At 39.0% G+C, this 71,710-nt stretch overlaps 4 protein-coding genes across 7 annotated transcripts in view; 3 read left to right on the top strand and 1 right to left on the bottom strand.

The window, feature by feature from the left end:
- The first annotated feature begins 23,723 nt into the window (after positions 1–23,723).
- mmadhca (metabolism of cobalamin associated Da) lies at positions 23,724–28,522 on the top strand. Its single transcript, XM_032506190.1, has 8 exons — positions 23,724–23,933; positions 24,482–24,523; positions 24,821–24,962; positions 25,196–25,413; positions 25,882–25,987; positions 26,140–26,258; positions 26,361–26,447; positions 27,430–28,522. Exons 2-8 carry the CDS (start codon positions 24,512–24,514, stop codon positions 27,646–27,648), a joined length of 903 nt encoding a protein of 300 aa, XP_032362081.1. The 5' UTR covers positions 23,724–23,933; positions 24,482–24,511; the 3' UTR covers positions 27,649–28,522.
- A 454-nt stretch (positions 28,523–28,976) lies between these two features.
- LOC116673851 (ly6/PLAUR domain-containing protein 6) lies at positions 28,977–36,594 on the bottom strand. Of its 2 annotated transcripts, XM_032506196.1 has the most exons (5): positions 36,537–36,594; positions 31,816–31,963; positions 30,816–30,914; positions 30,477–30,607; positions 30,117–30,369 (listed from the first exon to the last, which is right to left on the bottom strand). In XM_032506196.1, exons 2-5 carry the CDS (start codon positions 31,934–31,936, stop codon positions 30,184–30,186), a joined length of 537 nt encoding a protein of 178 aa, XP_032362087.1. In that variant the 5' UTR covers positions 31,937–31,963; positions 36,537–36,594; the 3' UTR covers positions 30,117–30,183. The 2 variants fall into 2 exon arrangements, with proteins under 2 accessions (XP_032362088.1, XP_032362087.1); XM_032506197.1 differs by lacking the exon at positions 36,537–36,594 and having other exon boundaries at positions 28,977–30,369; positions 31,816–31,971.
- Positions 36,595–38,482: 1,888 nt separating this feature from the next.
- pspc1 (paraspeckle component 1) lies at positions 38,483–49,801 on the top strand. Of its 2 annotated transcripts, XM_032506152.1 has the most exons (10): positions 38,610–38,990; positions 39,711–39,860; positions 40,003–40,154; positions 40,403–40,498; positions 40,718–40,914; positions 41,482–41,566; positions 41,686–41,791; positions 45,783–45,840; positions 48,254–48,390; positions 48,900–49,801. In XM_032506152.1, exons 1-10 carry the CDS (start codon positions 38,610–38,612, stop codon positions 49,131–49,133), a joined length of 1,596 nt encoding a protein of 531 aa, XP_032362043.1. In that variant the 3' UTR covers positions 49,134–49,801. The 2 variants fall into 2 exon arrangements, with proteins under 2 accessions (XP_032362044.1, XP_032362043.1); XM_032506153.1 differs by lacking the exons at positions 45,783–45,840; positions 48,254–48,390 and having other exon boundaries at positions 38,483–38,990.
- A 4,843-nt stretch (positions 49,802–54,644) lies between these two features.
- Positions 54,645–71,710, top strand: part of LOC116673812 (rho GTPase-activating protein 20) — a 22,670-nt gene continuing 5,604 nt past the window's right edge. The window contains exons 1-16 of one of the 2 annotated variants that reach the window (XM_032506118.1): positions 54,645–54,838; positions 55,046–55,151; positions 58,864–58,949; positions 61,925–62,098; positions 62,241–62,390; positions 63,782–63,823; positions 63,923–64,007; positions 64,201–64,278; positions 65,590–65,656; positions 65,940–66,107; positions 66,189–66,361; positions 66,470–66,634; positions 67,449–67,561; positions 67,866–68,058; positions 69,085–69,199; positions 69,871–70,790. In XM_032506118.1, the coding sequence (XP_032362009.1) occupies positions 55,080–55,151; positions 58,864–58,949; positions 61,925–62,098; positions 62,241–62,390; positions 63,782–63,823; positions 63,923–64,007; positions 64,201–64,278; positions 65,590–65,656; positions 65,940–66,107; positions 66,189–66,361; positions 66,470–66,634; positions 67,449–67,561; positions 67,866–68,058; positions 69,085–69,199; positions 69,871–70,790 (2,601 nt within the window). In that variant the 5' untranslated portion in view covers positions 54,645–54,838; positions 55,046–55,079. Of the gene's footprint in view, positions 55,152–58,863; positions 58,950–61,924; positions 62,099–62,240; positions 62,391–63,781; positions 63,824–63,922; positions 64,008–64,200; positions 64,279–65,589; positions 65,657–65,939; positions 66,108–66,188; positions 66,362–66,469; positions 66,635–67,448; positions 67,562–67,865; positions 68,059–69,084; positions 69,200–69,870; positions 70,791–71,710 lie in introns of both variants that reach the window. The other variant, XM_032506117.1, reaches the window with a different exon arrangement.

The following is a 71,710-nucleotide window of genomic DNA, read 5'->3' as shown; positions in this document are numbered from 1 at the left end:
AAGATGAAAGTTGTTTCTAACGGTTTAATGAGACACGCAGGAATACATACCGGTACTTTTTCAAACAAACGCTTCATTCACTTTGATGACGTGAGAGCAGATTGATAGACAAATGGCACTAGAGGAAGGTAGGCTCACTCACATAAATCTACAGGAAGGAACAATTTATGATACCAATTAAAACAGATGAGAGAGGCTTTGTTTATAGATTTTACAGAACAATTATCATGGAGCATCCTTGTAAATGTAAATGTGCTGTATTTATATAGCGCTTTTCCAGTCTTTAACACTGCCAAAGCGCTTTACATCTAAGGATACATTCACCATTCACACACATTCATACACGGTGGCCAGGCTGCCGTACAAGGTGCCACCTGCTCATCAGATACACATTACTACACATTCACCACTCCAATGCGAGCACCGGGGCAACTCGGGGTTCAGTGTCTTGCCCAAGGACACTTCGACTGCCTGCAGGGGCGGGGATCAAACCACCAACCTTCCGATTGGCAGGCAACCGCTCTCCCACTGAGCCACAGCCGCTTGTCCATCCTTTTTCTTGTTACTTACCAGTCCAATCTCCTACAAACTGGATATTTAACTTTAAGACCCCTGTTGTAGACGGAGGATGTGTTTTTACACTCTGACCTCATGTGTAATGGGACTTTGCAGCGGTGTGTGTGTGTGTGTGTGTGTGTGTGAAAGAGTTCACTCGGTGAACTGAGCTCATCTCCTCTCAGATCCTCCACTGCTGAAGGTTTTGCAGGAAGTGTCCCCCCCCCCCCACCCCCCACGTCCCTCCCATCTTCCTTCTCCGTTCTCTTTCCTCTTCTCTCCTTTCGTCTTTCCTTCCTCTCAGCTGGGACTGAAGCTGGCGGAGCTCAAAGGGGAAACAGAGACAGAGAGGAGAGGCCTGGTCTCTCTAAACATCCTGGTAGCTGACGTCACGTTGAAAAACATCTGATTCCTGATGTGAATACTCCCAAACAATGCACCAAATGATACAACTTTTGATTTGCTGAAATAATGACTCCTCTTTGCGTCAACTGTGCTTGAATTGGCATTGAACATTTCTTCTCTTCGATACTTTTCTGTCACTGATTCCTCTCTCGATGATGCCACATACTTGCCAAACTGCACAAGACGTTTTGTGCATAACTCAGAATGTTAGACCTTTAACTCATCCTCCTGTAAATACTACACAAATGCAATTCTTTTTATACAATGTTTCATACATTAACTTGACATTTTCAATCAATGTCATTGTTTGATTATTGGACATTGTAAATTGAATTTAAACATTGAATGTGAGGATGTACATTGTATGTGAGATTTGTATTTCATGGATTCATTGCACCAAAATGTTTATTGTTTATTTTATTGTGAGTCTAGATATGTGCATATGTTTTTGTGCAGGCCAGTCTAAGTCATGAATGGCCTTTCTAGGGCCTCTATTTCTATGTCCCTTAAGTTGATTACCATGAGAACTCCTTATTTAAAACACCTGTTACATGTCAGTCAGCTTGCCAAAACGTCCTTGTGAAGTGTTGCTATCTTCGTATAATATATGTCTTTATGAGGAGACGGTAGATTGTCTTTAGCTCAACTTTATTCCAACATGTCGTAACTTAACACATGTGAATCTGCTCATTTGACTTCCTGTATTGTCGTACGAATACGTAGGTACTGACGTATGCTCAATCATAGATTGTAACAGGGTCACGTGACTGTCCATCTTTAGAAGTAGAAGTAAATGACTGGATCTTTGTTATTAACCACAATGGCTCCTTTTTGCACAATGGACAACATTAAAACCTCTCCTACAGATGCTGCAATGGGCAATTTTCAAGGTAGGTCAAGGAAATGGATTACAAAAGCGGAATAATTTAATTCAAAGCTACTTGCAGGGGCTAGGTTTTGTTGTGTCGAACCGTTAGCTTGAGTGTTACAAACTGAGCACACAAGTACATTGAAGTAAGGAAAATTAAAACGCACTTTGGTTTGTGATTAAGAAATTTCTTCAGCTACCTTAACTTATCTGTGAGGTAGATCGACTGATTGGATTCATTAATGTTGATTTAGTCAAATTTAAATTTAAATTTTGGTGTCCTGTGAGACAAACAAGTGTGCTGGACTGGTAAAACTCTGGAGTAAGAAGAAAGTTGTGTATGCAGTCAGTGCGTGATTTGATGGTAGTTTGTTGATGCAGGAATTGGACTCGGTGGGTTTATCATATTTAACATAAAAATTGACCAAAATGTGCTGACAAAATGTATAAAGAAATGTCAATTCACTGACAGAATAGTACCAAAAATTAATAATAGATAACACAAGTTTAAAGAAAACAATGTTGTCCATGTTGACACAGTACATTACAAAATAGGAAAAGGGAAGGTTGTGAGTAGAAAATTAGAAATACTCTGTAATACCTTGATTTGTTTTTTGTGAAATTGTAACACAAAAACTTTATTCAGATGAAGCGGAACTGATGTGATGTGTGCCAAAGTAAAGAAAAAAACATCAGGCATGCTGTCATTCTTCCATCCCTGTACCTTTACACTTTACTGACCTCAAATTCTTTGTATGAACCCATGTGGGAGTAAGGAGGCAGACATCATGAGACTCCACAGGTTTATATTTTTATTATTGCCTCCGAAAAATGACTAACGTAATTAATAAATGCTGCAGGTGCAGCAGTTCCATTTTAACGGATCTTTCTGTACACCGTGGAAGACCAAACTGCTGCCAGCGGCTTTTGGAAATAACATCCCATAATACTGTTGCAGACAGATTGCGTCTTTTGCACAATGCTGAATTACTGCTGTGGAAGGATTTTAAGGGAAGGGGAACATTTTGCTGAGAACTTCTGGGGAGGTTTTTAGTGTAAAATTGACAGCCACTGCTTTCTATTGCATTGCATAACAATGTAAATTCTCCTCCACCCCTACGTTCTGCTGCAGTGTTGGCAAGAAGGTGTTCTTGTCAGCCGGGCTGCTTTGATGTTGCTCCAGGTTTGACACATTAGTTATTATCTCCTGTGTGTTTTCCACAGGCTTCCTACACACTGTTAAGGCGAGGGGGGCAAGGAGCCCTCCCTCTCTATGTGTGGATGTGAAAGCCAGAGAACGCCAGTGGGAGTCTATCCAGAGACTTAGCAATCAAAGTTGTAGTCAGTCACTTCTTTCTGGTTACTCTCAATAGAGTGGTGACGGACAAACTTGCTGACATGTTGGAAAACTCTGCATTGGCAGAGTTGAATAAGCAAAAGGACCATTGGGAAAACACTTTGAGGGTGTTTTAAAATCTGTTTGGTGGCTGTTTAAACAGAGCAGGCCTGAGTCTGTCTCACATCTTTAACTTTTTTTTGTGGGGACAACAAAACTATATTTTTATTCCCATGAAAAGATAAAAACCAACCATGTGTTAATCCATATCCCGATACTTTTTGACCTTAGTCCAGTATACATGAAAATCCAGTCTATAATTCTATACCTCTTGATTTAATATTTGCCTTTTTATTAACCATAATCAAAATTTTTCCCTAAACCTTAAAGGGGAACTTCTGTATTTTTGAACCTAGGCACTATTTCCCGTGTCTAAATGACTAATAGGGACACTTTTGTTTTTTAAAGTGGTGCAGTATTCAGCAAGCGCCCTGCAGCCACAAAACAGATGCAATGTGATCCTAGGGGCAATCACGAATCGTCAATTGTCCATTAAAAGTGATTTGTTTTGCCACTGACAAGCTGAGATTGTTATTTCAAATGTCTGACAACATTATGGAAAGGATCCTTATAGAGAAATAAGACATTATTCTTGACCTTTTTGCCATGTCCGGATCAAGCGACAGGTAAAAAAAAAAAAAGAATGTTATTTCTCTGCATGTTCTTTCCATAATGTTGTCAGACACTTATAATAACAATCTGAGCCTGTCATCGGCATTGACAGAATGGCTTTTTTGCATTTTTGAACTCAGGGAGGTTGTAAATGATTACTAAACTAAACAAAGCTAAACTATGCATCAAGTAAAAGCTTTCAAACCTAAAGACTGGATACAGACTAAGGTGCTGTGCAGTTACTGTGTATGACATAGCCGCTTGACTAATTTAAACCTGAAATCCTGAACACAACTGACTCACTGATGCGGGCACAGAGCTGAAGTATGACAGCGAGTTGTTGTGACTTCGCTTGTGCGAGTCTGAGACAATTTTTCCATGCTGGTGGGGACCCAGATATGTCATATCTGTGATGTGTTTTTAAAGAAGATTTATCTTTTCAAATTCTGAAGCTGCAGACTTTTACTCCATTTGCTGAGCATTTTTCCTCCGCCATAGATTTGCCTGTCAGGTTGTGTAAACATGACGTCCTCCTCTCCTCACACACACACACACTTTGCCCTTTGGTCATTGTAAACAATGTCATTGGGGTTGTGTGTGTGTGTGTGTGTGTGTGTGTGTGTCTGTGTGTAGAGTGCGTAGAGGAATGCACTATGGTGAAGTCTGGTTTTTGGACCTCATTCATGTACTTTATCTTATTCTAATCTGGGCCTTGGTACATGTGTTGCATCCTTCCTTTTTGTTCTTTCTTTGACTTCAGCCACATGTTGTGTGCTTTTTTTATTTCTCCAATATTTGATTATAGTCAATTAACTCTCTTTGAGTGGATCTTTGCTGCATCAGTCCAAGGGTCTCTCAAGCACATTAAGCCAAACCACCACGTCTCAACTTACATCTTCTGATGTGCAGAGGGAAAAAATGCTGTGCATGTTTTACACGTGTTGTATTATATTATCGGTTACATCTATTGTCGTCTTGCTTGATTATTTTGATCAGTAGTTTTAGTGTTTTCATGGGATTCATAGAATACAACAAGCCTTGTCCTTTATGTATGATACATATGGAGAGATGTATCTCTATATCTCTAAAGTAAACAAAATACAGGGTGGTCAGACAGCTCAGTTGGTGGAGCGGGTGCCCACATATAGAGGTTTGCTCCTCAATGCAGAGGGTTTGACTCCAACCTGCCGGCCCTTTGCTGCATGTTGTTATGTCCCCTTTCGTATTTTCAGCTGTCCTGTCAAAAATAAAGGCTGAAAAAGCCCCAAAAAATATCTTTGACAAATACTCACGTCCGGGAGATGTTTTTCACCAACCGCACTTCATTGTGATGGTTAACCTGCAAAGCAGCACAGAAAAAGGCACACAATGACTGAGAGTAAGGCATATGTCTGTGCCCAGGGATCCATTGTCTCATAATCCATCCATTAGCACCAGATGTAACATTATCAGTTAATGTGATGTTTTTTACTGATGTGCTTTGCCAGTGAGTATGAGTATGTAATGTAATATGTTTTTGGAAAAGATTTGTATCTAATTATTTCAAGGTGTGCAGACAAAAACCATGGTGGCAAGTCCTGTTCAAGTACCCTTTCCTTTTGTAAATAAGAATAAAATGGCATGGCCTGCAGTCATGACACGTATATTTGGAGCTTGTGCAAAAGAGCAAAAAAAACCTTTAATTCCCTTGACGTTTCTAAGCATATGAAACTCAAAAGTTGAACAAAAGTCTAGTGCCGGCATCAATGGTAAACTGAAGCAAAATTAATGTGATTATTTCTTTCACGTGGTGTTAAAGAGTGCCGGTGAAAAGACAGACAGGCACAAAGCTATAACTCATTGTGATCAAGGGAAAAAATTAAGAGGTTTGTCAGCATTGTCATCCATAATACCTTAATGTGTGTCTGTTTCAAGTCCAGCCACAGTCTTTTAATGATAAAAGCAACCAGGAACGCTTCAGGCTCTTTGTGGCATTTCTTTTTTGGGTTTTTTTAATTTTTTAGTTTTGGGCAAAAAAAGCATGTTTTAAGTTGCATGCAAAGGATTACCTAAAGCATGACACACATCTCTTGAGTCCTCAGTATGGCTTGTTTCAGGCAAGCAAAAAAAACAGGATTAGGTCAGAGAGAAAGGGTGTGTATCAGGCACACGTACCTATACGACTCCTCAGAGACACACACAGCAGATAGAACAGAGCCAGCCGATTGGCTGAGTCACAGAAAGAACAGGTGCTGTGTGGGAGTTAAGCATCTTACAGAATGACATGTTTCGGTGCTTTTCACCTCCAGTGTTTTGGCATCTGGAGGTGTTCTAGACTCTTGTTTACTGTGTAGGATAAGATAGAATTTGTACATGCAAACATATATATATTTTTTAAACCTACAGAAATGTACCCATCAGTTGCCACCTAATCGTACAAGACCTTTAGCTTTCTCCCAAACTGTTATGACATTTTAGATTTGCAGCTCTGTAGAGGCACCAGGCTGCTGTCTCCAGGCTCGGGAATGTCCTTATCCTTTTTTGCACATAAAAGATTCCAGGCTTTTAATGACAAACTCATTATTAGCTTGTTGGGTCCTGAAGGAAAGAAGAGCCACAGACAGTCTGATGAGGGGATGCGCACAGAACAGACAAAGTGTGGTGTTACAACGCTGTCATCAGTGAGGCGGCTGCAGCTCAGTGCGATCTGCAGATTTCTGCTGCTGCTGTTAACCACTTGCCCATTACAGCTGTCATTTTCCCAATGTAGTGTATTTACATAAACAACTGACATACTTTAATTCACCTGTGTAGTGTGTGTGTACTTTTTGGGACCGGTATGCAAAGTTGGAACTGAAATTGGAATTCACACTTTTTGTGAAAGTGAATATACTGTGCATATGTTTCCAGTTTTCAAAAGGGAAAACAATTATTTTTGGACGTTAGTGGAACAGCGTCTAAGCTCAGGGTAACTTAAGTAACAACCTTGGTCTGGAGCCAGTTAACTGTGTCTGTGTGGCCAAAAGTTAATTTAATTACTATTACCGCAACTTTAAAATGGATTGTAGCTTAAAAAGTAATTTACTGCTGTGCAACTTCAGGAGGGAATTTAATCTCCATGGTTTTCTACTTTATTGCTGCACATCTGGTTTGGCTCCATTCAATCTGTTCTTGTCACCAGTCAGTTAAGTGCCATCCAAGCCAACTAGATTTGGAAATTAGATTTCATGAATTTCTTCTTCAAACAACATCTGAAATTGCAGAATCTTAAGTGTGGAATTCCCAGTTGCCCAATTTCTCGTCTTCATGATATTAACTGGGGGAGCAGCTAGCCAGATGCTGAAGTGGTATGAAGGTTGATGACCAAATATAGAGCATTGAAGTGTGCCTTTGATTAGTGCTGCACAACCACTGCCTTCTCTGTCCTGTCAACCTTTGGTTAGTTTATTTAATTATGTATTTATATTATTATTTTTTCATGTGTAAGTGTAAGCATGGACTTTTTCCTGTTTCTGTCTCTTTACCTGCCTCTTAAACCCGCACTCAGTGTTTGCGCTTACATTCTTCAATTGGAAAAGTTTTAAATTAAATATACCCTGGCAATGTTTGAGAGTTTTATGATCCGGTGACATCATACAGTATATTGTTCCCCGCCTATATTTTACATTCCTTTGCTTGATTTCCAAATTATATTACAAAAGCAATAAAAAAGTCTTCACAGCATTCATGGTTTGGATATTACTGGAACTTAGATTTGTCTTTTGACATTTCACAGCCCACTGCAGATTTATTATTATTATTATTATTTTTCAGTGGAACTTAACTTTCTTAACTTTGTTCTTAAGAACAAAACTTTGGAAACTTTTAGAGAGTTAAATGTGTTGGTCCAACGCATAGGCTACTCCCAGCAACACATGATTTTTTTTGTGTGTGTACATTTTTATTTTTTATTATTTTATGGCTTTATTTCAAAGAGAACATACATGGGAGGTCCCAAGGCCCAAATCGACCCCAATACGTTACGGTTATATATGGCAAGCACTGTAACCACTCGGCTCCCCAGCAACACACATGCTCCAAATAAATAAAGTCCTCTGTGTGCTTAAAGAATGCTGAAACTCCTCTAAACACTGGCTGCATTTTATTTTTGTCAATATAGAAAAGTTGGTAGATATTGCAAAGTAAGTCCGTTGTAGGATAGTAGATGTTAAATATTCACTCTCCTTTTTTTAATCGGTTTCAACCATCTGGCCCTGTAGCTGCTAAATACTCCACCATGTTCACCAGCTAGCCACGGACCAAAAAAATGAGCTGAAAGATGTTAAAACACTCTGTACACGGGAGGAAAACCGCAGAGTTGATGTTGATTTTCTCTAGAATTGTCACTACGAGCAACCACTTTCATATGCCACATAGTCATCTGACTCATTGTTGATATGACAATATTGATTTAATGTAGGATTTTCGTTCAAGCTGTGGCAGAGAGATATTGGCCAAGATTTTGAGCACATAACTCCCCATAAAGCTTGTTGTTTTTACATTTCAGTTTTGTACAGTGATATAACATGTTGATTGTAAGCTTTAGAGGTGTAGGAAGGCCTACAGTCTTTATGTTAGGCTGAGCTGATCATCTCCTGTCCCTAGTTTCATTTTTAGCATAAGGCAAGGCAAGGCATGGGAGTGGTATCAGTCTTCTCTCCTAGTTCTTGACAAGAAAGCGATCAAGTGTATTTTTCAAAATGGCAAAACTATTTAGTCAAGAGTTTTATCACAGCTTTTACACACTATTTTCAAGGAAACCAACGTTTTCTAAATGCAAGTGCACATGCAGCATTTCGAGAACCACATCCTGCTCCACATCAGAAGCCTGCCGGCATTTTGTACCCGGCCATCAGACAAATGACCAGCGATCATCTCGTGACCCATAAAAACAATGAGTGGGTGGCTGCAGAGGCGCCAGATGTGGGCAGGTGTTGCCATAGCTGCTTTATTTCCCCCTTGAGCAGGTGGTTAAAGGCAGAATAGTGGCATGCCGCTGTGGGGAACAATGCTGTTGATGCGAGTGGACAGAGTGTCACTGCAGAGCACAGTGGTCTCTGCAGCCTGCTGTCACATCCTGTGACACTCAGTAGATGCTGCAAAGCAGAGATGTCTTTGAAATATTCTGAATGTGTATATATATATAGATATATATATATGTATATATATCTATATATATACATATATATATAGATATATATGTGTTTGTGTATGTATGTATGTATAAATGTATATAAATAAAACAGTAATATTAATGCTCCATCATTCTAGATTTAATTTTAAATATTCTCCCAGCCTGATTTGAAGTGAAATGTTGGACAAATAGAAGAAAAGCTAAAACACAGGGTTTACGTTTTTTTTATTTCCATTTCAGAACTTTCAAATGATTTGACACCTATTTCTAATAATCTCCTAAATCTATCAAGTTCCAGTCGAAAAAAGATAAAAATACATCAGTGTTTAGTGGAGCTGCCTCTCACCGCTGTGACTTTTAATCAATAAGAGAGTGTTGTTTACTCTTTGAATGTAAAAAAAAATGTTAACAAAGAAACAGCTTTGACACAATATTGATGAATGAAGTGCCCTTTCACACGCATGTGTGGGTTCACAAACTGTATACGTACAAACTGCAGCAGCTGTCACTCAAACAGGATTCAGATGAAGCTTTCAAACGACTCCCTATTCTTCAATTTCTGAGTCAATGGAGAAGAAAATGGCATTGCCGTGTGCTGCATTGATTTCGTTCTGGTTTCCTACTGATTTAATGAAACATGAGTTGTGTTTTCCTTTCTCTCAGCTCCCTTTGTTTTCTGCCTCTTTGTAGGGAGCCACAGATTAAATGAACGGTGGCATATTCCCCCAGGAAACTGAAAATGATATCTCACTGAGCCAACGTTCTGCAGACTCTGTAAAATGTTGATAAGGCCGCTTATTGCTTTTAAATGAATTAGTTTCATCAGTACAGAGTGGATTTGGTGCATTCACTGCTTTATTGTCCCATGTGAATACAATATAGTCTTTTTTTATACCAAATGTGAAGGGATGTTTGTTTTCTTATTCCAAATTGTATCTGCATTTTCTAGACTTAATGACATTTAGTTCATGTATGCAAACCTTTTTGAACAGTGATGTCATACAAGACATAGCTGTGTCCTGCTCCATGAATAACTTCATCATGGTGCACAGGGCGAGTGACACAAAGGCCTCAGGGTGTCAGTGCTGCGCTGCTCAACAGCTACTGTATCAGGGCTCCGTAGTCAGATTCACAACTGTTTAGTCCCAGACTGACACACATGCAGCTGGCATATTAAATATGGATACTTCATTAGACTGTACACAGCAATGACTGTCACTGCTCATATCCCTGCTCCTCAACGGTGACGTGTGTGGATCAGATTGGATTGAGAAAAGATTTGCAGTTGCCACTTTGAATGCACACAATGATTTAAGACTTGAGTCTCATAGTTTCCTACTAATTGCCTAGAAATTAACTGATATGTAACTGCAAATTTTTTTGGAAGGTTCCTGAAGAGGACCAGATTAAAATGGACAGTGTTCAACTAATACACTTTCAAATAATTAATTACAAATTAATTGCAAACATAACCTACATAGTCCTTTTTTAAGGTTACATCAGGCCAGCTGAACATGCAAAATGTATTTTGTCTACAGGCAAGCGTATTACTACGTTCTGGTTCTTTCTTGCAAATTCATAAGTTAGCGGGTATTTTCTATACTGTCTCAGAACATTGTCTCTATTTTCCCTTTTTTAGTATTTAACATTGAATGAAGGGTTAATAAGGAGACAGTTGTTCTAATTAGATGGCTACCTGCCCATTGAACAAGGTTTGAAACACAAGATATTGGGCATTTTTTTACTTGTGTGGATACATATCACACATGTGTGGACACGTACAGACAAACATTTAATATTCAATATAATGATGATTTCTTAATACAAATCCTGCATCCTGTATCTATATAAGACAGAATGACCTCGACACGAGGCAGTTGCAGGTGTCAGGACAAAACCATATGTGCTCCAAATGACTTTGGGTGCATGGGTGTTTTTTGTCCCCAGTTCACCTTCATTAATCAATGTGATTCTATTTTGAGGCATAAGTGGTGGATGGAGCATGAGCCCACAACTGTCCACAGTCACGTGTCCAACCACTAAGGAAACAATGAGGTGCTTCAGATACTAGAAAAATATCTGGGGATTACTTACAGCTGTGTATTTGCTGCGTCAGCTGACTTTCAAACCAGATCAAAGATCATGTGACCTCCGTCCTGCTCATGCATCATGTCCTCCGAATGATAAGCAAAAGCAAGAGAACCTTCTGTATGATAACGGACAAAGTCAAAAAGTAATTTTCACAATCTGTTCATGATAAGGTTTTTTTCCAAGACTGTTTGCAGGGCAGTGTTTCATCTCAGAGCTAGAACACATTGTTATAATGAGATGATGAAAGATGCAAAATGCTATGTATTCTGCATGAAGCTAATCTTATTACAATAAGTGCTTGGCATGCCACAACATGTGACTTCTTCCATTGTCATTGTTTGAATTTTAAGGATTTTTTAGTGACTATTGCAAGCCTTACAATGATGATACAAACTCAGCGATATGTTACTATCATACATGCACAGTGCTAACTGTGCAGTTTCTTGAATGTGACACGTTTTGCATGATCACACCAATTTAGCATGTTTAAATGATCCTGTCTGCAGTTCTGTTGTTGCATAATCTGTGTTTATTGCTTTCAGTGTCAATTGGATAGAGCTTTATTCTTTGTAAGACATCTAAACGCAGCCATTTGCATGTCGTCTTTTGCAAAGCAGGGCTTTAGTTTCCTCTTATGTTTCTGATTATCCAACCAGAGGTTGTTGTTTTAGGTTCAGGGGGACCATATGTGTGGTTTGGTTATTGTCAAACCTGAAAAATCTCATTTACTTAAGAGTAAAATTGATTTAGGATGTGAACATTTTTCAAAAAAAAAGAACTCTTTGGCCCTTTAAAAACATATTGACCTGCTTTAAAAAAAGAAAAAAGTTGTTGAAATAGAGACTTGAGAATGGATTTGCCGTCATCCGAGTCCAACATCAGGTCATGCACCGAAGGCATCAATCAGCTCGTGCTGTGATGGAGAACTTGCTGTCTCCTTGGATAAAAAAGGAGAGAAAAAAAAGAGGAGCTCAGCGGGACGGCGAGGTCATTACCATCTTGTGCAAGGTCACAAAAATGCCACTGGGTAATTGAGTGAAGCTCGGCTGGTAGCTGCAAATCGAAAAAGGTGCTTCACCTTCATCTGTGGGGGGAAAATGAATCAGAGCTATTTCATATCAAGGCTGGTTTTGTGTAGTGTGGAACAGAAGCAGCCTGAAATTACAGTTTTTTTTTTTTCATTTTGGATGTTCAGCAAAAACATGCAGCAACATTAAACAAGACAAAGATGGAAGTTTATCTGCTGGGAGGAACGATGCGACCAGATGCTGCTGCTGCTTCTCCCGCCGACCCTTGTTGCTTTGCGAGGCGACAAAGGAAAGCACTCTCACAGGAGCCAAAGTGCTATACTGTCGCAGAGAGTGCATCAGCGAGGAAGTGAATTCATGTTATTTGCCCATTACTTTGAGGCACAGAACTGCTGATGGCAGGGCTTTCTATATTGCAGAAGCCTCTCTATCCCATCAGTGCCTTGTCACAACCAATCCAGCTGCTACTTCTGATAGCTTTCTTTCATTTACCGCTCCCTCTTTCTCTCTCTCTTTCTCTGCATCCCAGCCTCTGTTTGTTTTGGAGAGGCCATCAGCTTTCAACAACGTCTCTCTGAGGTCCCACCTGTCCTTGACCCTCATCTTCTGCTGCGTGTGTGTGTGTGTGTGTGTGTGTGTGTGTGTGTGTGTGTGTGTGTGTGTGTGTGTGTGTGTGTGTGTGTGTGTGTGTGTGTGTGTGTGTGTGTGTGTGTGTGTGTGTGTGTGTGTGTGTGTGTGTGTGTGTGTGTGTGTGTGTGTGTGTGTGTGTGTGTGTGTGTGTGTGTGTGTGTGTGTGTGTGTATTTGCTTGTCTCTGTGTGTATGAATAAGAAATTGAAGGTGACATTGTGTGTAGAGGTAAAGGCTAGAGTTTTATTAACCTTTGCAGAGCAGAGTGAATAAATACGCAACTGAATCCTGGTTGGTTCAAAGAGACTGTGGGAGATGGAGGAGCTTTGCACCACAGAATTTACACACAATCATTCAAGGTCCCTCAGAGCGGAAAATATTAACACATGCCTGTACATCCTGTGCAGGCGGAGTTTTAATTATTTTGTAATTATATAGTACCCATAAAACGTGTGCTGTATTTTGAATGTGTTAGGGTAATGGTTCCACGTTATTGTAAATACGGTTATGTGCTTTCCCTCCCAAAGTTAGATAAGAAGATTGATAAAGACATACAGTGTTTAGCCATAGAGATACTGGTAGGCTGATGTTTAACTTATTGACTGAGCCAGGCTAGCACTTCCACCCGGGTGCCAGTCTTCATGCTAAGATAATCAACTCCAGGCTCCAATTATGTATTTGGCATACAGACAGAGTGAGAGTGGTATCAATCTTATGTAACTCTGGGCAAGAAAATTAATAAGAGTATTTTTCACAAACTGTTCAATTATTTCTTTAAAAGATTTACAAGTTTTACATTCCTGAAAACCACACTATATGTGGCACCTTTAAATAAATGGCTCCTCGTTCACAACCCTCATCTCCCATTGGAGGGTCCCTAGCTTGGCATCCTGCTGCACCTGTACCTGCTTGCATCTGGATTATGGAGAGACCCTGAATATAAATGTGCTTGTCTGTCTCTGAGTGTGTCCTTCGCCATCCTTTAAAACATGCGATGCTGCGCGTCGAGACCAGCCGAGAGGCTTTGTAATGTGCTGTCAAAACCTATTTACCTCCTTCATCTGGCTCTGCTGCCGCACCACAAGTGCACGGTGGGGGTGGTGGGCTTGGTAGGTTATTATCTGTCACTGTCTCTCACTGTGTGGTAATCCACAAGCTCGTTTGTCTTCCTTTTTGACTCCATCGTTGCTAGTAAAGCTGTTGCTGCTGATCGTTTCTCAAATCAAATGGATTTAGTTTGAGTTTATGGCTTATTCTAACTGTCATTGCCAATACTAACCTGTTCCTCTCCAAACAAAACACATCACTTCCTGCAAAACAACTAAAAAAGCGTCTTACGTGCCATCAGTCATGGCAGGCAGCAAAACAGGCTGCTGTAGTTAATGTTTTTTTATATAATAACAATGGACGTGCCTGGTGGAATTTAGGGGTAAATCGTCCTAATCCAGTCATCATTGTAGACTTATAAGACAATGAGAGTTTCTTGTAGAGTACCAAGTGTTTTGTGAGGTCTCAAAATAATGTTTGCGCCTGCTGGCGGAGATTTCTATCCATCAGATTTCAGATTTAGTCCATTGGATCTCTCTGCAATCAGCTTTCCACATAACCACCAAAACATCCACAACAGCAATGGGATTATGACCCGCTCACTGGAAGGGAATCATAACAATCCTCATCACAGCTTCTCTCTCTCTTTCTCAATGTATTGATTTTTAACCTCAGGAGATCCTGACCACTTTGGGCTCTGTTATGAGTTTTCGCTGCTGGTGAGGATGCAGTGCTATATTGAGGAGAGATGCTGGGTTACATGTTGAAAGGGAGCTGTGGGATGATTAAAGCAGGTAAGCCTATTGATTGGCCGATAGACGGCGGTCAGGTGACCATTGATTGGGCAAACAGCCAATTTTTGACCTCGAAGTGCACTGGGTGAATCAATGGCCTTAATCCAGTGGGAGAAGTAAAGAATGAGAGGACTGGTCCCAAAATATCCTCTAGTTTAGTGTTATGGGACACAATAGCAAATGTGTAATTAGTATAGGATTTTGTTTAAAGTAATGTTCTGATCAAATATCTCTGTGGTTAATCTATTTTGTTATTTTTTAATGTTTTAATTGATAAGTTGGAAATTATATTGACTGGGTAATTGTTGGAAATGCATGCCATAATAATCCGTTTCGAGTCCTTCCTGTCTTTCTGGCACTCAAATAATCTTATTGTATCCAATATGTCTGTTTAGTCAGATTCGTTCACTGTACACCTGTTCAAAATGGATGTTTTGACCTTTTCAAAATGGCTGCTCAATCAATACCATAATATATACAGTTCATCTTTATTCATGAGGCCCCCAAATAGTGAAGGAGCAGCCCTGTGCATAGTATTTTACATTAGCATATTGAAGTCTGACCATTGTATAACAATTAATGCACATAACATTTATTAAAATGGCTTTAGAATCTTTGACTGTGTTTTTTGCATTGTGTGTCTGTAATGTGAAGGTTGGTACATATTCTTTTACAATGTGACAACAAATCAAATCGACCGTACCTTCAGGAATTAGTAAAAATGTTAGCCAATGTTGTCAGTAAAAAAGGAACTTTACTTAAGCATGTTACCATGGTAACTTATGATTTAGCACTTAACACAAAGCACAGCTGAGGCATGGGAATAGTAGTTTTGCAAAATGAGTGTCTGTCCTTTGGGTACCATGAATGTCTCTACTAAATATCATGGAGATCCATCCAATAGTTGTTGAGATTTTTCAGTCTGGAGAACCTACACACCAACGTTGCCATCACTGGAACCAGCATAGCTAAAAAAAATTGCTTTAAAGGTCACGGATTTTGGACCCTTTTTTATGAGTTAAGCTCCAAAAAACAGGAACCTACACAGTGCATCCTAATGCCATCTTTTCATTAGACTCTCCCTGTCTGGTAAGCTCCCAAATGTCTAAAAAATCAAATTTAGTGTTGGTAACGGCTTGTGAATTACATTTTTAAGATTACTTTTATATGCACAGTTAACTTTCCTTCTTCCTCCCTTGACCCTTGAATTTACAACAAAGTAAGAGTGTGTTAATCAGATTTATTTCCCCTAAATGACATTGACTTCATACAGCATCTGTTTGGTGTCCGATAAAAAGATCATTTATTCATGTTTTCAAAGGGCTGTGTTTGCATTGAAATAAGAATTAAAACATTATAGCAATTTCATTTCAACATGGCGACAAAAAAATACTGTAGAAAAGCTACAACACTGACCTGGATCAGCTAACACACCATCCTGATTTCTCTCCACCTGTCCCGACCAACAGCTGCAGGGGATTTAAATGGCACTTAGTTTGCTGAAGGTAACATGAGCGGATAAGAGATACCCCATCAAATTAGGTCAGCGTTGTTGGATCATTGCCCCTGTCTGATTGAAAGTGGTCATTGCTCTCACCTTGTCTGGCACGCCACACACATGCACATTCCTGCACTGTACACAGGCACAAAGCCAGGAGACAAAGTCAGCAATAGCAGAGCAATATGCTCACGCTTCACTGCTCACCACAGTAACCCTGAAAACACAAAACCTAGTGAAGTGTGGCGGCGTTCTGGTTTATAGTATGTGAGGCATTAAAAGAGGAAAGGACATGTGCACACTTTGATATGTCACAAGGCTTTTATTTAATGATGTTGCAGACAGAGCAAAGGTTACCAGGACTACACGGCAACACTCAGTGAAGTACTCCGTGGAGATCATTACAACTACAACGATAAAAGTTGGACCGTGTGTTGGATTGCAAACCCTTTTTCTACATTAAAACACATTGGGTTTAGGGTACACTGAATCAAATGACTATATGAAATGGGAAAAAGGCATAGTGTCGAAGTGTGTGAAGGTAGTGTCGAACCCTACCTACAATTCATTCAACATTCTGGCAAGGTACTGCACAAGAAAATCTTGGCTAACTCTGATTTATTTATATTTTGTGAAGTGTCTACCTGTGAAAAGGTTGCTTCCCTCCTATTTCCCTTATCCCTGTTTCCCAACATTTAGGATTTCAGTGACGAGCTCTAGGGATGGCAACGCTGGCCAGTCGCTCCACCATTTGGAAGGACAAGATGTGGTACTAACATTCATGGTGCCCAGAGGATTAATGCTTTTAGTGATGCCTTGACTTTTCTTCTAGCCCCACCAGCAGGTCAAAGTTTCCACCGATACTGTGAAATGTTGCACCCTCGGATGTTTGCATTCTTCCAGTTTACACAATGAAGAAAGATGATAAACATGGTAATCATCATACCTGCTAAAAGAAAACAAAAAGGATGAAGTGAATCGAGTAAAAATTATTCTTTATGTCCACTTGCATTCACTTAGACCTTTTTATTTGACCTGAAATGCAAACATGTGTAGAAAACTTCCTTCCAACCCTTGACCTTTCAGAGATCTATTTTAGTTCATGTGGTCCTTCAGTGTTTCTCAGAGGTGCTTCGCCCCTCAGCACAGTATCATGCTGGTGTGTTTAATCCAACCACGAAGAGTTAAATCAGCCCTGGGGTGCCTGATGTGTGATGAACTCATTGGATTACCTCCAGCTGTCTGCCACTATTGTCCACCTTGGTTTTTAATAATGTTGGTCAGCTTCCTGGAGGCTAATTTGTGCATTTAATTGTTTTTTGCGCTACCTGGTTGGTGCGAGTGCAAATGTGTGTCACGGATACGTTTCATACAGCCTTTCCATCCAGCTGCAGATAAACCTTAGACCATGACCATGTAAACTGTAGACCTTTCTAAACAACCAACATGAATGTTTAATCAAATACCTCAGTGGTGAAACACTGACATCTTTCCATCCTTTCTTCCAGCCACATCCTCCTATACATTGCATAAGCTAACCATTGTCTCAAAGCCCCATTTGGTCTGTGTAGGTTGCTCTCAGGCATGGAGGCGATCATCAATCAGAGCGTGTGACAAAGCCAAAGAGACAACTGACATGAACACATCAATACACATCAGGCTCCATACTGTGAACTTCTTTAGCTTCTTGCTCTGATGTGTATGCAGTGAATGAATCTTTCATGGTGTGGCCTTTCTCGTGGTATTATTGTCTTGAGAAAAATGTTTTTGTGGCCCAAATCTATCAGAGATTTCTGTTTCTATGAGAAATTGTTACACCCTCCAAAGGCTCGACACAGAGCAGCATTGTACACTGAGATTAGGTAATAAGTTACCGTTGGGCATTAAGTGTGAAAACCCATCCCCTCTATCAAATTGTATTACAGTTACAGGACCATCGCTTTTGGCACTGAGATGCCACCCTCCTAGATCTGACCAGGACTATGATCTTCTGTTGTTTAGATTGGAAACTGAAAGCACAGGTTAGAAGGGCATTTTGAGCCGTGGCATCGCCTAGCCCCAACTACACCCTTTGTGCACCATGCAGTCATTACAATGCCGTCTCGTGTCATTCAGCCTGAAGGTGTCGAGGGGTTTCTCACATGGACTGTGTGGATGGTGTACTGTATTCTTCTGTTTTCTGCTGCCTGATAGACAGATATCTTCAAACCTCAACACGTACACCAAAACATTCTGCATTATTGGACACAGATGTGCAAAAAATATGTTTTGATCAAGTTGTGAGGGCCATGTTAGGAAAGGAATATTTGAGAATAAAGATGTAATTTTGAGAAATAAATAGTCACAACATTTTAAGAATTAAGTTAAGCAATATTTTAAAAAAAAATGTTAACTTGTTTGAAATATAAATCAACTCAGGAAATTCTGGAAATGAGTGACTATCTTGAAACAAGAAAGAATTAGAACAGAAAAAGTTAACTTGATTGTATACGCTATCTGAAACATCTTGATTTACATTGAACAGACGGCAGTGCACCAGCATTTAGCTGAAGTGACGCTTTAACTTTTTTGTGAAACAAGTTATCTTAATATTTCAGTGCTATTCCAAAAGATTGCTTCAGAAGCTGAAATTACAGTTAAGCATGAAGAAAATGTGCCATGACTGTCAAATTGTGGATAATCACTTCATTAGCATTCAAGCTGTTTTCCTGCATTTAGAGAGCATATAAAGCATACACAATTTAAGATAAGCTGGTAGTCATCTGCCCCTTTTTTAATTCGCAATGAAGTCATTTTGTCTATTTTCATGTTCTGTGTATCAGACATGAAAGAAGTTGGGTATTTTTACACATTTTCAGAGAGCTTTCCCTGTCCACTGCGCACACTGCTGCTGTAATCTGAACAGACAGTGCTGTGAGACAGTGGCAAGGTTTTACGTGCCTTCAGAAATGTCACCCTACCTCCGGTCCCTGAAAAATGATGAGCGCCGACACACACTCACACACATACTTGCACAGATGCCATGCGGATGTACGTGAGAATAGAACTCTTAGTTATACAAACATTTCTTGCGGGCTTGGCTGATCCGGAGGCAGTAGTAATCTCATTGCCTGATTTAAATATCACTGGGTGGGACTGAAGCACAGTCTCTCCATCAAAGAAAATGTTGGATTGAGGCCTGGTTAAAAGGCAAGAGATAGGAGAGGAGGAAATAAGAAGTCCGGCACTTTTGCTTCAAACTGCAAACATACAGTCTGTAATAAATTATCCTGCTACTTTACTTGGCTGACCTTTAGTGTTTTATCTTGCTGTAGTAGCTTTGTTTCCAAGGGCTCCTTCTGACCTTCCATGACCATGCTGGGATGCCGTTCTCACTACTAAATAAAACTGCATTCACACATTTTATTCACATTTTGATTAAATTTTGCCCTGTACCTTTCATGTTCAGCGCTTGAAAAGGTCTAATTTTCTGCCATTATTCTGGAGTTTATCTTAAAAATTGAAGAGTGGCTTTACTAGATAACTTATGCCTCATATTAACAAGGCTGGTTCATATAATTATTTCTTTCTCTATGTTGACCTCAGCATTACTCCTTGGGGCCGTCCACACACTTACATTCTATTGTCATCAATAATAATAATCGTTGGTTTATGGGTTGATGAGCCAATTGATTGCAACAGTCGCCAGCAATCCAACCAGCATCCGGCACAACCTCTTTTCATGATGGTCAGAAATACAACCATATTTTTATTTATAACGTCTACTTCATCTTTTCAGCCTGATGTGAGTAGAAACCGGTTCGGCAATATCATTTCAAGTATAATGCCATTACAGCACTTTGTGAGTCTTTGCTCTGTGGGCTTGCATTCATGATATGTAAAATGGCCTCAGTGATCAGCATGCCACATGCTTGAGTATTCTCATTTGCAAACCATGTAGTAATTATCTTCCTCATAATTACTACTTGGCTGAATTTTAATGAACCCTTTTCTGCATAAAGTAGCTGTTTGCATGTATGACGTCAGAACAAAGTAGAACTTAGTAAACCGTAATCAGGGATCTCAGGGATTTACCATGGGAATTGGCCTTTAACTTCCATCAGTCACTAGACGAGCATCGGTTGGTGCTGCATGTGCAGCTATACCCCCGGGCCCTCTATACATATACATGATTTTGTGCGCACGGCACGATGCAACAGCAGACACACACCAACCGCTACCTCATTAGCGACTGCAGCCCCAAGGCTTACAAATGGGAAAAAGCCTAATTGCACAGTTCAGCAGCACTGACAGCGCTCAGAGCGTTTTGGAAAAGACTTCAACAAATGAGCATCAGGTGCAAGCACCTACAGTAATATTCTGTTATGTCTGACTCTACCTGTCACAGTTGAAACTACCAAGTTAAGCTCATAGTGCATCACCGGAAGATTCTGGAGCACAAAGGGACAAGACAAAGCTCACTGGAGAGTGAACTGGGGAGTCACTTTGCAAAGCACAAGAGAGACATTTTAAATGTTCTTCAAATAGGTCATTCGCAATTATGAATATAATTTAAGTCAATTATACCTGCTAAACATCAGGATGTTAGCATGCTGGTGGTAGCATTTAGCTCTAAGCACTGCGTTGCCCATGTGGAGCCTCACGGAGCTGCTAGCATGGCTGTAGATCATGTTAGGGCACCAAGGTGTTTTGGCAACATTGATCAGCCGGCATGTTAAATCATCTCTGCAGTGGTTTATTGCACTTGCTTGTATAATCCTCTGTGTGACTTTCTTGAAATAATATCATACTTGCACCTGGTGCTTCTTCCTAAAAAATGGATTTCAAAATGCTCTGAGCATTGTCAGTAGTGCTGAAATCTTCAATAATGTTTTGTGTGCAAGCCTGGGGTTTACAGTCTCTAATGAGGTAGCACTGTGTATGAGCTGCTATTCTGTATTTGTGTAATTATGCATGTTTCAGGAGGGGCTGTTCATGCATTTTACATGACTGCTCACTGTGACCATGTTCACAAAGTTAGGTCAAACAAGAAAGACACCACAAAAAAGAAAGTGGATGTTGGGTTTAATAATTAAAAGATTGACCCCAACAATTAAATCAGTTTATATCCCCCCCACCACTGGGAGAGCTGTTGATGTGGTCTTGATGGCAGTGATGCAATATGTAGCAAAAAAGGTTGTTTAAATGCCCTTGACAGAAAAATCAGGACACAAAACCCAGTGAGATAATAATAATAATAACATAATAATTGAGAGCTGGAGGGGTGAAGAAATGAAAATGGTTATTGTCTTCCTGCTTGATCTTTCGCTGAAAGCTTCTTTATTTTGGGAAGGTTTTATCTTAACTGGAACATTCTTTATTAATACAAACTAAAAGTTTCACACGTAAATACTCCGTCACATTGTTCTTTCTTCATCCCTCTATTGGGGGGAAATCAGGGGCTGCTGGGAAATACTGACAGCTCCCAGTGGTCTGTGGAAACCAACTTGTCCAAACTATCAACAAGCAGTATGTACATTACGAAAAAATCATACAAGATGAGAAATATGTTGCAGCATAATCCACCTAAACATGCATGTTTTACCGTTAATCCAGATTCAGAGACACTTAATATATTCAGTCAGCTAAAAAACATTCACTGTGGTGTTATCAGGCAGTTGGTGGCCAGATGGTGATGCTCCTCATCGGCTTAGCCTCTGTAGACATGTGTTAACCTGTCTGGCTGTTTCAATGATTAAGAATATAATTGGTTCATGTAAAATATACGTCTTGGAACCGTAGCTTAAAATACATACCGACAATGGTTTGCTTTCTTGAGGGTTAGATGAAATCATTGATACCGCTCTCATGTCTCTTTGCTAAATATGAACCTATATATAGCCAGAGACTTTAGGAATGACTTTTAACTTTAACAAGTAGAGGCAAAGAACAAAATAAGGGCTGAAATGGATGACTGGGCCGCCATACCATTAGTTTAGCAGAGAGCACAGTTATGTGCTCACTCCTAAACACAGGCAGGTAGCTCAAAATGTGTGAGATGGAAATGTGTTTTTTTGACATTGGATGAAATGGTAGAAAAGTGCTGATCCCAGACAAGCTGATGTGGCCTGACAACGCAGCAATAAAAAGACCTTCACTGACTCATGGCTTTGTCTGGAGGTCTTAAGGCTTAGCTGCACGTAGGACTTCCACTGACAAATGGATTCATTTTAAACACAATGAACAAGTTAACCAACAATTCCAAAAATCATAAGCGGCAGTAAAGTAAAGCTATCTTACTAAAACACAGAATATTGAATTTCCATCAGACAAAACTAATCTTTAATCATTCATTGCTTTTCACATCCAAATAATAATACTGTTGAGAGCCTGAATTCATTTGTGTGTGGTGTGGTGTGTGTGTGTGTGTGTGTGTGGTGTGTGTGTGTGTGTGTGTGTGTGTGTGGGTGTGTGTGTGTGTGTGTGGTGTGTGTGTGTGTGTGTGTGTGTGTGTGTGTGTGTGTGTGACCTCACAGTGCTTGGCTGTAAAAGAGTCTTCAACAGGATCATTTGTAACAGCCACACAGCATCCACCTAGATAGAGCCCTTGCGTAATGTACACACACACACACACACACCACCACACACACACACCACACACACACCACACACACACACACACAAACACACACACAACACACACACACACACACACAACACACACACCACACACACACGAACACCACGCGCGCATGTGCACACACAAGACGTTGCTGGAGCAGCCCCCAGTGAGTGAAGCATGTTGGTCCCAGGGTAAACTCCCACTGCATATCCTGTCTGTTCAGAGAAAACGTCAATCAGCTTGTCCAAGTCAGCTAGAGAGATGTGTCTACCCCAGCACAATGTAGCCTAATTCACCAGCTGTCCTTCATGACTCCTGACAGCAGGAAACACTGGTCTTGCCAGGACAATTCCTCTATTCTAGTTTTTAACTTTTTTTAATTTAACCTGAACCTGTGTACCATTTTTTTCACACTTTCCCACCTGGGAACTGTCGAGTACACACTTAGATTTGGACTTTGATTCTGGATACTATTTAAAGCTTATCCAAGGTAAAGTTAAACAGTAGTTCTATTCAAACTTAAGTGTAATTGCTATTAATGCACTTTTCCTGCCCAGGTTGTTATAATTTACACAGGGGGCTGTCCTCTGAAGTTGTGTACATGACCTTGAGAGCATTGGGTGTTGATAGATATTCTATCAAATGGTTCAGGCCTGTGACATCATCAGCCTTATCAATCTAGCTGAGCAATCAGCCTGTCACACCTGGTATTGATTAGCTTCTGTTTCCTCTACACCTCTAATGTAGGTCTAACTCTTTTTACAAGCAATCTGAATAGCATTATGTTGCATTTTAAAGCAAGCTATAGAACAAATAACATGAAAGGTAAATCAACACAACGAAAACTTTAAACACTGAATTCAAATTCAGAAATACTAACACTAACTGCAAGACAGGGGCAGTAGTAGGCTACTGCTGTTGTTATCAAATCCGTGGTTGTGTTATGTTAATTTGCTGCCATCTTGTGGCGAGTCAAGGAAAACACGGCCTAATGTATCTATGTTCAGCACTAAGGAGACAGCCTGTGTTTTTATGAAATTGAATATTGTCTCAATATAGCAACTTCTCGCAGAATATGGGGTTAAAGGCATTTTCAAAATTACCATGGTCACTTAACGTTACAACCACGGGTTACTTCACTAACGCTAAAATGTCAGTTGATGTAACCGTTACACAAACCGCACGAGTTGGTTGTCCCTCGTCTCTTTCCGTCGTTGTTATGCTATCGCGCAAGGCTGCGGACGTGCGAGTTGACAGGTAAGAACAACATGTACTTTTCATAATGTAATCTCATTAACAGGTGTATGTTTGTTCTTTTTTTTATAAAGAAAATTAACACGTGCATTGTACACGTTGTCAGGTGTTTTTTTGCAAGGTGATATCAAGTTAGGAAGTATACAATACTGTCTGAAAAGGGAATGTCAAAATAAAAAATCAGCTAGCATATGGGCTAGCAAACAAACCACAAACGGGAACTAGCTAGTTAGCTGTTTTGTTTGTGTTGAACCATACATCCATGTTTTGAACCTGTCACATTTTGTGACGGTAGATTTCCGTTACATGGTTACCACTGTTGATAAAAGTGTTTGATAGACTCGACCACTGATGCTTTTGCTCCCCCGTGAATGATACATGCAATCACGAAGTTACATCATGTCAGCTAGCACATGTTAACTATCATAACTAACATGTTAACACATCTTAGCTAGCTAACTGGATAAACAACTAGCGTTAGCTAGCCTTAGCTAGCGTTAGCTAAGTTTAGGGTGTCCTCTGTTTTACCAATTGTTGTTTTTATCCAACAGGTTGAAGTTAAAAGCAGGAGACCAAGAACAATGTCCACTAGTGTAAGTGACATAACAACTTGTAACCCCTGTACTGTATGCGATTGTCTGCCTCCATGTACAAATCAGGCAATTTTCCAGGATATTGCTCTTCATACAACTCACACGCAGAATACAAGATAAATTCGGATTTTAAAAACTAATATTCAGCCTTTGACGGGGTATTTAGGTTGTTTGTTCAGTGTATCGAACATTATGTCTTCTATCTTTTCACTTTTTCTTCAACATTTCCCTAATTGTATCCCACCTGTAGTAAGCTGTGGGACTTTATGAGTTTGTCTTTGTTTCTACTGTATGTAGGTGCTGTGTGGTCGAGGCAGGTTGGTCCTATATAAGACGACTGGCCACCAAGCATTAGGTGCTATCCGTGTATGCAGAACCAGAACCTTCTCTGCTGCAAGCTCAGATGAGCCTTACATAGCTGTATCACCCAGAGACTCAGGTGAGTCAAGTAGTACATTAATTAGCCACCAGTTACTGGTAAATGTGACCATAGTCTACAGTTTATAAAAGGTTGTGATCTAGATCTGAAGGGAGCTTATGATGACTTAGATTTTAGTTTGTTGTCTGCACTTGCTCCAGTCTGTTGATTGTATTTCCAAAACAACATGTAGAGAGAGACAAGAGGATGGAAGTAATGGAAGATAAATTGTTCTTTGTCACCTCCTCCTCCAGGACCCAGGACAGTGTGGCCTGATGAGAACATGGGACCTTTTGGACCTCAGGACCAGCGATTTCAGTTACCGGGTAATGCTGGGTTTGACTGCCACCTGGAGGGCATGGAAGACCAGAAGAAGACTCCAGTTCACAGGACGGTGCCTGATGTACTGACGGCCCCAAGCTGCATTGAGAGACACCAGTTCATTCTGGCCCAATTTGTTAATGAGTTCCAAGTAAGTATTTTTATTTATTTATTCTTTTTTTTTTTTACTTTTGGCAGGGCTGTAACTACAAAAGAGGACAGTAAGGTTAAGTTTCTAATTTTTGTTATGTTTGTTTATTTTTGATTTATTAGTGAATTTGTGTGTTTTTGAAATCTGGGAAGACTTCTATGTGCTCTAACTGATATTGGGTGACGTTACTTCTTGTTGATGTTTTTAAACAAGACTAGCTTGCCCCTCCCTCCTCCTCACCCCGTACCCTCCCCCTCCCTTCTGTGCTTCCGTGCACTTTTCAATTTTATCAGTTATGACCCATGACACAAAGTATTGTATACAATCTCCAAAATAACTTTGAAAGCTGCATGTATTCACATTTTTATCTCAGGTATAATTCACAAAGATATTCACATTATCAGTCAGAATAAAATTTCAAGCCTAAAATAAGCTTTGTCAATGTGTATTTATGTGTTTGTTTATCAGGGAAACCTGGGTACTATAGACACGAGAGTCCACAAAGCTGAGCAGTACTTTAATCAGACGGACGCAGACTGCTCCATAAATTCCTGCCCTGAGCTGTTAAGGAAAGGTAAGGGACGATTGATTAACTTTAAGTCATCTTTTACAGTGTTGTGTCATACAGTTATGACATTGAGTAACGTGCGTGTGCGTGTGTGTGTGTGCGTGTGCGTGTGCGTGTGCGTGTGCGTGTGCGTGTGCGTGTGTGTGTGTGTGTGTCAGATCTTGAGCTCATGTTCCCCGCAGCGCCCACCACCTCCATCACAGTTGTGACAGTCACACAGAGTAACAGTCAGAGGGAGGAGGCAGTAGACCAGGACAGAGACAAGCTGCTCCACAAAGTGAGTCCTGTGATTTTTTTTATTGTTATAAGTATGGAGATGATATTTGGAGATGACATAATGTTAAGAACAGCTGCTGATTGTGTTTTCTCCTGACTGCAGTTTGTAAGTGGAGCAAAGGAAATGTGCTTCGCTCTGTGGACTGCAGGCTACTGGGCAGACTTTATTGACCCAACAACAGGAGAACCTGTAAGTTATGTTGTTTGTAGTACTGATTTATTGTATTAACAATGATGCCAGGGAATTTAGGTATATAGTGTAGTAGTGTAGATGGATTAGGGCTGGGCTGGGCAATATTGACCAAAATGTGTGTTTTTTGGCTAAATGGCGAGAAATTATTTATATATATATATATATATATATATATATATAAATAATTATATATCTCTCTATTTTCTACAAAGTGGGCTAAATATTCAGGCGTACGTTACATATGAGAGCACTTTTATGAAAACAGACAAATCAAAATAAAATGCGTTTCCTTCCCTATTTGAAAATACAGAAGCAACACATACTGTACACTTCTCTGCAGAATGGATTCTTCACTAACAGAGTGACGGCTGCTCATATGAACTGGTACAGCGCGAGTTGTGTTCACAATCGCATGTCAGCAGCGATGCAAATGAAGGAAATGTCTGGATTGTAACTACGTTTTTTTTTTTAATTTATTTTTTTTAGCCGTGGTGACAGAACGTTACCAGCGGAAACACTTTTTCCAGGTTTTCCTCTCCTAATGAAATATGCAGAGTCAAATGCCGGAAAGTGTGAGAGGAAAGATGCAAACACAGGCATGGCTTTTTAACGCAAACTATATCAGTATACATGGTATTTTCTCATCCCAAAGCTCATTTTTTATACATCTAAATAACTTAAAAAGTCAATTTACAGCCTAGCCCTAAAATAAGGGAAATAGCAAAAAGCTTCAACATAAGTGAAGGCTCTAAAACTTTCTAATCAGGGATGGGTATCATTTTCAGTACTGACCAGTCCAGAACTGGTACCAGTTTAGTACCGGTTCTCGATACCCATACCTATTTCTCAATGCTTTGTATAGTTAGGAGCGTTTCTATTTTTTGTCATCCTTATTTACATACAAGAGGGGGCAGATTATTAGAAACACCCCAGTATAATGCTGTCCAGTACATCACCATCACCTTATGTTCCCCAACAGTTCTTTGCATCTCCATCAAGTCAAACCAAACTGCAGACAGAAGAGGAACTAAGAGATTTGGGCTTCCACATTGAAGTGTCAGGCTCCTGCACAGTTATTCGCCACATCCTCAGAGGAACGCCTTTGTTTGTGGGGACTGTTTTCACCAATGCACCCACTCACAGTGCTGCTATCGCAAGACTACAAGGACTTTCAAATGTACTTGCTGATGACGAATAGGTTTTTCTAAATATTTCACAGAACTCAATCCAAACAAGGCCTCTATTTATGTTTTGAAGAAGCTTGGAACGTATATATGGTATGTGGTAGTGTTGGCACATGGTTGTATCAGTGAAAGGTTGTGCAAAGTTTGTCTTACTCTAAAAAGGACTGGACTGAGACTCTAATGTAGACCTTCATGCTGTGCCTGAGTGACAGGAAACCAACCCAGCTTACCCTGCACTGCATCCAGGGAGAAACACACATACACTCAATGCAGTGGCAAGGGTTCTGACTACAAATAACAGACATTTCAGCATGTAATATCTGCTGTTTGAAAAGTTGCTAGACAATGTTAACGCTTGAGGATGACATCACCTCTCTTTTATTAAAGATATAGGTTTTTTGAACCATATATTTTAAATGGAAACCCTGCATATCAGGACAATAATATTTAATACTAACGGTCTTGTTTTTTCCTCTTCGTATCTGTTGCACATAATCTAAAAAAATAGGGAGACTTTTTCAGTTGAGGCAGTCCAAACTGCTGAATAAATAACTTGACTTCTCATCAGGCTGCAGTGACACTGTCACCTGTAGCTGTGTGTGCTCCTTCACAGAAATGTTTCCCACATTTACAACCCCAGTCCTCGTACATGGATAACCAAATTACTGTAATTGAAATGTAATTTTCGTAATGAAGTTACCAATACTGAAACACAAAATAAAATAGTTTGAAGATTCAAAAACATCTAAATATTCTTTGTGAAAAAAAGACAAAAGTTTAACAAAAATATTTAATACCTCATCCAAACCCTTGCAACTTTTGTAACTAACACAGGTAAACGTGTGATATTGGGCTTTATAAATAAAATGTACTTCTCTCTCTGACATTTTTTTTTAATTAGCCAGTGTGTTGAGTCTATAGATTGAAATGTTTCTCTATAAAAAGTGATGTCTTATTTTATGCAATGCAAAGATAACTTATCACTATGCTCTAATTAATTTTTGTAGAAAATGAATGTCAAAAAATTACCAATTCTCCTCAAGGGAGAAATGTCCATTGGTTGAATGGTTTAATTTATTTTGACTGCTGGGTGCAGCAAGGCACAACTGATTAGTCTGGATTTTGAGCCAGAAACAAATATGTTACGTGACATATTTTTACGTACTGTACTGATATACAGGAATACTTTTTGCAACCGCAAAACCAGTGAGTATTGCATGTCATATACAGTTTGTGTGTTGGGCACCAGCCTGCCATGCCTGTAAATCGAGATTGTGCATGATGATGAAGAAGAAGGAAGAAAAAAAAAAAAAGACAATTGTTTGGTTTTAATTTTATTGCAGTTCACATCAAGAATCAAATGCAGAGCTGTGAGTGATTTTGAGTTTCCGATTGCATATCTTTGGAATGTGGGAGAAACAGGAGCACCTCGAGAAAACCCGTGTCAACACTGGGACAACATTCCACACAGAAAAGGCCACAGCCATAACGGGACCCTCCACTTTCCTTCTGAGACCACACTGATCCACAATGCTCTTAAAACCAGAAATGTCTCTTCATACAGAGGTTTTGTCTGGGGGGCCCTGGGCCTGCATGCAGTAGGTCCTATTTAATCCTTCCTAACAAGCCAACCACCTATCACCTTCCGACTCTGGTAGGGGGCCAATCAGATTCCAGGCGGTGAGGTCACCCCTTGGATCTCCACTGCCAAACAGTTAAGTGCAGTAATAACATGTAACATCAGTCTCCATTTTGTATGTACTCCTGTAACATCCCAAAAACAATTTAATTGAATCACAAGCACTTTAATATTGACAAAACCTAAAAAAAAAAAAAAAAAAAAAAAAAAAATGCATTAACATTGTTAAACAACACATTCACATTAATACAACTTAAAAAAAACAACAAATTAACAAAAAAAGCTTCAAAAATAGTTTGAGAGGAGGAAGGAAACATAATTTAAAAGAAACGGTGCAGTAGTGACAGTCCTGGACATAGGTTTTCAGTTTTTTTATTTGTTCAAACATCCTATAAAGTTTACATGAATCCCAGAGGCTAAATATACCGTAAGATTAGGACATACATTTATTATTTTCTTTTTTTATTGAAGGAATTGCATGATACAGGTTACATCAAACAGTACGTTTTTCTTTTTTAGTAAACAGGAACAAATTACCCTCACCCACCCTTCCCATACCCCTCTTGGCAGCTAGTGTGTTCACACAACCAAAAAATAAATAAATAAAATTAAATGCTATTAATGTACATTCTCACAGCTATGAATCAAATGACCTATTTTTTTCTTTTTTCTTATTTCCTTCCCTTAAAAAAGTAGACATATACATAGAAGAAATTAAAAAAGGAAACAGAGAGAATAAGAAGTAGAATAAAAAGGTGTCTCATACTTCCGGCAGTACTTTTAAGATTCTCAAAATATGTCCCAAACGGTTAGGAAATGTAGTTATTATTGTTCTTCACTTTTGGCAAATATTTCAGTTTCACAAAAAAGTGTCCTTCATAAAGTTGGGTCTGATGTGCACTGATATGTCTCACAAATGCAGTTTCTCTATCAAACGTCCAGCTGTAAAGAGGCCGATGATGATGTTGCTCAGCTCTGCAGGAAGAAACGCTCTGCTCGAGCTGACCAGGGGAGAAGTCGAGGAGAAGATGGCGTGGCTTGCGTTCCTTGGCGCCAACATGTTACAGATGTTCCCCTCACAGCAGGATGAGCACATCTGACGGATGAGATTTAAATGTCCGGATTGCGTAAAATATTAAATGTTTTGTTTTTCGCAACATCAGTATGAGGTTGTTTAATGCAGATTCATCTTAATTCACATACCTGATAGCCATTATCGGTGACATCAGCACAGCCGATAAACAGACAGTCCTCCAGGGTCACACAGCGCTTTGTCACGGACACACTGTCGCCATGGTTATCCATCATGTGGAGTGTGTGACAGTATCTGGCATCTGGAAGACACGACAGGCCTTTTTTGAGGATTATTTTACTACCTCCGTGGATTTAGAAAATCAAAGTCCTCTAAAATATGTATATTCATATATTCAGATTACACTGTCCTTCCTATTTTAGAAAAATTGTAGAGTTTGATGTCCCAAAATTCCATTCTGGCAATCCTACTATGAACACACTGAAGTAAATGAGAAAGTGCTGATGTACCTTTTGGACAGTAAACATCCGGTGCCCAGCGATTACACTCATAGTTATCTGCAGCGTCTTCACACGTGAAGCACTTAAAGCCACCAGGATGAGGAGTAGCTGTGGAGAACAGACACATACACTTATGATGTCTGATAGCAACATTCAGGGTTTGATTTTAAATATTTGTGATGTCATTGTACAATTTTGAGCCCTTATGAAAAGAGTATATTTACATGTGTGTTACAAAACCTAAGCTCATGAGAAAATGCTCACTATATCTGTTTGCTTGCTAACAAATGAAAAAAAAAAAAAAATTGAAATATCCTTTAATAACGATTGAAAAGTATGGGCAAACTGAAACCTCATCAGTTCCACCTCAGGACCACATCTCATTTGTCTGTCTTTATAATTGTGATTTACAATCCTCCCACACCTGAGCTCTGCAAATCTGCGTGGCGAGGAGGGGCCCCTGGCAGAAAAGGAACTATACAAAGTAGCTTATAGCTGGAAGGCATGTTTCAGTAGTGCGATTGCTCAATGGCACTATCCATCTCCATGCTCTGGGACAATAAGAAGACGCTGTTAACTATTCTCATGCCCCACGTAACAGACATAGTAAAATTCTTACATAAAAGATTTGTTTTCCAGACAGTATCTCTGAATAATCATCTGTTTACTGAACTGCTTCGACACAGTAATCCAACAAGGAGTTGTTTGGCTTTCCCATTGGTAAGAATCTCATATGTACTGGGAATTAGGCTGTGTTACAGCTGGGACAGCTATAGATCTTGGGGTCAGCCACTTTTCAATCACAGGATAAAGCTATGTCACACACGCATGCACACAAACGCACACACACACACACACAAACACACACAGACACACACACACAAATCAAATCACTTTCAGTTCTCAAATGTTTCGTCTCATGGTCCTGTTGGAGGCAGATTTGAACAAATATTTTATATTTTATTTTATTTTTATATTATATTTTTTAATAGTAATATTATGCTCCTACTTGAGGGATGCAGCAGGATGATGTCTGTCATGGTGAAGTCCCGTGACTGGACAGTTTTCAGCCAATCAGCAATGTTGGTCATTAGCAGGACCCAGGCCACTGTTAGCCAGGTCTCCATCATTGTCCTAAAGGTCCTTCATGCACTTTTCTGTTTTAGGCAAAATATGGGAGAGAAGGGACCATGAGCATCTGAAATATACCACAGAGGTGGTTTCAAATACATCCTCAGGAACAGTATAATAATAAATATAACTAAAACCAATTTTTTTTTAAAAATGTGTTTTTTGTCACAATTTCATAGTTGCTGTGAATGGAGAATATGAAAACAAATGTCTTCTTCAGAGAAAAGCGAAGCCAACATCTAATAATAGAAGGAATTAGTCTATAAAGTGATCAGCTGTGTGCGCTGCTCATGCTGTGAGCTCGCTTTATTATTTAAATGTCAAAAGGAACCCTACCAGTCTACAGACAAATGACAGAAAGACATCTATTATAACTATTATTATAGCTGTCACTTCTGACACTAATGTGAGTTATGTTTCAATTACAAGACCTTTTTACCCTCTGGAAATTTAGCCATTAGTCCTTGCTTGCCAGATGGTTAATTTTCTGTCATGCAATGGGTCATTTATTGGTAAAACCGAGTCAGCATATTTATTTTCTTTTACTCTGAATCCTTTTAAACTAGGGATCACAACAGTAGGTCTGCTAAAGAAAAAATTGTCTATTCTAGACCTTCTTTACGTCTAAATCTGTTACTTAGCCAAACAGATTTACTGCTCCATTAATAAAACGCCCACATCCGCTATTATGACACAGGCTTTGTTGGGGATTCAAGAAATATCCTCTAAGCTGCCATGGTAATCCTTTGAAACATGTAATAAAAATTAGCTGGTACATGCTTTAGCAATTCTTTTCATTATTATTAACAGATTATTAGACATACACAGGCTATGTTATATTTTATATTCATTAATGACATCTAATAGTATTCACAGTCCAGGCAGAACACTCTATCAAAAAAATGCTCTTTCAAGATTCACTGAGATGTCAATCAATGAATTAAATACAGGATGACCTGGTTTTGCCTCTGAATTGAGAACATTAGTGTAAGATCAGCAAGTTCAGATGCCTCTGTCTCCATTTTACGTTTTTTCCTCGGGCACTGTGCTGGCTGTGTGGTTGCAATTACTTGTTTTCTTAGCGTTATACATGCTCCAATAACGTTGATCCATGTCTTTTCTGCAGACAGAATAACCATACTGTATGTGCTGCACACAGCCTACTCTAAATTCTGGTATCAAAGGCGCTGAATATAAAATGATCAGTTCAACCACATTGAGCATTGTATATGAATAATTTTACACAATACATCCTATTTAATTAGTTAAATTATGTGAATGCAATGCAAATTAATTGGACTACAATGAACCCAGAAAACCACCGTAAATTCAGGAAGACAGCATTATAGCATCTGGAGCTGAAGCCATTAATCAATTAGTCAAATAATATTAATATTTTTTGAAGCAAAAATGAAGAGTGGCTGGTTTCTTAGTGCTTTGTAAAACAATATTGGGTTTAGGACCACAAATTAAGACATTTCAATAGGTTAACTTGGGCTTTGGAAACTTGGGATTTGCATTTTTTCAATAATGAATCGAGTTCTCGAGAAAATAAACAACCCAGCACCTGAAGGGAATAAATGAATACATGTAAGTATATTACCTTTTTTTGCTCATTGAAAGCTTAAGTAAGTTGATGTTTGTGACACTTTATTGGAATGCTTTTTTTAAATTGCAGTATTGAAAAGAATTAATCAATTTTTTTTTATCTACCTTGCACTACAGAAGTTGAGTTCTGGAAGCGTAAAATACAGGATACGGTATTCAGAAGAGTATTTCAGTCCATGGGCTTGCATTCTTGCTACTGTATAGCCCATAATGATATTCTGTACGCTGAAAGGAAAACTTGAGATTAGCTGCCCAACTTTGAGCTGTCTGAGAGATGCCGGGTCTTGCCTGTAGTAAATTTGGAGTGCGGGGATTAGGTACAATGGCTTCCTGTTACAACTGGAGAGGGATGGAGAGGGTTTATATCACTCAGGGTTCAATCGGCACCGACCAACTCCTTTGGGTTCGCAGGACTGAAAGAATCTGAAGGAGAGCAGGTTTTAAATCTCTCTGTCACCCCTGACAACAGGGGGAAAAGTTTGCAGATTGGGAGTGTAAAAGTGATGAGCATGGCTGACACATTGACGGTGTTTTGCAGACACCACTGCAATAGTATCTGAAAAGTCACTCTTTACTTCAGTTTTGGTTTGGTGGTTATGCAGCCATCACAGTGTCACATTTTGTTATTTTATCCAGAAAATAAGTTAAAAACAAAACAAGAATTTGATTTAAACTGGTGTTTGACTCATGACCCCGCCTGTGACCTCAACATACCAGAGATAATTTATAGGCTTATCTGCCAAGTCCAATGCCATAAATCAGTCATCAGAAGGTCAGAGGTTAATAAGCTGTGTTTTCTGCAAATACATGACCTAAAATATACATATAAATATAGATATGATTTGATAACATTATGACATGACAAGTCATTGAAAAAAAGATCAAACAATTTCCAAGAAAAGACTGTTCAGGTAACATTGAGACAAACTGTGACATATTACTTCCCACCTTCAGTCCTCAGGCAATGCTATGCTGCCTTCAAGTGCTGTCAGAGACATCAAATTTATGACTGAAACACACATGAAGGACCCAAAACATTGTAAATATTACTGGGTATGTCATCTTTGTCCAGTTCTTGAATCTTTTTGCCATGGTTGTTGTGGCGTTATTTGTGTTAATTGCTCGTATATGGAAGTATATGGGGAATACGTTTATCAGACATCAGTTGCCCTTATAAAGGGAAACCATGGGCGCCTGGATAGCACAGTTGGTAGAGCGGGCGCCCATATGTAGAGGCTTACTCTTTGACACAGTGGGCCAGGGTTCAACTCCGACCTGCGCCCCTTTGCTGCATGTCATTCTCCCCCCCCCTCATGTCTTCAGCTGTCCTGTCAAATAAAAGCCTTAAAATGCCCAAAATTAATCTTTAAAAAGAAAGAAATAGAAACCATTTAAATGTCCAGAAACACATGTTTACAACTTAGAAGGTATGGTGTTAGGAATAGATAAAGGCAGGTTTACTGATGGACCACACAGAGAAACAGATAAATGGTTTAAAATACCCTGAGGCCTCTGCAGTTGTTCAAACTCTTTCTGTCAAAGTTGAATGCATCACATAACTGTAGGGTGTAATACATTGGTAGCTTTGGTTAGACCCTACCAACAGAGCAAAGATCACCAAAAAGTAATGTCGATGATAAAACAAAATGACAAATGTGAACTATTTCATTCCTTTGATGAAATATAATTGCTCCATGTTGATCATGCGTGTCAAAAAGAATGCAAGATTTAGGCCACCAGGGTTGCCTTTGAAGTTCAGCCGATATCCAACAGCTCTGTTCCATCGACCAGACACATATGGCAGGGGCTTAACTTCTGTGATACAACTGCTTGTGTTTTTCCACTTATGCACTGAAGTCAGAGATACATGACTGCACCAGAGAAATTACAGTAAGTGTTGTTGAATTCTTCTGTCTTAAGCTGTTTAACGCTTCACTGTTGACTGAAACACAAAAGTACAAAGTATGAAAACTAACCCTAACCCAAGATTTATTCAGACCTAGTCCCGCCTCCCAACGTACACACAAATACACAGCCTGTTGTAGCAATACTACAATGTATAAATACTCTGCAACAAATCATAGTCCTGAATTAATGTACTGGCGTAAAAGTTATAAAAACTTAAAAGTATCAAAATTGCCAATCATGCAGCAGAATGTCCTCTTAGTGTTATATTATTGTATGCCATAGGCTATTAGTGTTACAGTGTACGCAGTATTTTGCTGATGAGGCTACTGTACAAAAAAGTATTTTTATACTGCTGGGTAATGACACTGCATCATATTCTATAAGGCGCAAGTGTTTGTGTAAAATCTGAATATACAAATGAAAAAATAGCTTGTTGTCAGTAAATGAAGTGGAAAATGCACAATATTTTCTTCTGAATTGTAGGGGAGATAAAGTATAAAGTAGAATAAAATGGAAATCGAGTACAATATTCTTAAAAATGTGTTTTAACTACAGTAGTTACATCCACTACTTATAAATACGCCTGTGACCCAAAGTCCTAATGAACAATTTCACAACCAGTGCACAGTGTAAATATACTGTAGGCATTAATTATAGAAAAATACACTCTATGCACTCTTGTGTCAGCGTTGATGTGATTAATGATGCCTACTCAAACTGCGCTCCAAATCTCTACTACTCTCCACATGAATTAAATCAGCCTAAATAATTAATAAAGCTTATTTATGAGAATACCCGAGCTCACAACACAACACCTACAATTAAACTGCATTTGAAATGTTCACACTCACGATGTAATGTAATATGTCCATACATGACGATTATTAAACCTAATAATTATTCTCAGAAATATGATTTCAAACAGAATTGAATCCCATGACCAATTCGATTCCAAACATAATATCGTCAATTCAACTTACATTTGCGCGCTTAATTACACCGAAGCGTGACATTTACTGACGCATTAACACAGACTTTATGTTCTTACACAGCCACTCTATGGAACTTTATAATACAACTCACCGGATCTATTTCCTCGAGAAGCCCACAGGAGACTTGCAGCGCAGATGAAAATCAGAAACTACAGTGCTGCTCCGACCTGAGAGTGGAGGGTGCTGCAACGTCACCGGCACGTCATACTCCCATCAGCAACACTGCAGCTGGATCTGCAGCTCCATTTTCTACAGGTTTTGTGGATTTCACCAGAAAGAAGTGAACTGACATTGTCTTTATAATCCAGTGGTGTCATGTAGCAAAGTCTTTTTTAAGTACTGAGTTTAATTGTTTCCCTTTTGGTAGTTTATATTTCTACTTTACTACATCACAGAGGCAAATGGTGTACTTCTTATTTATTAACTACATTTATCTGATGTTACTTGGCGCATTGATACTTTACGCACAAAACATTTGATCACTAGTTAAAACATCTTTTTAAATTAAACCATCCAACACTTGGCTTAGAAATAGCTCCACCTCTACCAGCTGTGACATTAATATTCTTCTTACACGTTGATGTTAACGCATCAGTATTAGGCGAACTATCCTTCAGGTTCCTCACCTTTAGGTTCAATTTATTCACAAAAGTTAAAAAACAAGCACAATCATAAGACAATATGCAGATATGTGAAATGGGACACCCTGGTAAGCTATTTAAAGATTGTGTGAAGGGGCCCAGACATTAGCAAAAAATACACATTAAAAATACAATCATGTTGTTTTAATAATTAATAAAGCCTATTCACCACAAACATTATATATGATATAGGCCTAACACTCACAGAGGGCATTTTTCTGCAATTCACCTTTCTAGATTTTAAGTTTGCTTCTACAACACACAACACTCAGTGATGCAACCAGTACATATATAACAAACATCAACCTAATTAAGGCTAAAATCAGGGTTTTCAGATGTGTAAAATTAAGGCTTAAGGGATATTGCTCAGGATCAAAAGAGAACTATATTGAGCATGCATTATTCCTGTAGGCTAATTACAACAAGACCCTTCAAATCGCTTGCTTATTCACATTCCCTGAGTGAAACATTACGCTGCCTCTGTGGACAGACTCATGCAACTTATCAGCGACAGGCAGCAGCCCTCTGACCTGTCTGGACATGGGATCCCTGACAGAAGAGCAATGAGGACGATAACTACCCTTGTCAAACAGAGGAATTTAAGCATATGCACACAGATGTGCCTTGATATCTGGACAGATGGCTGGTCGATCATGGGAAAACTTTCAGCAAGCACCTCCGAAACTTGGACACTGCTCAGATGACAAAAGCGAAAAGAAAAAGACACCTGTTGTGTAAAGGATCAGTCAAAATGTAGGCTATGATCATGTTGGATATAAGGGATTAAGGGGCTGTAACGGGCGCCTGGTTTTTTTCAGACATGGGGGCTTTAATGTGAGCTGTATATTGGATCCCATTGTGCAAATTGTAATAGTTCACTGACTGAGAGAATGTGTGTTGGAGAAGTGGCTCTAGGGTTCGAGGGTGCTATATAAATAAAAAATGACTTTTCAAGCTACAGTGCGTTTCCCGTTTAAAATAGCAGGATTTACAGTTGCAGCAATGTTTGATTAATTAATGAGTCCATTGGCATCCATTGATCAGCAATTACTTTTAAAACGATTTATCCTGACAATAATTTTTAAAGCAACTCTCTCCCCTCTAGTAAGGATTTGTTGTCTTTTGTCTGTTTTATAACATTGTAATTTCTTTGGGTTTGGGGCTGATTGAAAAAAAAGTATAATAAATTGGCACATTTATTGTTAAGGAAAAATAAATCATCATTAGTTGCAGCCCTAATTTGAACTAGTGTGTTGAAAGATGGAGGTTAATGATGATTCTTCTAGCTCCCCATGGCTGGAAGGGGGGGGGGTCACAAAAATTCCAGTTGGTATTTCCCTTTTACTGTCTATGGTATTTACGCCCTTGGCTGGATCAAAATAGGACGTTGCGCGCGCAACCACCGCCATCTTTGAAAATCAGGAGGTGTGTGTGCAGCGTAGCATCAACAGCTCTGGTCCACAAGCCTTTAGCCCAAAGTTAGTTTAATTACGATAACGTTACATAAACAACGTTGTCCAAACATGGCTAACCGAAATATGCAGCAAGCAAACATGCAAAGCTGCAATTCTCCTCAACAAGCAAAACGCGGGACCGACTCCCCGGCCCCGGAGCAGTCACCGGCGAACAAAGACAGCCCAACGCCGCAGCAGCAGCAGTCACCCGCGGACGAACAAGGGGAAGGAGCCGGAGAAGGAAGCGAAGAAGGCCGGGAGGAAATGACTCTGGATATTACGAGCTTTCGGAAGCCCGGTGAGAAGACGTTCACCCAGCGCTCACGTCTTTTTGTCGGAAACCTCCCGGTGGATATCCCGGAGGAGGAGTTCAAAAACATGTTTGCCAAGTATGGGAACGTTGGCGAGGTTTTCATCAACAGAGACCGGGGGTTCGGCTTCGTTCGCTTGGTAAGTTCTGTGTGTTGCTTTTTTTTAATTGTGAAACTAACCTATAAAACTAAAGTTAAAGGAATGTTTTTTTTGTTTTTAATATATGGATCGAAATTTCGAGGAGCTAACTAAGCTGCTATGTAAGCAAAAACACGGTGCTGGTTGACTTCAATTGATCGTTATTTGTCACGACACCAAATGCTTGACACCCATATTATAATAACCATTCATCTTACATTCATCCATAACATATTTATTTTGTCTTATTTTGTGTTGTATGTTTCCAATTTTTTTTGGAGTGTCACATATTACATTTCACGTTTTTTATAGGTTATCTATTTTGACTTGTATGTGAAAGGTCCTCGCATTGCAATGTAGTTTTTTTACACCTTGCAGTTTTACATAGCAAATACCACAGAAATATATAGTTTATCTTAAGTGGCACACTTTCAATGGTTATTATAGAAAATATAGTGGTGCAAGGTACATGAATGTATGGCTGGGCCATATGGCCAACATCTTTGCTACCAACTTTGGGTTCTCAGTGGACCTTTACACATTATTATCTTTATAAAGAGAGAACCTACTTATGACTGGAAGGTTGCCAGTTATTGCCCAGTGCTACACAGGTGCAAATTCTGGACTGTCAAATATCTTTAGGGTAACAGTTTGAATACAGTTTATTCTGCAGCCCTAACGAATGCCATCCTCCTTTTCCTCCCCCCTCCTTGTCTACAGGAAACCCGGACGCTGGCAGAGATTGCTAAAGCTGAGCTGGATGGGACTATTTTGAATAATCGACCAATCAGGATTCGCTTTGCTACACACGGTGCTGCCCTTACAGTGCGCAACCTGTTGCCTGTAGTAACAAATGAACTGCTTGAACAGGTATACCGGACTAAAAGCTACACCATCTCAGAAATTTAACAGGATTGCAATGTTTGTCAATTTTACTTCCTGTGTCATCTGCTCCATGGAATTGCTGATTTCTTTGCAGTGATAAGTAATCTGAAATCCACTCTACCATTAGGCATTTTCTGAATTTGGGCCGGTGGAACGGGCTATTGTCGTGACAGATGACCGTGGTCGTCCCACTGGGAGAGGCATTGTGGAGTTTGCAAGCAAAGTAGCTGCACGTAAAGCCCTGGAGCGCTGTAAAGAGGGAGCGCTGCTGCTGACCACGTAAGGAGTGTGGGCATGGTGAACAGAGAACTGGCTGGGTTTGAACGACTTTGTGGTTTTGTGTTTTAGTTGCATAATGAAGGTTTAATTTTTACCTACTCATCCTTGATCAGTTAAACCTTACTCGTTTACAAAAACTAATACTACTACTACTACTAACTACTTTTGAGGCATTTGTCCTTTTCTACTGCATCATCTTTCTATAATAACACAGGTTCAGTGATTCAGTGTTGTCTCTCTTTCTTCAGCACACCTTGTCCAGCCATTGTGGAGCCCTCGGAGCACTTTGATGATGAGGATGGACAGCCTGAAAAACTGCTGCAGAAGACTCCAAAGTACTACAAGTAAGTCAACAAGTTATGTGTGGTTATCTTATAGTGCAAATTCATGCATAGATTTTTGTTACATTAAAATGTGTTTCATTTTGTTATTACTGTTGTTTGTTGGTTTTTGAACATTTTCAACTACACAAAGCTCATTCTTTCTCTTGGTCTAGGGTGGCTGACCGTAATCCACTGGAGTTGTTATTGTTTATTTCTATATTATCTTTTTTCTTTCGCCAGGGAACGAGAGCAGATGCCGCATTTTGCTCAGCCGGGGACATTTGAGTTTGAATATTCGTCTCGCTGGAAAGCTCTTCATGAGATGGAGAAACAGCAAAGAGAACAGGTGGACAAGAACATTAAAGAGGCCAAAGAGAAACTGGAGGCTGAGCTAGAGTCGGCCAAACATGAACATCAGCTCATGTTAATGAGACAAGGTAGGGGCTGTGGGGCCGCTTTACTGTACTGTGTCCTTTAATGTACTTGGTAACTTACATTTGTTCAGGTGGATTTGCACACTATTTGCAGTGTAGCTGCCTATGGTGATTGACTTAAACTGTAGGTCAGTGTAGGATTTAGCCCGCTGACTCTTTATGGATGTTTTATACATACAGTATATAATACCTGGCAGTTTTGTGGTTTATTATATACCTAAAGCAATCATCTTTACCTTCTCTCATTCATTTTTTAGAGAGCAAATTTTACACTGTGTTATTGCTTTGCGGTGGTTCATGTCAGCTATAGTCCGAAGCTCTAAATAGTGTAATGATGGATTGATTTAGATTGTTAGGGTGAAAATGGGGAATGGGTTATGTCGCCTCAGTTTTATTAAGTGTTAGAATTTGCTTGCTTATGTCGTGTTGCTCATCATAATCTCTGAGTTATAGGAAATACTGCCTCATGCATGTTGCCCTTTTATTTTGTGTTTTTGCATTTATTATTCCTTATATATCCATTCCTCTGCCAGTTTGTCGTACTCATGTTGTCTTCCTCCCTTCTTCCAGATCTAATGAGACGTCAGGAGGAGCTGAGGAGACTGGAGGAGCTCCGCAACCAGGAGCTGCAGAGGAGAAAGCAGATAGAGATGAGGTGTGTTTCCTTTCTTAAGCAAACCATTAGAACAGAGTGAGGGAGCTGTTGAGAGTCCCTCTTGTTTGATTTAGTTGTATTTTATTTGACTATTTTGTCTTTACTCTCTCTGGCTGCAGGCATGAAGAGGAACGGAGAAGGAGAGAGGAGGAGATGATGAGACACAGAGAACAGGAGGACCTGAGACGCCACCCAGATGGCTTCAAACCAAACTACCTGGACAATGTGAGTACAGCTGGAATACATATATGCTGTCAACACACACTTAGAAACACTTTAAAGACTGCCCAGTTACAATTACACCTAGGGCTGGGCGATATGTAGCAATTCACAAATACCACAATATTTTTGACCAAATACCTCAATATTGATATTGTAGGGTTAACAAATCACACATTTTTGCACAATGATTTTTGTGTTAAATAGGAATGTGGATATAATGTCTAAGTGATTAAAGGCAATTAAAAGAACAGCTAGAACAAAAATTAGATCACTTTACTGTAATGCAGCCTTTAAAACCAGGAAAAGAAAACACTTATATTACTATATCCAAAATCTAAGACAAAATCTAGTCTTATACCCAGATATCACAATATAATATTGATATATTGTCCAGCCCTATTTGCACTTTTGATACATATTAAAGTATTATGCACACGTAAACAATCAAGAATCACATCAATCAAAGAGTAAAAGTTGTTGTGTTAATACTTCATTATTCAACAAATGCATACATGACCTTTCTCTACTCTACTCTCTCTACTTTGTGCATTGCCTTAGCACACACTGTTTTTTTTAAAAATTCTAGATAGAAATCAAAAGAAAGTAGAAATACTTAATTAAGCATACTTGCCTCCTATTTGCCTTGATATGCTAAATATCATAGTATATGTGCACCATAGTGTGAAATGGATCTCAACAACCTGTATAGTGTACATACTCTGGCAGTGTTATTTGTAAGTTACGGCAGCATCCTCAGTTATTGGTATTTGGTATTACAGTAGCTGCAGAGTTTATTTTTTCCTAGCAGTTTTTAGTCTGAATCTATACATTTATTTCATTGAGGTATATCTTGTGAATTTATTTATTTAAAAAAAAATATGAGGTACACAAGAACAACTTGCCAAAAATGATTTAAGAGCCCAGTTTAAGGTAAGCAGCAGCCCTCTTTTCTTTATTTTTGTTTCTTTAGCATTTACTACATTTTAGCAGCACCTCGACTAAATTGTGTTGTGCTCCAGGATTTTCTTATTTTCCTCTTAGTTTTGCAGCAGCTTTCAGTCATGTCTATAAAGACAACATTTTCCATCTTTTTGATTATTTGTAATGGTTTTTTAATAGTTGCAGCATGGCTGCCATAGTAACACATCACTGTAATACTGTGGTTCATTGTGTCATGGGATTGGACAAACACCCACACTAACCACAGATATTATATTGTTTCACTTTTACTAGTTATTTATTAATAATATATTACTATTATATTTAAGTAAATCAATATTAGGCTTCTTCTTTTCATGATCCTGTTTTTTCAGAATCTTTCACAACCGCCTGCTTATGCACGCCGCCTTTTTACAGGTGTTGCTTTTGTTTCCACCCTCCAAATAAATAAAAGAAAAAATCAATGCAAGGTCATAATCAAAGATTAGGGATTGGAACAACACCTTTTATGCATGCTGGTTAAGCAGGTTATTTATACCTTAGAATTCTACAGTCTTGTGTGCAGTTTCTTTTCTGTTAATGTTTTTGTCTAAGTTGTGATGGGACTGCACATTTTATAGTAGCTGCAGTTGTCTCTCGTACCCTTTAAAGAAACAAAATCGATCGACTTTGTTTACGTGGATGTGAGTGGAATGCAAAGTTTTGCTTTCACACTAAATATTACAAATACCAGTTTGGCCTCTGACCCTAGATCATTTCTAGCATATCGCTTAGGGCCTAGTAATTGATAATAATTAATGGAATATATTTAAATTTACTGGCAGAGTGCTCTAACACCAATGAGGTTTTTAAAATCACAAACACAAAGGTTGCATGTGCTAGTTCATACAAGTGGATTTCAGTGAGGAAAAAGTCAATATGTAATCTAAGATTTTATTTGATCAAAAAGAAAGTTTGAGTAAATTCTAGGTGCCTGTTGGTGTGATGTGTTGTTGATTTCTGTGTGATAACTTTTCTCTTCAAATCCTTTGCTCTGTTTAGAGGTTCTGTTGGAGTCTGCATCTTTACATGCATGTAACACTCGCACACACTCAGAACTTTCATCTAGGACCATCTGTCCAATTCATACCGACTCCTTCACGGCTCCCATCTAACACTAATGATTACTCTTATTAATGAACACACATAGTTATGAGTAAGATACATGAGAAGTTACATTTGTATTGTTTTCTTTTAAACTGAAGTGGCATGTTTGTTGTGTCATACAGTTGGTGTGGATTAATATATTAAAAGGGTTCATGTAAAATTTAACTCCCTAACAGTGATACTATGAACTCTACGTTAGCTTCCTTTGCCATCCTGTCAATTATAAAATGTAATTTAATACATGATTTATCATGGGCTGTTAACTAATTTACAGTGTTAACCTGCTCTTTCTGGCGTTATACTAGTTTGTGCAGGATTATTGTTAAAGAAAGATTGTTGTCTGCTGATATCTGCTTCCGTTAGCTGCAGCTCGTGCATTACTAACCACAGATGGATTTGAAGCTGCCACGTCATAAATGTAAATGAAACAGTGATATAGGTTTTTATTACACTTTGAGCACATTTACATTAATACTTATTTTAATTGCAATGTATTGACCATTAAACAGGTAAGTATATTAAAGATACAAATGTTGAGCATCTCAGTATTTGCACAGTAATTTAACATAGTGTCCAAATTTTCCTTAAGGTTTGTGTGGGACAATTTCTGCTATTAATGTAACTCTATAGTTTTGGCCCACCAAATTAAAGTTCCATACCGGACCATGGGTAACCAATTGATCTCTGTGATATGTCTACATTTTCTACCTTCAACATAAGAGTATATATACATTTAGAAGGTAGAAGTTGTAACTGTGCAAAATTCATTCCACTATTATTCTTTGTGATAAAATGGTGAAAATGTATAAAGTGGTGTTAACATTCCCTAAACAATTATAGTGAGTTAATAATTTTTCTTAAGAATAGAAAATTCAAAGATATGGATTAAGCCTTGTCTAGATGTTTAAGTGGTACATTTTCTTTAAAAAAACATTAATCCTAATGCAGCCTCAATACAGGTCAGCGAAATATTGTTGAACTGTATTCACTTTGTGTGTTTGCAAGGTTGTGTGAAACGGAAAGAGAGTATTGTGTCAGTTTGTGTGTGAATGAAATGTATCCATAATTGTGTTTTATTGTGAGAATGAATAAGCAACACGCACAAACTCAGACTGCTGGTTTTGTGTTTGGGTCCTGAAACACCAAGCTGACAGGCGCCATTCCGCAGTTGCGTTACTCTCAGCGCCATTTACTATAGTCGACCATTATCAGCACACAAGGGGCTAATGCATGTTGAATCTGCATCAGAAGCAGTCACTAATTTAGTGTTGTTTATCTTTATTTTTTGCCTTCAATCTTTCCTGAATACTACTGTTTATGTATTCAAAAGTACATTAAAATAGATTAACAGATGCATTCTGGGGGTCAACTGTGGTCTTTGCTATGAGGTTGCTCTGTTTGTTGTTGCTGATTTCTAGTTCGACTTGGTGTGTCAGGACCCTGTGTGAATGGGCGAATGTTGTACACAACTTTTAATTTGGGTTGGGTCTAGAGGCTAACCAAAGTACATGCTTTAAACTCCTAAGACGTGTGAATAAAATTGCCTGAAGCCCGTTTGATATGGCTTATGTTTTAAAGATAGGCTTGCTCCAACTGATTTGATTAGTAGCTTCAATTTGCAAATTAGATTGTCAGTGTGTGTTAAGCTTGTCTGAGACCAGTAGGTCTACAGACCAGCAAGAGGATGGAAAATGTTTCTGCATTGCCAAAGTTTGAATGGAGGTGAAGAGGCAATAAAGCTGAACCTTTTAATTTACCCGTTCCTGATAAAGATACATTCTTTAAATGCCATGGGCAATTTCTATCATCAGTTTTGTGTAGAAAATTAATACTTTTTCAGAAAGCCTATCTACTGAAGAATTGTACTTTTAGCAGTTTTGTTCTGAAGGCTCCTTTTCACTTTTTCCAGAGAGAACAGGAAATGAGAGTGGGTGAGCTGGGCCCTCGTGGAGCCATTAATATGGGAGGTATGGGCATGATTGTGTAAAGACTGGTTGATTCAAAAACCAGATAGAGTGACGATAATGAGTAAATTATTACTGCCTTAATGTCATTTATCAATATTACTTGTTTTGCATCCCCAGTGGCTCCATTTCAACAAGATGTATTCACATGTTTGTAATGACTAAAGTAATACTTTGTATGTTTTGACTTCTTTTTGGTGTAAATTGGACTTACAGGGGATGCAAAAGCAAAAAACAAAACCATAATACACCCCATGACAACATAATGTCTGTACTCACAGAATATACAGTGTACTGAACGGGAGTAGTTTTTTTGGGGCGAGGTTTCATAGTTTGAGAAAAATTTGGTCTCTGAGCTCTCATCCTGTATTGTATTCCGATTTGAAATTGGAAGATTTAACTGTGATATTTATTGTTGTGCTGTTGTGACCTTTTGAGTTTATTTCTACAGTACATTGTCAAGAAGAAACCTAAAGGCTGCAGCATTTATTTAGCACTTCTGATTTTTAAGTGAATCATAGCTGGAAATAATTAGCGACAAAAAGTATAGACAAATGTCTGTTGACCTTGATCGGGTATGAAAATTGTAAAGTAAATGCTGATGTGCAGAGTGCAGGATGAGGGGCTGGGGACTGAGGTTTTGGTCTATAATGTAGGACAGATTTTTAGCTATTCATGGTTCTTCCCCATACATTATTACCTAGGATTGCACATCATCTATATAAATAAAACTGCTGTGTTCCATTTGTATTTTTTTGTGCTGTTGCACATACAGTAGCATCCTGTTTTTACTTAAAATGCGGGTGATATGTCATTGCTGTTTGTGTCATGTAATAATTTCTAATAAGGTTACAGTCTCATTGCTCCACACAGATTGTCAGACTTTTTTCCGTTGCCTCAGTGGACATTTAAGCCACATACTTAATTTATGTCATTTAGTCTTTTTCCATTGCAGAAACTTTTTTTTTTCCTTTTTCTTTTACCTCAGCCAAACATAAAAACCTGTCGCGATATTTCAACTTTTTATTAATTACACCCCACTTCTGTTTTCTTAAAGTGCAAATTGAAAATGCAAACTCTTACCTCATTCCTTATAATGCTATGTCATAAAATGTTAATATCGAACACTGTATAGAGTGTTAAGTCTGTAGCGCTTTTCACAAAGTGGGAGATATCGTTGGTCTGAGAAATTTTCAATATCTCGGACTCAAAGTCGGAGGCTGTTTGTAGTTACAGTTCAACTGATAGTTTTACGTCAGACGTCATGTTGCAACATGTTGGGACTGTACTACGTAACATTTGTAGATCTGAATGAAAGTGAAGAATTCTGTTTTTTGGGTTTGAATGGAATAAAACGGATGACTGTGCCAGTGTGTCTGCTTTTAGAAATGGTCCAAGGTTTTTTTTCCTTACAACTCTGAATGGTTCATGACTAAGATGATGTGCAATCCCAGGTGCAGTTAGCAAAAGATGTGGGTTTTGGCACTTCAAGCCGTTAAGTTTAGGTGTTGAAGTAAGAACCTCTCATTATTAATTAGACAATCTGCTGTCTCGGTCCATTCTGTCTGTAATGTCTACTTCAAGATAATATTACATATTTACTACTTTAAATGAACGTTGGTTTTTAGTTGTGTTGGCATATATATACATATATACAGTTGTGTTCAGAATAATAGCAGTGTGTTTTAAAAAGAAAAGTGAATAATGCTCAAAATCCTTAGAATAGCTTTTAATTCCATAATATCAATGCATTGGGAACACTGCACATTCAATTCCAAATCAAAATATGACCAAAATTTATCAAGTTTGTTTCCTTAAATATGAGCCATAATTTGACACCTGTTTCTTCACAGAATCAATCACCTCACTAATTGAACACAACACTGCTATTATTTTGAACATGCTCCTTTCAATTACACAGAATGAGCAGCATGCATGTCATGACTGATGGGTCTGTTGTTTTTCTATAACTCTACAACACTTACTAGTAAATTATTTGCCCTGTAGAAATATTACTTCTACCAAAAAATATGAAGTTAGTGATGTTGGACTACTATTATTTTGAACACAACTTATACACACACACACACACACACACACACACACACACACACATATATATATATAAACTAACATTGTTGATTACAAAATGTTTTTGTAAAGGTCTTAACTTCATACTGACAAGTTGAGTGTGTTGTTAATGTGTTTTTTAATGAGTAGCAAAGTAATAAAATAATAGTCCTCGTCAGATGACAGATAATCATATAAGCTGTCGACCAAAAGCCAACGTTAAATTTTTCTTTGAAGTCATTGAGAATAGTTGTAGTGTTCAGCTACCACAAGTCTTGCGGGGCGTTGGGGTACATTTAACTGACTCACCAAATGACAAACCAATGCTCCGTTGTTTTGCGTATAGATGGCTATAACCAGGGGTCCCCGGGGCACAGTGCTAACCAGGGTCAAATGATGGGCATGAGTGGAAGGGGAGGAGCCGTTGGCCCGGAGGGAACTGCAAATATGGGGACACCAGTGATGTCAGAGAATGGAGCCATGGTAATGTATCAGGAAAGAATTAGGAAGTTATAGTTTATCTCTCAATTAGTCTATCTTCAACTTGAATGCTATTTTCTTTATAGACTATACAATAAAAACATGGCCTGATAACATTACCTTAGTCAAACCATCAGTTTAGAAATGAAACGTCATAGTTTGGCTTCTAAGGAATTCCTAAGAAAAAGTAGTTCTTGAATTTGAGCAAAGGCCTTCTTTTAGCCTTATTTTAAAGCAGTTGTAAACAATTACTATATTTGTAACCTATATCAAAACGTACATCAAGCTTTGAAAATGTATCTCAAAAATGTAGACGTAACTAATAGTCTTATTCCTCTCTCTCCCATTTGGCTGCTGGGTTCACCTCACTCCCTTTTACTCTCGGATGGCGACACTTTGATCCTACCCTGACTGATGAACTTTGAAATTGCTTTTCTGGACACGCTGTATATGTGTCTGACCACCGAACACCATTTTCGTCTTTTTTTGTTTCCCTGACTCCATGACCTTAGCAAAACGATAGATACCCTCAGGGTGGATCAGTGGGGGGGCGACCAGAAGTTGAGTCCCCAAAGCCTCAACAGCTGCAGCAGCCACAGTCGCAGCAGCAGCAGCAGCAGCAGCAGCAGCAGCAGCAGCAGCAGCAGCCATTAGGCCCTCAAGTTGGACAAGCCACAGGATTTGGACGGGGGAGTCCAGTAGGGGGAGTCTTTGATGGGCCAAATAACAAACGCCGCAGATACTAAGATACTTCTGATCATGGAGACAGTTCTCGTGGATCTTTGTTACTGCCCCAAGCCGATCATCTCTTTTTCTGTGTTACATCGACCCACTTATCTCCCCGTGGGAAATGTTTTTTTTTTTTTTTTTTTGCCAGTTTTCTTTTTGTCACTGAGAGGCATATATTTTGTGATTGATAATACTACAGAGAAATGGTTTGTAGCTACACTTATTTGCAGCATTTATACACAATTTTTATTTTTCCTGCATATGTTTTCCATCTCTTTTTCAAATGACACTGTTTGTGATTTTTGTCTGCTGAATATGAAGTGTGCAAGCAAGTTTCAAAGCATGTCAAGAAGCCCTTTTAGGGTAGACAACTTTGCAGTTGGTGGTGGTTACTATTGTCTTGGATACACTCTATGAAGCTGTTGTATGGGAGTGTTAAAATTAAATAAAGATGAATTAGATTGGACATTGATTATGGTCAAAACAAGAATGCTGATTTCTGAAACTGAAATCTAGTGCAAACCCAAATGGACTTTCCTTGGACTAGGTAGTAGTTTGTGGTCCTCCCATCAAAAATACTGTTACTCTTAGCTAATTGGATGTTCAATCATTCAGTAAGTGAATGGTTCCGCAGCCTCAGTGCATCCTGTAAGTGATGGTTAAGAGAAATAAAACATTTGTAGTAGGTTCTGTCTCTGTCATTTTCTTCATAAACTTGACATAGAGATGCACCTATTGCATTTTTATTGGCTGAATACAGTTTTTTACGTCTGATCTGCCAATTACAATATTGGCCCTTTCTTAGATGGTAGAAAACTGCAGTTTGATGTTTTGATGTGAATGTATGTGACATGGATAAGTTATATTTGTTTTTATACGGAATTTCTTTGAAGCAAATTGTGTCGTGAGTCAATTTCAGACTGAGATGTGCCCATTACCAAAGCAAGGTCAAATCATGGTAAACTAAAGGCTCAAGTTATTTGTACCACAAAGGTAGATTATAGATTTCATCCATAACCACATATGTAGGCTACTTTTGTTGAACCATGAATAATGTAAAAATATTACCTTTTATTGCTGCTTATTGAAGTTAGAAGTAATTTTAAGGCTGTCACACCAGTCAAAAGGCAAATATTTGAGATATTGTGGATAGGTGATGAAGACCAAGTAAGACTTAAAATCCCAAGACACAAAAAGTTGATCTTGTAGGCTGTATGTCTTAATAAGTGCAGCTTTTGAGAAATTGGCCAGGTTTATTGCCACTGGATTTGTAAATCATATCTTTTGATCATTTGGAATAGCTGCTCTTTACTCAGGAATTGCTCCATTGGTTCCTGGAAATCACTGTTTGGTAGGAAATGCATTCGTTTGCAGAAGCATAGTTTGATCATATGATTTGCATCATCTGATGAGCCAGTTCTGGTTTTATTACTGCTCATTACCGGTTTTTCACAAATATTTGAGAGGCTACTTGAAATAACAGTCTATGAAATGTCACTTTTAGTTTAATGCACAGAATATTCAACAGAATATTTGTTTGAAATGGTCTTCTTTCTCATCTGCTATAGGTCCTGTTTGTGTCCTGCCTCCAGTGAAGGAATAGGTAAATACACACACACACACACACACACACACATACACACACAGTGTTTACAACTCTGTAGGTCCATTGTATTGTATTTTAAATGATTTACATTCAATATTTGTAATAAGATATAATTTTGTAATGCAGACTCAGACCCCATTAATAAATACCTAGGGTCGATACAAATTCTCTTGTCCTCAAAAGGCAATTTGGCCTACAGACAGCAGACAGTGATTAATATAAAATGTCTATGAATTCTTTTTCTTGTAATTTGAAAGTGAACATGAGATGCAGAACAATAACAGGAGGACTAGGATGGGGTCATCAATTAAACCCCGACAAATGCACAGGTACAGATAATTACACTGGGATTCAGGCAACGTCACCCCTTGGTATTAAAACAAAAAGAAACCAGAACAGAACTCTGAGAGCGCAGACCTCCACCAAGGCATAACCTATCACAATGTTAATGCAGTGTGTATTTTCCCAGTCTGGAACTCTTTTTTTCGGATTATTCCAACACCACATGAGTGCAGCACAAATGCTCTATCTCACAATGTTAACGAACGTGAAAAAAATGTGTCTATCCGCCCCGGGATTCAGATCCGCTGCAGTAGGTTTTCCGTAATCCTACGGATAGACAAACAGACAACCCGAGCTAAAAACATGACCTCCTTGGCGGAGGTGATATAGAAAAATGATTAAAGAAACAGTCAGCCTATTTCCCGAGAGTAACAATTTCATCCAGTATTTTTCACCCTTGTCCTGCTATAGTTAAACATTGTAAGTCATATTTTCCATGAAGCATAGTTGATAGTAGGAGGGTTGTTGTTCAATAGTTGTTTTTTTTACTAGCAACTGTAGAGAACCTCAGGAGGCACATAATCCCTTTTACACCACCCTTTAGGCAGGTCTCATGTTGAATATTCACTATATATATATATTTCAAAACTTTTAGCAAAGTCAGAGCATATATATATGTATAATTCTTTGAACATAATTTCAGTAGAGATGATTCAGCACCGATATACACTACCGGTCAAAAGTTTGGGGTCACTTAGAAATTTCTATTGCACTCCATTATAGACAGAATACCAGCTGAGATCAGTTGCATTGTTTTTTTTTTAACCAGGGCAGCAGTTTTCAGATTACATTATGTGCTTACATAATTGCAAAATGGTTCTCCAATGTTTTTCTAGTTAGTTTTTTTTAAATGATATCAGATTGGTAAACAGGATGTGCCTTTGGAACATCGGATGAATGGTTGCTGATAATGGGCAATGCAGATATTGGATTAAAGATCAGCTGATCTGAGTGGGGGGTACTCAGATCATAGGTGATTCTGTCTATAATGGAGTGGAATGGCAATTTGCAAGTACCCCAAACTTTTTGACCGGTAGTGTACTGTCCTGGAAAAGTCAAGGACAATCGTCACTTCTCTGTACTGTTTTGTTATATTTGATAGAATAAATCACCACAAAATTGACATTTTTTGTCATTGTGGTGCCTAGCAGCTCATAAATTAATAAACAAAAAATATAATAAACTTGCTCCATCTAAATGATCTAGTCCCATTAAATGAATTTAAGGCCATGTTAAAATGTCATGTAATTCAAAAATGTAACTGCCACATGTGACCTGATCCTTTCCTCTATGTGTGATTTTGTCTATGCTATATTTCTGTTTATATTATAACTGGTGTGCCGTCTTGGCCAGGTCTCCCTCGAAAAAGAGATTTCAATCTCAAGGGACTTCCTGGTTAAATAAAGGTTAAATAAAAAATAAAAAAAAATAAAAATAGTAGCGGTTGGCATTTCACATTCAACGTTCAGTGTTTTACTGCTGTAAATCTCCGCTGTTCAAAAGTACAAATCATTATTAAAAGAAGAGGAGTGGTTAAGATGGATGACATTTATACAACATACGTAATTCCACAGGTAGATTTTTAAACATTGTATTGTATCCACATTAAATAAAGCAGATTTATAAAACCATGCCTCTGATGCTTCTGATTTTTAACTTTTGTTCTGTTATTGATGTAAATGAATTGCTGTTGATTTATGTAATTCCTGAGTTTGTTAAAACATTTCATGTCTGTATATCACTTTTTCTTTATACGTGTAATAATAAACAGATGAACAGATAAAGAGATTGGATGCTGTACCAGTAAACTAGATGAAACCCTCAAACGTTTGATTTGTTAATTGGGTCATGTCTATTATTGATGAACAAAGATAATTGTTTTTCTCCAGAGTTTTTGGTCCATTTGTAAAAACAGAACAACTTTTATTTTGTTATATTTTTTAAGTATTTGGACAGCCAATGTAGGTGTAGTTGTACTGTCTGATTGTATGTGATAAAATTTCTTCTTTCTTCTGGTAAAGTTTATTGATTTTAACCATCTTATTTTTTGTATTATTTAATCAATAGGCATTTTATCCCTCAAACTCACTTGTGCATATTGCAATGGGATATGAATGACAACCCTTGCCTCCAACATTTGGACTGCCTGTTTGATACAATCAAAGCCAACGGACTGATGCTTGGTGGTAACGGTGTGTGTGTAGCAGGAAGGTTGAGAGTCAGCGAGGAGAGGCGCGCTGCTTTTCTTTGCCATGCCGAAGGCTGTTAATTATCAACACGAGGGAACGTAATCATTAAAGTGATCCAGTTTTAACGGGGCTGATTGTGGCCAATCTGGGGAATGACTACTTTTTGTCCTTCACTTTCTGGCCTTGTTCTGCTTTAGCCCAGTTTGTGGCCCACTTCTCTTTCTAGAAGGATTTTAGAATCGATTTTGGGGCAGCATTCTTTCCCTTTAAAAAATCTCTTTGTCCAGATTTCCTCCCTCCATATGGTCAGGTTTACTTTACTTACTTACATTTTGTTCATAGACCTAAATGAATAATTATTGTAAGTGTTTTATTACAGCTTTAGGGTTAATTAATATCTGCTTTACAGATCAAAGATGATCTCTCTTTGGAGAGTCAATTGACAGATTATCACTTTATTTAACTTTATTTCTTTAAGTTTGAATGTGTCCCACATTATCATCTTACGGCCTACATTGCAGTCAGTACTATTCCTGATGTGTTTCCCAGAGACACTGGAATCTAATAATGTGTCTTGAGACTGATGGAGAGCCTGAAGCTACTGTACTAAAAGTTAGCATCAGACCCATTATCTGATTACAGATCTAAATAAATTCTTTTAGTTTAGGGAATGTACACTGGATTCCCTTTAGTTTGTTTATCTGCACTGATTTTGAACCCTTGTGTTTTTTAATAGTTTGGACTTCTAAAAAATGTGTAAACCTTTTGCCCCGAATGCCCAATATGTTAACAAAATACTGCGGTGGCAATCCTTGCCTTTGCCACAAACTGGACTTGCAAAGTGTTTTTTTCTCTTACTTTGCTCATGTTTTTGCCTTGTTTGTAAAATGCTTCACATTTTCCTTCTTTAAGCCTCTAAAAATCCTTCAAATGAAAGGATCTAAGCAAACAAATAGCCTTTGTACTCCCCCACAAAAACGTATTGTAAATTATATTGACTTTGCAAATAATAATGTAATGCATGTGTCTTTTTGTTTAAATAGGTAATGCTAAAAATGTTTTCCAATAAACCATTAATGGTATGTAACTTAATTTTTGTTGTTGTAGGGGTTGAGGAAATATTACCATATATTCATTAGTTAAAGTCAATATTTAACACTTATTCAACTTTACATTGGATGAGGTGGGATCATTTTGTCACCTGGTTTAACAAGCTTCTATAACAGGGTTGTATAAGTCTAATCTTCTCACAGAATGATCTTGTTTCTGCTAATAGGTCGCAGTGAATTGTGGACCGATCATGTTGATTGAAATACTTTTTTTTTTTTCTATTGCAGTTTGGTGGTTGTAATCAAACTTGGTCACTAGTCTTACCTAATAATCCTCTTTTATTGTTTGTTTTAGCGTAAATCTGATTTGTCTACCGAATTAATGGAGTATTTTGGTTAAAAATAGATGGAACTATTTTTTGTCAGTGTATTGGCGCCGCCTCCCTTCTGCGCGTAAAGACGCATTAAGAAGTGGCACAGTAACTGATAATCCAGAGAGGAGGTGCGTTTAGTTACAGCACAGCCTTTCATTGATGGTAAGGAGAGCGAGAAAGCTGTATTTAAACTTTTTATTTATTTTTTAACTCAGCTTATTTTCCCTCCTCGCAGTTCACAGTCTCCTAAATGCTCGCAGACTTAAAGTTTTAAAAGTGACGTACTAACAAGCTTGTGTTGGGATGGTTTCTTCCATACGGAGACGTTGTTAATGGGATTTCTCTCTCCCTTGCATCACTTGAGGACAGTGGGACAGTGAGCCGTAGGGCGTCTGGAGGCTGGATGGACAACATGTCTCCACAGCAGCAACAGGACAGCCTCTGCCAAGGCGGTGGACAGCAAGAAAACAAACGGGTAGGACTATATTTGAAACATTTCTGTTAGTGTTCCCAGTCCTTGTTCAAGTTAATGGATAGTTTTGGTTTCAAGAGTTTGACATGTTAACTGAGTGCGCAAAGGAGGAACAGTTTGTCTCCAGGTCATACCATTTATATATATATTTAAAAAAATTAAGAATCTATTATTTTTGCGTTTTTGTTTAACTTTGAACTCATTTACTGGTTGTAGATGAAGAAAACAATCATATTTTTTCTAGGAGGTAACTGCAATATGAATGGCGGGTGAGAAGGTGAGATCACCCCGCCATCGTAAAGACGGGCAAGTAAGTAGTCCCTGGAAAAAAAGATTGTACAAAATAACACAGGTAACCATAAACAATATCATACTGGTTATCAATTATTAGCCATCAATAGCCAACAACTCAACTAACATAAAACATATCAGTTGGTTTAATCATGTTTAATGTAACAATTTCTTTGAAATACCCCTGGAGATGTGAGCAGATATGGAGATTTGTTACATATAACAATAGATAATGACTGTCTTTATTAAACAGTTACGCTCATCAAAATGCTTTATCAGACATCTTTTTCTCATACATAGTTTAGTACTTTTCTTCCTGGCATAATTTATCATTGTGGTCAACTTAATTATTTCCTGGATTTTGTATCACCATAGTTGCTATAAATGAATGTAGAAATGCAGAAAATCACATTCAGATCTGAAACAATTTTCTGCTGGATGACCCCCAGACCCCCTGTTTTGTCCCCCATTTCCAAAGTTACACCCTTGTGTATAAATATTGGGTAGTATTGGTTAAGTGTGTATTATAAGGTATGGATGTATCACAGAAGGAGCAGAAAAATAAGGAATAATTTTAGTGCTTAATTACGATTTATTAAAGTCTTGAAAATACACACGCACAGGACCTATACATGCATTAATGGAGAGATGTAAGGGTGAAGGGGTTGCCCTCAGTACCCTGCTCAAGAGCATGTTGGCAGTGCCCAGGAGGTGAACTAGCACCTCTCCAGCTACCAGTCCACACTCGGAAACAAACATTACTTTCACTATTTTCTGATTTTCATTGACCAAGCGACCAATCGATTATTCAAGGAAATTGTCAGGAGGTTAATCAAAATCAAAGTTGCAGTGCAACTGTAAACCCCACGGGCCCTTTGTGATTATTTAAGATGTTATACTTTCCATTGGGTGTGGTTTGTTAAACCTTTATAGTTAACTTGACTTCCCACCTAGAGCCAGGTTCTGTTTCAAGTTTCTTCCTGTTAAAGGATGTTTTTCATTGTCGCCGCCGTCGTACGAAGTACAGTTGTTCTTGGGAGAATTGTGTGGTCCATGTGTGGCCTCGAGACCCGCTCAATATTGGAATTGCCTGTTATGATTTGACACTATAAATAATATTAAATTGAATTGACAGACTCTACACTTTACCCCTCTGTTTGAATGCAGTGCTACGTTCCTTACTTTGCTGATATCATTAGTTTTTGATTAACAGTCAGTAACTTTAGTGGCTGCAAAAAGTTCTTATAATGCATAGATAACTTTTCCTGCTGCCCTGTGCTGCATCCTTGTTTTCATTAATGATTGATTCCACATCGGCTAGAGCTTTTCATCTGTATGTTCTGATACAAACAGATACAAAAATACAGTATATCACCATCATGCCATGGATCCCTGCAAGGACTATGACAACTCCTGACAGTATGAGGAAGTACACTGAACGTTTGAGATGTGCAGTTCCACCTGAAATTAACACAAATCTCTTAAACAGCCAGGAAAACTCAGTGGAAGAGCCCTTATTTTTTACTTCAGTGAGAATCAGACTGTGTCTGGGTTCATTTCAAAATGGTCTGTGTTCTCATTTTCTTTTAGTTATTGTCGTTATGGGCACAAATTATGTTGAATCCCAGTAGGTTCTGACCTGTGGCCCCTGCGGGCAGTATGACAGTTTGGAAACAGTCTATGAATAAATGTCCTCTTTAACTGCTTTGTGTACAGCCAACAGTGTAAGAGCTGGGCTGGTCAGTAGATTTTTCCCCCCAGCGTAAAACCCATATCTCCATGTTACCTTATGGTAGCTTCTTTTTAGGAGTGAAAGGTAACATTGTCATGTTGTGGCTGGAGTGTATCTTAAAGAATGTTTCACCACTGTGTGACCCTGCTAAATCAATGATATTACACTGTGAAATGTCAGAAAGGCCTGGCGGTGAGAATGATCTTTTCTCACTGAGGAGTTTTTGATTTTTTTCGGACGCCTACAGACAAGTTGGAGACTGTGACGACAGTCGGTTGGTCAACCAATTTGGTCTAGACTGAAATATCTTAACTATTGGATGGATTACCATGAAACTTGATGTACTCCTCAGGATAATTTGTAAAAACTTTGGTGATTCCCTTAGTTTTATTTAGTGCAAAATGAATGACATAGTGCCCGCATGATGTCCACACTGAGATTTGACCACTTTGGCGTATGGTCTGGCTGATCAAGACCCATTGAAAAGACAAGTGTAACTACGGCAACAACCAAAAACACCAACCAACAAAAATCATATATACCTTCAGCAAAGTTCAAAGTGCTTTACAGAACAGAAAAAACGATCATTAAACACTGGGGGATAGAATACAGTTATATTAAAATATAAAATGTATAATAAAGATCAAGAGGATAAACACCTAATCTTTGTTAAGATTTCAATCATGAAACTTCAAACAACAAAAATAATAACAAAACAAAACCTAACAAAAAACTAAATCATTTGATTACCTACCTATCCATCTGACCATACTCAACATAATAAGTATCAGTAGGCGACTGTGTCACAGAGTGTGTTAATCTGAAATACAATGAGTAAACTGTGTTTATGTAATAGCTGCTTGTCTCCTTGCTGCAAATTCACAAATCCATCTACAATTAGATTAAATAAAACTTTAATGACCCTCATGGGGAAACAGGAATAATAGGATCCAGCAAAGAAAAATAGGATCTTAATATTGCTGCAGCTGATAGGGTGCAGTACATTGGGAGCAGACGATTAATATAGCATTAAGGTGCCATATTAGAAATAAGGCTAGACAAAGCCTTATTTCATTTCAACCTAAAGACTTGCTTAAGATCGATACAGCATGGTATCGCAATATTTTCCGTGGCAGTAGTGTATCGATACACGGACGCCAAGTATCTATCTTTTATTATGTAAATTACACATGATAATTTAACGTATTGTTACTAGAATAATAAAACAAATTTGATTTTTCAGCCCACTAGATAGAAAATTTAAGTGATGTGTTGACAAAGTTTTCCTTTGGAGACATAATTTGAAGTTGGATAAAGGGTATTAATTTGCAGTATATCGCAGAATATCGTAATATGTGTAATATCACAATTTTCAATATTGTATGTTTCAAGTATTGTGATAATATCAAATTGTGGTGCCTCTGGGGAGTCCCACCTGTAGTTAGGAATATGTGTTTACTGTACCACCGCAAACACAATGATATACAGTATGACAGACAGTTTCAACACTTTAACATTTCCACACATTTCCACATGGCTTTTCGGAGTAGTTGAAGTGTGAGAGAGGTCAAGACATGGGTAAAGAAATTTCAGGTGACTTCCTGTTATACCCTGGAGACATAAATGTTAATAAGGCAGTGGTCAGATAATATTTTGAGTTAGATAATTATTGTATCTGTTTGTCTCTTGTAGCGGATGAAGTCTCAGAGTTGTCGGCGCCAGTCCGCCCCGTCTCTGGTCATCACCAAGGCTCTCATCAGGTCCAAAACTCTCTCCAGGTACTGTAAAATTCATTCAAAGGCCTGAGGCCAGATTTAAAAAGTGAATGGTGCAAATGTGAATTGCGGTTTACAAGTCATTTTCAGCCACAATCAATATAATTTTATTTATAGTGTCAAATCATAACCAAAGTTCCCACCGGACACTTTACAAATAGAGTTGGTCTAGACCACACTACACAATAATTATACACGTGTGCGCACTCACGCAAATGAGTCTGGATCTATACGTTGTTGTCAACGGGGCAGTTTGTTATGGCAGGAGGGACGTCCTGCAGTTTAAGTCATCCCAGGTGTTATGTTGTAACCTGCAGGTGTTGTTCAGTGTCGCCAAGCAGCGCTCAACTGGGTGAGTATGTGGGCTATAACCTCCTCCTCAGAAGCATCCAGTTCACTTACACAGAGGCCACTGAACCCTGCCGCCACACACTCACACACATGCACGCACACACTCACATGCTCCAGGCATAACCAAGAGTAAGGTGTTGAATCCCCTTGGATAGATAATCCTTCTGTAACCAGACTTATTAGAGGATCAGGCATTTATTAATAGCTCTGTCTTTCAAGGTATCGACTGGGAAAGTGAAGAAGAAACAACCTCATTAAAAAGCTCCGACTGAGGTGGGGTCCCTCACTGAGCTACACCCACCAACTAACAACCCCTTCTGTCAAAGACTGTTGACATGGTGTTTGGCTCTGTTTTATCACATAAGGCTCACCCCAAGTGTGGACATGGCTAATAATGGGAAATATGCGTATTCTTTATTTTGCTGAGAGGTTAATGCTAGAACATCACATATATTGAATGCAGGTTTTGTTGTCCCTACATCTATGTTTTCTTTATTGTTTTTTGGTATTTTTTTCTTTTTTATCTTCCTTGTATTCCTTTTTAGTTTACTGTTTATGACTTTGAGCGGTGAGCTGTCCCTCCATATTTCCCATCTTTATGCTAAATTAAACCCATATTCACATAACACACATGAGAGACAGATTAATTGTTAATCTTCTTATCTAACTCTTGGAGAAAATCAAATAAGCTTGTTTCAGAAAATACTACTCCTTTAAATGGTGACCTGGCCACTGGAACTAGTAAATAAAAATAGAAATTCCAACGATAAAGCAATCAATAATTTTGGTACAATAAAGCTGCATTAAGTAACAGAACACATTAGCTATTATCCTATATCAAAGAAGAAGACATGTTTTATTGATCCCCGAAGGGAAATTATATTTTTACACTCTGTTACACATTACACATTACACAAAGACCCGAAATGCACACACACACACACACACACACGCACACACACACACACACACACACACACACACACACACACACATGCTTAAATAGGACCAATACATGCACTAGTGGAGACAGGTGCCCCGAGCAGTTGGGGGTTTGGTGCCTTGCCAAAGGGCACCTCAGCAGTGCCTAGGAAGTGAACCGGCATCTCTCCAGCCACGCTCTGTACTTGGGTTGTACGAGAACATGAAACAGCGACTAGGCCTGCACAATTCGGGGGAAAAAACAAATCACAATTTTTTAGTTCAGAATTGATATCACAATTCTCCGTCACGATTTTTTTCTCACAAAGTGTAATGTTTGTTGCACACATGAACCATGATAAAACAAAACAAATTGGCAGTACCAAACATTGATTCACCTATAGCACATTGCACATCATCGGAGAAGGGTAAGCATTGCAGCGCTTAAAAACCTATTTATTACAGTCTATGTTTAAAACTTACAGAAGAAAGCAGTAGCGTTTGTGATGCAGTCGGCTTGTAAAATTAAATAAGAATCAAAGTAATTTAAAAAAAATGTAAATCAAAGTAATTTCAAAATTAAATTGTGAACCAGGTGAATCGAGATTGCGATTTTAAAACGATTTATTGTGCAGGCCTAAGGACGACCCTCCGGTTCCCAAGCCAAGAATATAATCTATTAACATAATGGGGTGCCCGGAAGCCCAGTTGGTAGAGCAGGCGCCCATATATAGAGGTTTACTCCTCAACGCAGCGGGCCCGGGTTCGGCTCCGACCTGCAGCCCTTTGCTGCATGTCATTCCCCCTCTATCATTTCTTCAGCTGTCCTGTCAATAAAGGCCTAAAAATACCCAAAAATAATCTTTTAAAAAAAATGGCACACTATGCACTATACGTCAGAATTTGGAAGTTATTTTGTATTTGGTGATGATGAGGGAGAGAGACAGAGATCTTAAGTGAATAATCTAATAAAATGGCACTCGAGAGACAGGGGCTGACTGAGGCTTTGTGTTTACTCTGCAACGTTACCACCAAACATGCCTTCTGATAAACTAAGTCTGTCAACCTCAAAACATCTCCTTATAAGAGAGAAAGGTTTGACGAAATGAGTTAGCAGCTGCTTAGCATTACCAGTCAGTCACGCTGGTTCTAAAGCAAGTTACCCTATTACACACTGACTGGAAGAGGTACTTTGACATAAAAGTGGGATCACGAGTTGCATCAAAGTGTATTGATATGGAACCAAGTCTGTGTAACATTACAGAAATTGGAGTGAGAGAGGATGTGCATGTATTCCTTGGTGTCCAAAATCTTCAGACTTTAAAGAGAATATTGTTGTTTACGCTTCATCGAAACAGATCAAATTCAACTTTATTATGTTTCACCTGAGAGGAGACTTTAAGGTGCAACATCTAGTATTTTAACAAGATAAAAGACACATTTAGGTTTAGACATTTGTACAAATACTATAAACAGTTAACACCCAGGAGAAAGAGAAGAAAAATTAACAAAAAGCAAAGGAGTTTATGGGAAATGTGGTCTGAGAGATTCATGAGATTCGGTATCAATGCCTAAACAAACTACAATTAAATCTTTGATAAACAAGTGCATTTAAAAGTAAATACAATGTAACTTGTTTAATTGTTCAGAAAACCATTTTTTTTGCAGCCGGCTATTAAAAACAACAACACATGTTTGCATTCCAGAGAGAGCTTCATGGTTCCTGTGTGCCCAGAGACCTGCTCATTGGTCAAGTCCTTCCTCACCGGCTCTGATAGGTCATTTCTTCTCCACGGACATGCTCAGTTAAAGACCGGGATGCAGACTCAGGACAGACACCTCTTCCTGTTCAGCGACATACTGGTGATCGCCAAAGCCAAGTAAGCACAAGTGTGCGTGTGTTTTTTTTTTTTTTTTATCCTTGCGTGGAATATTTTGGCTGTTCTCTTCAGTGGGGAATTAGGTTAATACCTGGTAAGTCTGGTGTCACACCAGTTCTTGTGGTTCTTTCTGAATTCCCAGATCAGCCAATCACTTCAAGCAGAAGGCCCAGGTGTGTGTGTGTGAGATGTGGACGGCAGGCTGCATGGACGAGGTGTGTGAGGGAAGCACAAACCCAGAGAGGAGCTTTGTTATGGGCTGGCCCACCTGTAACTGTGTCGCTTTGTTTAGGTAACGCACACACACATTAATATGTGTTCACATTTATGTTGCTATAACTCTGTACACAGACTTAATAATTGAATGCCTTTTTAATTGCGTTTGTTTATACCACAATGCTCTAAAGGTCTCAACCAAATCCGATGAGATATTTTAATGGGAGTCCAAGTGACAGTTATAGGGGCTATATGTAACTTTCATTTGTGTTGATTCTAGCGGCCCCGTTTATTTCCTTTTTTTTCTGTGATAGCTCTGCCCCCCAGTATTAGCCATAACTAAAGTGGATAATTTCTAAAATAAAATAAAATACAATTAGGCATCTACTTCCTTTTACCTGTGTATCACTTTTCCGGTGTTACGCCGAAATCTGTGACCCGTCAGAATGTGTGCTCTGTAGCGCCGCCTTCCTGCCGAAAAAGCAATTTGTGACTTCGGACCCAGGTCATTTATGATCATCAGATGGAAAATTACTTTCTGTAAACTTTGTTCAGTTTAATTTTTTCTGTTCACGCTGCCTCACGTCACAGGCTGTAAAATGTGTTTGTTTCAGTAGTGCATGCTGGCGATGCTGTACTTGACCTTAAATGCCAAATGAGCAGCAAACAGCTATTTCGAATTTGATACAGGTCATATAAACTGCATATTTTGGTTTGATATTCCCAATAGGGCCTTTTTCCCACTATAGCATTTTCAGATTAAGCTATGTGGGATATTCCAGTATTATTTGGGTTTTAGCGGCATTCTTTGGACATGTATACAGCTCAATCTGGGGTTTTACCGCAGTTTATGGCCTCTTGCTTGTTTACGGCTTATGGTCATCTCTGTGCTATAATTGCTATGGTTGCTGTACACAAACCAACCAGCCGACAGTTTGCAAGGATGCAGACCTGATAAGAAGGAGAAACTTAGCTACTTTTAAACAATATCAAAGACTTGGATATCAACAGGTTTTTTGATATGCGCACACATTACTACGCCGACCTTTTCAAGAAGCTGGTTGAAAGAGTGAAGGAGGGATGCTGTGTTCCCCCGGTCCAACAAGTCCGCTACTGCTGTTAACTTTGAAAAAATCCTATTTTGCACGGGTACATGTAAACGGGAATAGTGTAATATTCACTTTCATTTACCATGTAAACAGCTTAGTCCGAATATCGTCTTTTTTGGAATAAGGGCAAAAACCGAAATATTTCGTGCATGTAAATGTAGTCAGTGATGAAGGAAGTGAGGTACAGGAAGTGAGGTAGGAAGATGGTGGTATGCACACCAAGTTGTTTTCCAACCGCCAAAAAATGTCAAAAGAAGAAGGAAGTGAGGTCGATGAGAAAAGTTAGAAAAAAATATGGATCTTTACTAGACACACAGACTGTGATCAGGTGTGATGTTTCTCTCTGTCTTTGCCTCAGCTCAGCAGAACAGAAAGAGAAATGGCTCTCCCTCCTCAAAAGGTAAACTCTTCCTTCACGCATCAACATAAAGTGTGTCCAAATTTGTGTGGAGAGAAGAGAAATACGACGTGTCGTGTTCCCTCTTTTATTCCTCTCCAGTCGCATTAAAGAAGAGAAAGAGAAGGAAGAACCTAAAACCATTCCTCTGAGAGTGTACGGGAAGGGAATCAATACTTTTGCTGTTGTAAGTTTATTTTGAGGTTTGAGCACATCTACTTTTACATGTGTTCTCGCTGTAATCTGAAGATTTTAAAGCTAGTTTTCCCTCTCCCAGTGGTTCATGTATATTTGTAGTGCTACTTCTTGTCCAGAGTAGGGGATGTCCTGTTGATCCTGCACCATATACGGTATGTCAGTATGTCCTTCTGCCCGATTAGACCAAGACGCTACCTGTCAGCAACTCCGATTCCACCAATGAGGTGGTTCGACTGGCCCTGCAGCAGTTCAGCATCATAGTGAGTAAAGAACGAAATATGTTTCTTTTGCATTCTTTAAGTGGAACACAGGGCTGTGCATTTAATCTAAATTTGAAATCGCAATTGTGAGTTTGGCTTCTAATGAGCACAAAAAGTAATTGAGAAAAACGATTATTTTTCACATTAAGTTTTGCAAATAAACTCTTATTTTGGGGAAAAGATGGAAAAGTATGAAGGGGAAATTGATGACTTGTTTCACTGTTTTTAAGTTCAATACTTGCAACATTTTACCAAAAGTGTGTAAAATAATAATTAATTTCAATATTGACCAAAATAATGGTGCTTATTTTTCTCTAATGGAGCAGCTCTAGTGCAGTATATCTGCATGGTCTGTGTGTGCGTGCACACCAGAATCCAACTTTTCCCCCAAATAATACTGTAAATGTATTCATCATGTTTACTGTATACTTATTTAGTCAGCTGCCCATTTACATTGTCTGAAACTGCTGTTGAACTTGTTTGCATTTGTAAGATGCGGTTTGTTCATATAAGCCTGCAGGTATTTGTGCAGTGCATTCCATTTTGCTCCTCCCAAAGGTAATATGAAAGAAAAGCGAGGCAGGAAGAACTGTATTTACCAAATGGGACATCTTCGTTCCCGCCAGCGTCACTCTGAGGACAAGATTATAAGTTACAGCTTAAAGAAAAACGCCTGACGACTGTGACTCCAGTTCTGATTATACTTGAGATCTGTTGCAGCATCCCAGAATTAGGAATATGTTTAATACTGCAAAAGCGTAAGTGTAAGTCAGGAAGCCATAAAATCTTTAATAAAACATATAGTTTGTTTGTGAAAGGCTGCAGCTATAAGAAGTCTGTTTTCATTAAAACTGTAATGCTAACCACAACTGTGTACCTGTTTAGTTAAGGTAACCTCTAAGTGATCTGTATCAAGATTGTGTGTTTAGGTTTTTAAAAAAAAAAGACCATTGGCCAAATTATCAGATTTATAAACTTCCAAATATTGATAGCTACTCCGCTTACTGTCCCATCAGATCTCACAGGATACACCTGTGGTTTCTCTCCACTCACTCCTCGTCACAAAACATCCTCAGTGATGGCCGAACCTCACATGGAATGTACTAATACTTTCTTACCAAGCACAGAGAACAGAGGAACAGAAGCCCTGTAGCCCAATGTTAGCTCAGTTGCGCAAGTTACATGTGATTTTAACACACAGCATGTGAAAAGTGAAAGTCTGATTGGTTCTGGGGGCATCTTGTTCTCTGAGGCCATGTAAAGTTGTATCTTGTTTTGTTTTTTTAACATCTTTGTCTGTGTTTTGCTCAGGGAAATGTGAAGGACTTCGAGCTGTGGGTCATCTCCAAGAGGGACAACACCCCCTATCCTCTAATTGGTCAGTGAGTGAGGTCTAGACCAGTTTTAACAAAATATCATCAGATCCTGTTGTCTTTAAATTGCTACATGGCATTTCTAAAGGGGAGCATGACAGATTGTTTTTTAGACACACTAGTACCATTCATTCCCAGAGAAGAGTGTCTGTTTTAGAATCTAGCTCCTGCAGGGTGGAAGTGTGTTTGTTTGCTGACTAATAATAGGATGTTATGGTACTGTTTATGTTTTATAGCAACTATATCAAGCCTCCAGGGAGTGATTCTGCCTCTTGTCCTCTATCTCAGGTCATGAGTTTCCTTTCAGTATCCAGATGAGTCATGTGAGACACACAATGTCTCAGGGAGGTGGCGGAGACAGACAGAGGGCCATGCAGGTGGAGCAGATGCAGGTGTACAAGCAGTGCCAGTTCATAATGAAGCCTCGAGTCGTTGAAGCACTGCATGTATCCCCAGGTGAGGTCATTATTCATTCAGGAAAAGTAACAAAAATAGTACGAGTGTTTTTGCTCATGCATTCTGGGATTGCCTTTTCAGAGTGTTCTCAGAAGCCATTTAAAAGGAGGCGTTCGCTCATCACCTGGGCCTTCTGGCGAGGCTCCTCCTCCCACCTGAATGAACTACCCCTCGCCGGCGTGGCCCGTGGCTGCCTGTTCAACCAGCCGCTCAGCTCCATTTGTGTAGAGGATGCTCTGCCAAAGCCAGTTATGGTGAGTGGGCACAACGTCAGGAGTGCCTAATTGGAATTTCAGTCCTTGTTTTTCAATCTATTGTTATTGTAAAGAAACCGCTGCAAACACTCTCTTCTCCCTCACCAGGACATGATGGTGTTTCTGTATCACGAGGGTTCCTGGACGCGGGGGATCTTCCGTCGGCCGGCAGGGGCTCGGGCTGTCAGGGAGCTACGGGACTCTCTGGACAGTGGCGAGTTTCAACTTCCTCTGACAAGAGAGCACATCTTCATCATTGCCGGAGTCTTTAAGGTAAGATGGTATGAGTGTGTGTGTATATTTTAGTTAAACCTCAAAAGTGGAATTAAAAAAACGAAGCACTTTGCCCCTCATCTTCATATACATCTTTGCTGTAAACCAAGGGGCTTTAGAAATGTGCATCATCATGACAGTTTTTGAGCATGTATGTATCACTGTGTTGGTTACCCTATTGACCCACATTTGTAAGCACAAAATTAATCCACTTCCATCCTACTCAGCCTGTGGGTGACATGCTATGTAGCTTTGATAGCAGGACAAGATGTTCGCAACACACAGCCTAGATTTTCTCATTAATGTAATCTGGATTATAATCTCTTATTATCTGGAGGGATAATGGAGAGCTTCTCTCCACAAGTGCCTTAACTATGTACATACTTACACAGCAAGATTTCTCATTTATATTACATTACATTACTTGTCATTTAGCTGACGTTTTTATCCAAAGCGATTTACAATTACTAAATATGTCAGAGGTCGCACGCAACTATGGGTTAAGTGCCTAAATGTATCGCAGTGGGAATTAAACCCAGATCTCCCACACCAAAGGCATGTGTCATACCCACTCACCACCCAAGTTTATTTACGTCAATGATTTATAGTTTTTTCAGCCGTCATTTTAATTGCAGTATATGTGAGTAAACATCTCTCACTTATCTTTAAGTAATAGAAATGTCTTACACCAATACCTGGAAATACAGGAACAAAGAGGAGTAATAAACCATATGTATGGATTAGTAGTGATACGTTTTCAGACATTATCGTGGAGAAAACGCTGGTGTGATTGACTGCCTGGCCATGTTTTCAGGATTTCTTGCGCAGCATCCCAAGCAGCTTGTTGGGTTGTGAACTGCATGAAGAATGGATGGACGTGCTGGAGGAGGAGGAGGAGGAGGAAGAACAAGTAGAGGACGTAAAGAGGTAACATTCACACTATACTGCTACTCTACCTTTTTAGTATCATTTGATGGCTTTAAACCAGGGGTCTTCAACGTTTTTTAGGCCAAGGACACCTTAGCTGAAAGAGAGACAAAGCTGGGACCCCCTACTACATATGTTGTATATAACTGAGCTACATATTAAACTGGCTGGGTGGATGGATATTCAGTGTGGATAATGGACCACAGGAGGGGTTTCCTGATGTTTGGAGATTTGGCAATTCTTCATGTTTAAAGACTGACAATTTTGTTCTCTTCCCATTCTCCGGTTGTGTCTTTCTTTACAGGATGATTTGTCGCCTACCCAAAGAAAACGCCCTGCTGCTTCGCTACCTGTTGGCCATGCTGCACGGTATCGAGGGCAACGCCCACGAGAACCAGATGACAAGTTACAATTTATCAGTTTGCATTGCTCCCAGCATGCTTTGGCCTCCTGGAGTGCCTTGTAGTCCAGAGGTAGAGGGAGAAGGAACTAAGAAGGTAAAACAGGGGAATGAAATATCACTTTAACAACTAATACATTGTGGAATTTGACCCAGACCTAAGAAAGAGTTGGTCGCTGTAACTTTGGCTACTCCTCCTATTTCAACTTAGACACACAGGATTGTTCTAATGTTGCAACACAATTAAATCAGTCTGTCTAAGCCAAGTCACAGCTCAGTAACAAAGAGAGGTTTCTTAGTTTTGCCTGCAGGGCGTAAAAAACTTCATTTTTTGGGCAGTTAAGACCTTCATTATACAAGACAGCTGAAGATGTTAAAGGTAAGAGAGAGGGGGCATGACATGCAGCCAAGGGCCGCAGGTCGGAATTGAACCTGCGGCCGCAGTGACTAGAACTGAGCCTCTGTTCATGGGGCGCATGCTCCATCAGGTGAGCTATCCAGGTGCCTCTAAAGTAATTTGGTCTATGAATTTTACAATTTGCTTTACCGAGCTATTTAGCCTTAGCCAACTAATTTGGAAAATTGGTATATTGACTTCCAAAACATGGCCCTCATTAACTGAATGGTGTGGTTATGTTTGTGTTTGAAGTATTATTCACGCAAATGTTAAGATGCATAAACTGCCAACTAAAAGTTATTTTAGATCAACATGTTTATGTGTGTGTTAGTTCCCCTGTTAATGAGCACATTTAACACCCTAAACCATGTTAGGCTTTTCTCAGGAATGTCTCCAATCAGCATTATAGAAAGTGTAATAGGTCGGTATATTTATGAACAGTTTGACGGGAACTACGTAACGTCAGGGTTAATGTCCTGCAAAGCACTTTGTTCCAGAAAGTATTAAGCATTGTAACAAGTAGCTGCTCAGAAAAGATGCACTTTAAATGCTGAAAGAAGGCGATAGGAGAGTGCTTCCCTGCAGCCTTGAAAAGTTTCAACACTACAGTTACTTTGACAATGAACATTGAGAAATGCTAACAAACTGTTTCACTGTTGTTATCATTGAATCTCAGTTGTTACACTAGTTTAATACCAACCTCTCTCTTGCTCCTGTCTGCGGCAGGTTTGTGGGCTGGTAAAGTTTATGATTGAACACTGTCAGCAGATTCTGGGAGAGGATCCCTCGTCCCTGTTTGGAGGGCAGCCACACAGACTCAACGCTGACGAGATGGGATCAGGTACACAAATGTCTTTAACTCGAGAGGGATTAAACATTTATGTTATTAGTTGATTTTTGTTACATCTCCTGCATCCATTTAGAACGTTCCTTAAACATTTTGGACACATAATAGCAGTAAGCTGAAAACTGTTTTATTAATGAGTTGAGTAATCCATCACAGTAAACACGGAGTCGGCATTGCTAAATGAGGAGGAAACACACACAGGTAGTAGAGATGTAACCATGATATCACTGCCAGCTACTATGAGCTTATGGTCAAGTGCAGCCCCAAATCACATTTGAATGGATACTTTATGTCACAGAGTTTAGGATGAAAAGAGGTCTTTTGATTTGACTTACAAATTTATTTGTTTTACATGTTTGTGACACAAGGATGCAGATTAGAACTTGGAAAATGTGTTTTTTATTTTATTGTTTCTTTATAAAGTCATATCAGTGTCAAAGAAACCCCACAGCTTACAGGAAATCATGAGTAGAATTATTCATGAAGACAAGTATTTACTGGCTAGAAGTTGCACATTTAGTTTGCCTCGTAAATCCTGAGCTATGAAGACAGAGCCAGTATGCAATGTTTTCGCAACAGTTTGTCTCTCACCTGTCTTTCTACGTGTCTTTCCTTCTGCTTCGTCTCTTCTGCATCAACCCTGGGTCCTGTTGCTGGACCATTAGACTCGTGGCTGTACCCCCATACAGACTCATCCTACGACAGTCTAGAGAACGAGTTGGACAACATCAGCGGGGGCTCACCGGGCTTCTGTAGCAGAAGGCACACCAGAACCAAACCACTACAAGGCAGCCTGGACTCCATCCTCACATTCAGCGACTACGACCCAGACACAGACCCAGACTTACGCCAGACCCAAACTGACAGCCCAGAGTGTCTGAAGTTACACCCACTGGGGAGAGCCAGAGGACGGAGACAGGACGCACTGACTGTAGACAGCTCCACCTTGGACTCCCTGTCCCCGGATGGTCGGCACACACAGCGGCGGCGCTCAGAGCCGGCTATAGCATATGTGGCCAAGTTCCGGCCGTGGGTTTCAGGGAGTACTGATGGTCTCTCTGGCGAGGATGAAGATGATGAAGAAGAAGAGCTCTCCAAGAAGCCGAGCAGCCACATACTCATTCGCACGCACTCTAGAGGTCAGACCAGGAGGGGTGGAGTTGAGCCCGCATTGACCCTGCATGGAGCTCAGGAAGTGAGTTTCCCCAGCCTCTCCTCCACCGCCACCTCTCCTGCACAAACCCGCTCCTCCCTGGACTCCTTGCACTCCCTCAGCAGTGACCACACCTGGGCGACCAGACAGGGGCTTCAGCCAGCCAAGGCACATCTGCCATCCAGCACGCCCCCTTTATCTGTTCCCTCCTCTGTCCCCTCCACACCTCTAACCATTAGCTCTGCTCTGACCTCTGGAGGACATCCAGACCTGGAAACTTGTCCAAAAGGCTCCCCACCCAAAGAAGCACTCAACTGGGGGGCCCTAAAAGGCTACAGGGGCCTCCACCCAAACTCTTGGCTGAAGAAAGGCCGGAGGCTGTCACTAACCCAACAAGACAACTTGGAGAAAGAAGATGAGGACAAGAGTGGGGTGAGATTGTGGAGAAAAAGTAGCAAAACACCAGTGTAAAGAAACTCAGATACAAGAGGCATGCATTCAAATATGTTAGATTTAAGATGTTTTCTATGTTAAATGTACAGGAAGTATCTAAAGTAAAAGCCATGCAGGCAGAATGTGTATGATTATTGTACCATATTATATTCATAAGAGCACTTTTCAAAGCAGAGTAACCAATCCAGAGCATCGCAGCACAGCAGCCTCCTTTCCCCCTGGTTGCAGCCCTAATATTAAAATGTATCACACGTGTCATTTGTTACGCCCTTTGTCTTTGTGTCAGCTGTCTTTTATTCCTCCTTAAGAAAGAAATTTACTGAACCAAAATATCCAATACACTCTCTTTTCTCCCCAGATGAGTGCAGAGGGCAGAGTATTGTATGTCTGTTTTTTTTTTTTTTTTCTTTTTTTTTTTTTTTTTTTTGTTTTTTTTTTTTTTTGTTTTTTTTTTTGTTTTTTGTGTTTTTTTTTGTTTTTTTTTTTTTTTTTTTTTTTTTTTTTTTTTTTTGTTTTTTTTGTATTTTTTTTTTTTTTTTTGTTTTTTTTTTTTTTTTTTTTTTTTTTTTTTTTTTTTTTTTTTTTTTTTTTTTTTTTTTTTTTTTTTTTAAATAAAAAAGTAAGTAATAGTGGAAGTATGTATTATGTACTCTCTACACTGTACATGCCATAAAAGTTGATAAAAGTTGACATTGTTTGTCTCTAGTTTTGACTTTTCTCCAAGTTCCCCATACTCTAGTCTCTACTCTTCTGAGTTTCTCTACTCTAATCTCTACTCTTCTCTGTCATCTAACTCCTAATCTCTCTACCCTGCACTACCTTTCCTAACCTCTTTCCTGTTCTAAGTGTTTGCACATACGCTGGCAGCAAGCAGGTCTTGAACTATTACTGCATTTTGT

The sequence above is a fragment of the Etheostoma spectabile genome, chromosome 24 (assembly GCF_008692095.1).
Source record: "Etheostoma spectabile isolate EspeVRDwgs_2016 chromosome 24, UIUC_Espe_1.0, whole genome shotgun sequence".
NCBI lineage: Eukaryota > Metazoa > Chordata > Actinopteri > Perciformes > Percidae > Etheostoma > Etheostoma spectabile.
The sequence above is the reverse complement of the archived record's forward strand: the minus strand, read 5'-3'. Positions and strand labels throughout refer to the sequence as shown.

Coding starts and splice junctions, on each gene's coding strand:
- mmadhca (XM_032506190.1), top strand. Junction 25,414..25,881: donor AATTTGTTAATGAGTTCCAA/GTAAGTATTTTT, acceptor TTTGTTTATCAG/GGAAACCTGGGTACTATAGA. Junction 26,259..26,360: donor GAGACAAGCTGCTCCACAAA/GTGAGTCCTGTG, acceptor TCCTGACTGCAG/TTTGTAAGTGGAGCAAAGGA.
- LOC116673851 (XM_032506196.1), bottom strand. CDS start 31,936: ATGATGGAGACCTGGCTAACAGTGGCCTGGGTCCTGCTAATGACCAAC. Junction 30,608..30,815: donor GGATGTTTACTGTCCAAAAG/GTACATCAGCAC, acceptor CGTGTCTTCCAG/ATGCCAGATACTGTCACACA. Junction 30,370..30,476: donor TCACCGATAATGGCTATCAG/GTATGTGAATTA, acceptor CTCATCCGTCAG/ATGTGCTCATCCTGCTGTGA.
- pspc1 (XM_032506152.1), top strand. CDS start 38,610: ATGGCTAACCGAAATATGCAGCAAGCAAACATGCAAAGCTGCAATTCT. Junction 40,155..40,402: donor GGAGCGCTGCTGCTGACCAC/GTAAGGAGTGTG, acceptor CTCTTTCTTCAG/CACACCTTGTCCAGCCATTG. Junction 41,567..41,685: donor AGAAAGCAGATAGAGATGAG/GTGTGTTTCCTT, acceptor CTCTGGCTGCAG/GCATGAAGAGGAACGGAGAA.